At 40.2% G+C, this 72,089-nt stretch overlaps 3 protein-coding genes across 3 annotated transcripts; 2 read left to right on the top strand and 1 right to left on the bottom strand.

The window, feature by feature from the left end:
- The first annotated feature begins 13,177 nt into the window (after nt 1-13,177).
- On the top strand, nt 13,178-33,702 carry fermt1 (FERM domain containing kindlin 1). Its single transcript, XM_077219437.1, has 15 exons — nt 13,178-13,469; nt 20,762-20,911; nt 24,367-24,600; nt 25,354-25,488; nt 25,844-26,033; nt 26,979-27,081; nt 27,776-27,883; nt 29,122-29,253; nt 29,898-29,947; nt 30,313-30,437; nt 30,521-30,627; nt 31,672-31,896; nt 32,022-32,146; nt 33,140-33,281; nt 33,357-33,702. The coding sequence occupies exons 1-15, from the start codon at nt 13,358-13,360 to the stop codon at nt 33,528-33,530; spliced, it is 2,112 nt and encodes a 703-aa protein (XP_077075552.1). The 5' UTR covers nt 13,178-13,357; the 3' UTR covers nt 33,531-33,702.
- Nucleotides 33,703-38,636: 4,934 nt separating this feature from the next.
- Nucleotides 38,637-56,544, top strand: trmt6 (tRNA methyltransferase 6 non-catalytic subunit). The gene is made up of 11 exons (XM_077220997.1): nt 38,637-38,956; nt 40,237-40,367; nt 40,459-40,568; nt 49,628-49,719; nt 49,820-49,903; nt 52,294-52,418; nt 52,532-52,857; nt 53,750-53,835; nt 54,081-54,183; nt 54,597-54,683; nt 55,775-56,544. Exons 1-11 carry the CDS (start codon nt 38,847-38,849, stop codon nt 55,970-55,972), a joined length of 1,452 nt encoding a protein of 483 aa, XP_077077112.1. The 5' UTR covers nt 38,637-38,846; the 3' UTR covers nt 55,973-56,544.
- chgb (chromogranin B) lies at nt 56,272-61,238 on the bottom strand. Its single transcript, XM_077220996.1, has 5 exons — nt 61,075-61,238; nt 60,806-60,852; nt 60,623-60,716; nt 58,522-60,230; nt 56,272-56,823 (listed from the first exon to the last, which is right to left on the bottom strand). The coding sequence occupies exons 1-5, from the start codon at nt 61,118-61,120 to the stop codon at nt 56,767-56,769; spliced, it is 1,953 nt and encodes a 650-aa protein (XP_077077111.1). The 5' UTR covers nt 61,121-61,238; the 3' UTR covers nt 56,272-56,766.
- Nucleotides 61,239-72,089: the final 10,851 nt, after the last annotated feature.

Here is a 72,089-nt window from a genome sequence, read left to right as displayed (position 1 = left end):
ATGAACATTTTGCGTTCATGCACTTCTTTCGTCTGTGTATCGTAAAAAGGACAAGTTTTAAATAATATGCTGGTCACTTTTCCATGCAATTATAGTGAACTGGCATATTTGAAATTCAACTATCCAAAAGCACCATAGAAGAATTGTAAAAGTAATCCGTAATTGACGTGTGCGCTGTATTCCAAGTCTCCTGCAGCCATGTAATGCCTTTGGTGACGAACAGATCAAAATTAAGTCATTACTCACTCACAATGTCGCCTTCCATTAGGTCATTAATCACTGTGAACAGATTAAATCAGTGAGTTGAACTTGAGAACTGAATCCGTCTTGTTTGTGCTTTTTTGTGGATTATTCTTAGAGAAGATCTGAGTCAAATGAATGATTTATTAATGATTCAGATTTGATTCTCCACCTCACTGACTCAATTCAGTCACAATCCAGTGACTACATTTCGGACTTTAAAATAATACTAAATGTTGTTATTATAACTTTTTTCCTTCTTTTTTTAAGTGCATTGATGCTATCGCAAAATTGCATGTAAACAATCATGCCAAAAGTACTTCAAAATGTAAATAGATTTTAAAATATATATAACACAAAAGTCATAATGACCACTTTTATGGTGCATTTTTTCCATAATTTTTGCACGCTGGTCCTCATTCACTTCCAATGTATTGAAAAAAAGAGACAAGGATATCCTTCAAAAACTGATCTTTCGTATTCCACAGAAGAAAAAAGTCATACACGTTTGAAACAAATCCTGGCAGAATTTTCAGGCAACTATCTCTTTAAGCGGAAAGCATGATGTATTCCTAACATGCCTGTTTTGAAAAACCATAACAACTTGAGATGTTGCTTCGCCATCGTAATCCTCTTTATTTCCTTTCTTACGTGGCCAACTTTTCCCATTGTTGCCGGACTAATCTAGTGCTAATAGTCTAGTTAGTCTGTTTCACTTCCACATTTTTAATCCCAGAACGGCAAGTCTGCTTCCATTGTTAAAGGCAGCAGACATTGCATTGATCCTTTAACCCCACTAACCCTGCCGATGACCCCCGGAAGGGATAGCATGACTCTTAGGTGATGAGTGGAGCGGTAGGAAGAAAAGGACCCTTACAGTCATGGGGGAATCTCATCCCCGAGAGGTCAAAGTCATGAGGGACCACTATTATCCAGATGAACTCAGTTGTTTGTGACTTCAAAAGCATTTAAATACAACAGTAGACTCTCTCAGAGAACCTTTTGTGACCCGGGCCCTTTGTGCTGAGGTCTGGAGGGTGACTGGTTTCACTCAGAGCCGTGACAGGTCTGGTGCTCAGAGACGTTTAAGCGTCTAATGTTACCCGAGCAGCTCCGGTATTAGGGCCTGATGACGAGCGAGAAAAACAGCGAGGCCGCTTCATTTACCTCTAACAAAAACACAAATAAGAATGAGCGGAGGGACACAACTGTTAAACAGTCTTCAATCTGGACTCCTGTTATTGGAAAATAATAGCTTTGCGAAAAGGAAGTAATCTAGAGGGCCTTTAATCAATTTCTGCTAGATGAGCGATCGGGATGAAAGCTCTGGGATGGGGTCGCCAGCTCCAGATATTGTGGGCTGGTTGGTCTATAGGAAGGATGGGCTTTAATTTGTCTTTTTCAGGGTGTCCAGCCATCTTTAAAGGCTTAATTGTTACCATAGACAGCCTTGATGCCATGTGTTTGCGGAAATGGTTTCAAGGCCTGCTGTGGTAAAATCACTGACCACTGACTAAACGGTGAGCACTGTATAGGTTAAAAGCCCATTCCAGTGCCATTACGCAAATATTTCACCAGGTTCCGGTTTCTGTGTAACATTACCCATCCAGGCTGAATGTGGCAGAAGAAAAAAGCATCTGTGAAATTTTGGATCGATGTGTTTAATTGTTAACTTTACCTTTAAACTTTAACTATGCTGTGAAAAGGTTTGCCATTCATTTTGCTTTCTAAATTTGGTAATGCAGCAAAAAATGGCAGAACAAAAACGCATCTGAGTCCTTATACCCCGAGGATGATCATCTAATCCCTCAATCCTCTCTTGTTGCATCCACAACTAATGAAAGTCTAAGAAATCACTTTGTGCGCGATCCCGCAAGGTCCAGGGTCAGATAAACACGCATTGTCTCGCATTGTTTGGTGAGACATCATTTCTTTCTTGTGGTTATGATGTAAACTCCCATTGTGGGATTTGGACTGAGAGGGGAAACTCAGCCTGGGTTTTGTTCAGAAAAACAGAAGAGCGGTAATCCCTGCACCTGAGGCCATTTTCAGGGAGGTTCCTGTAAGGCGAGAGCGATCCCAGAACATCTCAGATGAGCTGCTACAATACAGGCCTGCCATCTTGAGATCCATTACCAGGGCCGGCTCTGACAGGAATGTCAAGAATTCCGATGCTCTTTCACTTGAAGAAAAAAGGAAAAGCTGATAAGTCCATTGTTGTCTAAGTTTTATTTGCAATTCCACTGGCAGGAACTGCATATGTCTGCAGGCGTTTCTGATGACCTCCATTAACTGACGTGATATTTCAGGTCAAAGCAATGCTTTGTAGTGAATATTTCCACACATTTCAAATAAAAAGCAAATAATTCTATTACAATTATTATATCCATGTGGCTGTTACTGAGATTATCTACAAATGTTTCTGAAAAACGTCATAATATTGTGCACATTTCAAGTAAAACCTGATAACTTATTTTACTCTCAGGACCTATAAACATCTACAGACATTTCTGACAAAAACTATGATGCAATGTAGTAAGTCACCATAATTGAGAAGCAATCATTAGCAAATGTCCACAATTTAAGTATAAAGCTAATAATTCTATTATAATGTACTTTGTCATAATCATTGCCAAAGAAATTAGGATTACTGAGATGCTTCTCAATAAGAATTTCAACATATATTTTAATGAAAAAGCTACTAATTCCTAATCTTTGCACTTCCAGTTGCGGAAACCTCAAATATCTGCAAACTTCATGCAACTTCATGTGATAATTCAGTGCAATTGAGAATAAATAATTACCAAATGATTTGTTGTGAGTATTTCAAGTACAAGCCTGATGATCTCTTTATTTCTTATGTTTTGTCTTTTTATTTCAATTGTCAGGAACTCCTAATGTGTGCAAATGGTAATGACGAAGACCATGATGCAACACAGTAAGTCACCATAACCGAGAAGTAATCATAAGCAAATGGTTTTACTTTGAATATATTTCAAGTAAAAAGGTAATAATTATATTATTATGCACGTTTTTATATTTCATTTGCAGTAAGTGCAGCTTTTAGGTTTCTGACAAAATGCATGTGTGAAAGCCATAACTTAGGGTTATTGAGAAACAATTGTGAGCAATTTGCTTTTCAATGAGTAATTCAACATATACAGTATATTTGAATGAAAAAGCTGATAATTCCTAATTTAAAAAAATCTGCAACTCCAAAATGCAACATAATAATTCAGTGTAATTGATAAGAAACCATTATTAAATGATTTGCAGTGATTATTTCAACATATTTGAAGTGAAAAGCTGATAAATCTTGCATGACTTACATTTGCGATTCCAGTGGCAGTAACTGCAAATGTCTGTAAACGTTTCTGACAAACTGCATTCAAACGTAATTGAGAAGTAATCATTAGCAAATGCTTTGTAGTGAATGTTTCAGCATATAAAGAATCGGGAAGATAAAATCATTTCCTCTCCGCCTGCCAAAGATATCATCACATCAACGGAATATACCGTATCCATATTTCTTCTTAAAACGACAGAATAAGGGTATATGTGAATAATAAAGTGAAATTGCGCCAAGAGGTGCTAAATCGTTTGTGAGAGGTTCAACTAGAGGACACCTGTGAGTTTTGTTCCTCGCGAGCGCACTTCAAAGTTCTCCAGGCGGGCTTTAGGCAGGCTATATGTGTCTACCTGATGGACGTGCATTCAAGGAACAGATGAAAACAGTAGCTTCTCTGTGTATTTGAGCAGCATGTCATGATGAATCCCTAATGCGACAGTAATTGCTCCTTGATGCCTGGCTTGCCAGCACAGAGCAGGACCTTTCTCCCATGAGTCAGAGAGAAAAGACTCCGAAATTGGAATGTCAACGGGATAATCCTCATGTTGTTGCTGATGGATCCTCTTGACCTTTGACTGCCAAATATAAGGTAGAGTGAATATTTTACAAACAGCTTATGTTAACGATGCTTGCCTTTAATGAGAAATGAAACCTTTTAACATGTTTCAGGCAGCACGTAAACACAAAGGAGGTGTTGCCAGAGGCGTTCAGCTCCTTTGAAGATGACCGTAGATGGGTTCAGCATGCCATCCAACAGAAAAATGTGGGGAGTCTTGCTATAGGGCAGCCTGAAGCATGTGGAGAACACTTGAATATATATATATCAGAGTATTTAATCAGAGTGTGGGACGTGGATCTTTCAATGGTCTGAATTCCTTCTCCATGTGTGAGAAATCTGTCCTCCGCAACCTGCAGTTAAGAACTCTCAACTGCAACAAATGTCTGTGGATTAGTAGGCTGTAACCATGGTTATAGGAACAGGAAGGAACTAACTCCAAAAGCACTAGAAACGTCTAAACTTACACGGGCATGGCGGACATTCAACTGACACTCGATAAAGTGTGCGAAACATTCAAATATTTACTTTAATTCCTAGCTCGGAAACAAATTTACCATAGAAGCGTAAATTGCAATCCATAAATCTTGTTTCCAGTCACTTCTTGCCTCAAGCATTGCATCTAACTTAAACAGTTTACTGTTGGTTTCTAAATGTCAAAACTCTAGCATCAAGAACAAATTAACAGTAAGCTATTCACCTTCCCAATTGAAACATATACCTCCAAATAAAACTGAATTAGTGGCATTTGCCAAGGCAAGCAAGTGACTACAGGTTTTGCATGTAAAAGCAATACAATTTTCAGTTACATTTTATTTCGATGGTCCACTTTAAACATTCTATAAGTAACTTTACAACTACATGTCAACTACAAGTCATTAAAATATTAGTAGACTGCTAAGGCCTGTTTACAGCAAGGATGCTAACTATAAAGATAATGATAAAGATATATTTCTCAATATTAATTAATAGATCCCACAGCTATAACGGCATAGAAATGATATCAAGCATTTAAAGCGGCAGACAAGCACACAATATAATCCACTGGTGTGAACGCTAATATTGTTATCTTTATAGTTATCGTTCTTGGTGTGAACGGGCCTTTAGGTTAGGGTTGGGATTAGTAGAATAAATTAACATGTAGTTGCAAAGTTACTTATAGTCAGTAGAATGTCTTTTGGGGAGCATCACAATAAAGTGATAGCAGATATTAAGCAGACAGTCTACTAGTACTCTAAGGAGACTTAGTTGACATGTAGTTACAGAGTATTTTATAGTTGAAAGAATGTCTAAAGTGGACCATCAAAATAAAGTGTAACCAAATTTAATTACTAAGCAATGTGAACAAAAATCATTTGGAGCAGGATATTAAGGTGGCATCTAATAGCTATTCTGGAAAAACTGTTTTTTTTTTTTAAATTAATCAGACAAAAAAATTATATTGTTTTTACAGCATTTATTAACCTTTGATAATGTTAGTTAATAATTAAATAATAAAATGTTCATGTTCATGTTAGTTCAAAGTTCATTAACTAATGTTAATAGATGAAACCTTATTGTAAAGTGTTACCAGTTTTTTTAAACAGTTGATGTTGCAGCCCTACAGGATATTCTACCAAAAAAACACCAAAACTATTTACCACATTTCTTGAGGATCTATCTCTGTGCTGAGAGGAGCCCTCCAACGTGATCTATATTTCAGCATGCATGGAGGGCACTGGAAAGCCATGCCAAAAAATGTCAGGAGCTTGTCAGCAATTCTTCTGATTTGTCATCAGCCTTATCAGATTTTGCAGTGCATCTCCTTCCTGAGTGTGAATGGAAAAATGGAATTCATTCATTCAACATTGGAAACTGTATGGCCTTTGCTTCTGTGTGTCTTTGACTCTGGATAAACAAAAATGGATTTTGAAAAATGCCAGATCTCTTCCAGATGGTTTCACACAACACCTCGCCTTGCCGTTTCAGCCCTGTGTCTAAGATCACGACTCAATGTGGCACTGTGTGCGTGGTGTCCCTTGAGACGTGTACAATAACAAATCATTTTTCACAATGATCTTTTGTTTACTTGCTACTGAGATATATGTGAAGTGAACTACAACAAACAATTACAAACCATCTGAACATTAACTAATTTGTCATGGTGTTTAAACAAATCTGTTGGCTTATTTACTGTCACTATGAGTAGTTAACCACAAAATTAGCATTATGTAATTTTTGGTTTGTTTGTTTGTTTGTCGTTCCAAATCCCTTCTTTCTTCCGTGGAATGTAACGTTTACTTTTTTTCTATGAAATTAGTTTGCAAACTTCTAAACAAATACAAAAACCCCATAAAATGATCCTGAAAGTAGTTTATATGACTTTGTGTTTTCAATAACAAATCCATTTTTTGAATCAGATCTTCAGTCAATCAGTTGATGATAGAATTATTCATTCACGAATGAACCTGGTTCTCTAGTTCAGTTCACTGATTTATTGATCCATTCACAATGTTTCTCAAGTTAACAAACCACTGGAGGGAAAGATTGTCAAATTCAGTCTGTTCCTCTTCCATATTACTTAAGAATATTTGCCAAATTTACATGTATGCATTTGGCAGATGTTTTTATCCAAATTTTATTAGTTCATGTATTCCTTGTGAATCAAACCCAATGTCCTTGGCATTGTTATCTCCATGCTCTATTTGAGCTGAAGGAATAGTTGTGTGCAAGTGGAATGGAAAGTCCTTAAACTTCAGTCCTCATTCATTGGGACAGTTTTGTAATTGCATGACCATTCTTCAAAAGATCTCCTTTTGTGTTCCACAGACTAACATCACACGGGTTCGGAACAACACAAGGGTGAGTAAATGATGACAGAATTTTCTTTAAATAAAACTTTTTGTGCCCAGAAAAGTTTGTGCCCAGATATAATCTTTGCAAGTGGCTCTTGCACGTTTTGTCTCCGTATAAAGTCTGAAACGTTTGCTGCAGTCACCACAGAGCTCTGCTAAAGCTGCGGTTTGAGCCAGACTGCTCTGGGACAGGAAATGTCTGAGCATCACTGGATGAGGGTTCGAACCTGCTGGGCTAGGCAGTCCAGAAGTATGTACTGTCTTCACTGCCTTTCCTCACTTTAGGAACAAGTTAAAAAGGCTCTGGATGAATGATTTAGCACCGTAAGAATGTGCACATGTGTAAAAACAAGAATATTTATGTTCGCGTAGAGCCGTGAAGTGATGTGTGACTGCTATATAAAGGCTTTTTTCGTTCACAACTGTAGCCATGTCAAGATAATATCACTAGTCTGGTCTTTTTTTTTTCAACACAGTTTCATTGCTGCACCAAGAGTTTGGTGTAAAACACGCAACTGGCGAAAGAAAAAAGCCACTTTACTGAAGATTTTAATTATGGGGAAGCAGCAGCACTTTTAAATCAATGGAAACAGTATTATTTGCAAGCGTTTAAAGGCAAGAATGTTTCTATCCGACATGCAGTGCAACATGGAATATGGGTGAACATGTGCCACTAGAGCTGCGCTCACGTGCACAGACAGCATTACACGAATTCCTTCCTAATTGTACATTTGACATCTTTTAAAGCCGAAGAAGTGGCAGTCCAGCAACAAGGAATCTGGGGATAAGGCGATATACGGACCACATCCGTCCCGCTTCTCCCGTGGGCTATTTAAAAGTACAGTAGGCTGTATTTTCCGCTGCAAAGCCAAGCACCCACCCTTCCGTCCTTGCACCATATTGGAAACAGATGCCGTTGGATGCAAGGCCCGGCTAATTTAAGTGGACAGGCCAGATGGAGGAGAATGATTGCACACTACCCCCTGTTGGCATTCATTTCATAAGGTTTCAGAAACATGGCAGAGGTCTGCAGAGAGGCAGTGAAGAATTGTTTTACTATTGAATGTTTTAGCCCCGTATAGCACTGGATCCAGTGTGGGTAGACCATTTCCTAAATTAGACTGTCACACGTACAGGCTTTCATTGCATTAAGCATTTAGAGACTAGCATGCAGATACAAAAAATCATTAGTAACTAAAACTTTTAACAACAATTAGAATGTGTAGAAAGTTGTGTACTTATGGCCCGGTTTCACAGACAGGGCTTAGATTAAGCCAGGATTAGTCCTTAGTTCAATTAAGACATTTAGGTAGCTTTTACAAACGTGCCTTAGAAAAAAACATCACTGATGTGCATCTTAAGAAAAAACAGTGGCACTAACAAGTTTTAAGATATGTTGGTGCAAGTTGCTTTCGGTCAAAACAGCTTAAACATGCTTTTTAGTCTGGGACTGGACTTAAGCCTCGTCTTGTTGGCGATTATTTCTTTTGTAAAGTTATGCAGTGTGAAACCCCCTGTGAACACACCAGCAACTGAATGTTACCCCAGATAGCCATGCATTGTGAAAAGAACAGTGACCCGACTACTTTGAAAATCATGCAGTGTGAACTCGGCATAAGAGATTGTCTTGAGACTTTAACTTTTTCCCCGCTATTGACAATAACTGTTCGTCACTGATGAGACAAGCTGCAGTGAAGGGAAAGGTTTATTAGTGAATAATAAGTTGTGTGTATATATATATATAATTATATATTATACTACCATTCAAAATTTTGGGATCAGTAATATTCTGTTAAAGAAAATGATAAAGAATTTTATTTAAATTGATAAAGAATTGGACTCAGCAAGGATGCATTAAATCGAACAAAAGTGTAAGCAAAGACATTTATAATGTTACAAAAGATTTCTGTTTTAAATACACACTGTATTTATGACTTTCTATTTATCAAAATGTTCCACATAAATATTAAGCAGCACAGCTGTTTTGATAATAATAAATGTTTCTTGAGCAGCAAAAAATCATATTAGAATGATTTCTGAAGGATCGTGTGACACTGAAGACTGGAGTAATGATGCTGAAAATTCAGCTTTGATCACAGGATTAAATTGCATTTTAAAATATATTAAAAATGAAAATAATATTTCACAATATTACAGAATTTTTTATCAAATAAATGTGGCCTTGGTGAGCAAAAGATCATTCTTAAAAAAAATTTAAATCTTACCGAACCCATTCTTAGACAGATATTCTAGACAGAATGTATTGAAATATAGTGACATTGTCTACTTTTATGGTGCTTTCCCCCTTTTTTTGAGCTTGCAGCTTGAATCCCCATTCTCTTTTGTGAAATAAAAAAGAACAACTGCAAAATATCTTTGTTTATATTCCACAGATGAAAGAAAGTTTTCCTTTTGCGTTGAACGATTGCTTTATGGGTTTTGTTATCTAAATATTAAACTCATCTAGCTGAAATTCAGTCTAGTGACCGAGCATGTATCATCATACGCGTGGTTGTACTATGTAATTTGTGTTTGTGTGTGCGAGATAGAGACAGTTAGCTCACTCGGTGAGGTCTGTGGAATAATTGTACGGTGTGAGCACATGCCAACGTCACTACAGCAAACATTTGCTCGCTTAATTCTATCGTAACCTGAGCCGGGCTTTATTTTCACTACAGGCCAGTGATATTTACTTAGCCAAGCCTGATCCGTGCACACAAGTGATCTCAACTGTTTCCTAAGCCATGTTGACATGTTTGACTTGAATAAAATCTGTGGCTGTAAATAAGAAATCTAGAGGGGTTCATTGCTAATCGAGAGCAGAGGCACATTGTGAAACTCAAGTGAGACACAAATAATGAGTGTGGGAACGTCAGGATGGCATAAATCAGTTTTAACTAGAAAGGACTGCATTGCTTAGAGTGTGTAACCCGTAATTCTCAACATCAGCCCTCTGTGCACTACATTTGCACAATACCTTCTTTACACAGTAAATGTGTTTCAGCTTAAAGTAATTAATAAGACTCATTTAAACTGGTCGCCATACGGCACTAAATGAGAATTCCTGAAACCAACAGGATCAGTAAACTTTTTGGCATGTCTATTTACCCCCGTCTGTCTCCTGTGACTCTGTGCTCACGAGGGTTATAACGTTATGACTATTTTTCAAATAAAAGATTTCCTAAATCGATGAACTTTAGCTTAAAAACAATGAAAAAGTCCCTAATTCCTCTAAGTTAAAAAAGTCACCCCAGATAAAAAATTGGAACAAGCATATAACAAACTTTACTGCTTATAAGTAAGTAGCACTTCCTAAAACACTTTAGAACTGTTTAGAACTTTCTGGAATTCTCTAGAACTGCTTTTCTAGAACAATCCAAATCTTGTTATACACATAGGAGAGAGGGGCAGAGAGGGAGCTTTATGAGCAAACAACTCAACTTGATACTTTTTAATATTTGTTTATACTAGAAGTGATACTAGAAGAACAAGGCTATCTGATCCAACAATCTAAGCAATCACATAGAAGAAGAGGAATTGTGCCTTTAGAAGAATCTTCACTTAAAGAAAAGTGCAGAATGCCACTCCAAGTGCAAATTAATGGACGTTACCAGTTTCCTGGTATTCAGAAATCAAATAAGAATGAAGCAAATAGTGAAAATACCAACACTGGAAAACAAAGTTTGCTGCCTTAAATATTTAAGTTCAATCAACTTGGATGTTTAAGTCATTTCAACTTAAATTACATTAAACTGACTTAAAAAAAAACGTATATGCATAATAAATATAAAGTTCCAAATGCCAAAAACTATTTTTGGATTTTGGGGTGACCTTTTTTAAAAAGATATTGAAATGAAAGTTGGGTAATAATTTATATAAGGTGACGTAGTTACATGTTACTACATACTTACTATAGTAATAACTGTAAATTATGCATAATTACAAATAACTAACCCTAAACCTAACCCTATAAATCTATAGTAAGTATGCGTTGATTAATATAACTCAGTACTTATTTGAGTAAGTACAATGTGACTATGTCAAATAAAGTGTAACCGAAAGTTAATTTCTTTGTTTTTAGGCAAAATTTCTTCGAGATGCCGAAGAAAGGAAAATGAAGTTGTTAAAAAGTTATAACCCCTGTGCTCATGCTTCATCCTGCTGTGGAAACTTACTTAGGCATCAAAACTCAAGTTCATATGGAATGACCTCGCTGAGAGGCCCTCCTGGCGTCCGTAATTATTAAAATAACATTTTCAAAGAATCATCTGCTGGGTTCGCAGGAAGAGCGTCTTTAAAGGCGAGAAGAGAAAATGAAAAGGCTGATGTGCAGATGGAGTGGCATCCATCACCCCTCTGAACTCTCAGGTTAAGAAGTTGTTTTGTTATCTCCCGCTCGCCCTTTGGGTGTGATTAAGCCTTGTTTTCCCTGTCCGCCTCGTGTACTTGCGCTTAAATGTCAAAACTATGGCAGGAATGCTGGAGCAGAGAGGTCAAATGAGGTCATATGGAGGATGTAAACAACAATGTTTTCTTTTCTTTTTTCTTAATGGACTGATCCACTTAGGGAAAGAGCGCACCGCGAGCGTAGCTTGATCCCACCGGCCTCCGTGTGTGGATTCCTAGCAGGGATTTAGGTTTTAGATCGCAATCGGACCCGACCTGAGTTTTAACACTGGCTAGGGAAGGATCTAATCATCTGCACAATAGATTCTCTATTTGACACGCTGATGCCGCTGAGTGCCTGATCAAACTATAATAAACTGAGTAATTGGTTGAGTTCAGAGAAAAGGTCGTCTGTTTGATATACTGCCCCCTTCTTTATGATGAAATATTCCTGCTGGTGTTCCTGTAGGAATTTGAACACAAGTGTAAACGTTGTGCTTTTCAACTAGAAAACAAAATATCATAAGCATTGGACATGGTTTGAATTAGCATAAATGTAAGAGGACACTTCTCCCATGGGAGTCTGCTTTAACAGCGCATATTTAGGGTCTTTAGGCTGAGCCTTGACATTTGATATTTTGGTCAAGTCCACATTCCCTGTAAGGTTTACCAAACCATAAAATAATGTCCATAGGGAGACAGAAACTATGTGAGTCTTTAGCCGAAATTGTGGCTAAACTCTGGCTGCACACCAGCTGTACAGCAACACCTGGTGTTGTCCTGGAGAAATGCAGTTAGGAAACATTTTAGGGCATTTCTGTATTGTTTAAAAAGTCACATGGTTAAGTTTGTTTGGGGGGGGGGGGGGGGCAAGGTTTTTGAATGTGAATCTTATGTGAAACAGTCTGTCTATTTCTCATAAATTAATAATCTTCTCTCACTTTATGACCACAATATGTGCCATGTTGTCTCTCTCTCTCTCATCCGTGTATGGTATTGCATGATTACCATATTCAAATACCATGGTATTTGCATGGGTCTCCAATGTACTTTAAAGAATACTATGGTGCATGACAAAGAAAAAATCAGGCCAATTCTATGATACTATATAGTATGCAAAGTGTGACCTCTGCTGGACAGATGAACTGAATGAAGACAGATTAACTTAAAACAAGAAAGCAAAGAAGAAAGATTAGGATATAAAAATCAATTTTTATGGTAAGATTTATATTTATTAGGCTATATAACATTTCCATATTGAAATTACAAATTATTCATTTAAATTCATTCATTGTTCTCATTTTCTTATACTTTATCAGCATTTTAAGCATCAGTTATATTTAGCCTACATTTAGCCTACTTTTGTGAAATAATTAATTAATATGGTCAAATACAACATTGGGACCAAATAACAAGGCTTGTGCTAAACGTAGTGTTTATTATGGCTATAGGCTATTTAACAACACTAACAAAAAGATGTATTGTAGTCAGCATTAAATAACAAAATATTAAAAGTGTAACCTATGTAAAATTTTCAATCAAACCATTTCACAAAAAAAGAGGATTGACAGCTTGTAAGTTATACAATATTCTGTTCAAAATTAAATGAAAAGGTGCGACTAACTAACCTTCTGGCTGTAAAATCCGGTTTAAATCTTTAATTTGTTGGCTGAAACTGGTATAAAAATCTCACAGACACAGCGCACAAGTTAGTCATTATGTGGTCATAGTTTGGGTAACAATTACAACCTAGTTAGTGTTCAGGTATTTGCGTTGTGGTTTGTTTAGTCACTTCCGTTACGGGCCCTTCCTGGACTTCTATTACTATGGTGAAGACTGTGTTCGTAATCTTTCTCCAGTGACTAACAATATTCATAAAACAAGCCTTGTCTGCTGAAATCGAAGACCGCAACGTCACCGACAAGCAATTAACGTACGCGAGTTTACCATTGGAGAGTTTGAGAGACGTGCGGCACGATTTAATTAATATTAATGAGCCGTCTTCGACGTGGTAGAATTCTGGGCGGGGTTTTCTCCAGCTTGCCCACCTGGACAGGAGATCTGTTTCACTTTCCAAACGGAAAATCCTCGGGAACGCATTCAGGTGAGTGAAAAAAATGATTTTTTTAGATTATTATATAGCCTAACTGTTTTCTATTTCGTTTACTCTGCGCTATTTTTATTGGAGAAATTGCTTAAAATTGCTTAAAATGAGTTTTAACGATGCTAAGAGTTTGATATAGGCTAAAAGTAGATATGAGACACGTATTTAAGAAATGTTTTATAACATGTTATTTGTGATAAACGTCGGATCGTATGCATTACAATACATTACTCATTCCTTTGGGAAAATTAAGACATTTTGGTCTGTTCTGAGGTAAATAGTCTACACATGCCTACATACTTTAATTTCTATCTATCACTGTATTTCGAGATATTGAACACAACTCATTTTTTTTTTTTTTTTTTTTTTTGCATGCTTGTATATTCTTACATAGCCTGTATGGTTTTAATTGACATTTGCAGCACCTTAGTTACAGCATATATTCTATGTATGGTTATTCAGTTACATATGATTCTTTGTAGATTAAAAAAGTTGTTGATGTCACAGTATGGATCCTTCAGATCAGCATATTGTAGCAGAGGAAAAGTGAATCCCTCTGAAGTGCATATCTGCTTTTATTTTCAGCCAAACATGAGCTGATGAATTTATCTTGTATAATGAATGTAATGTCCTACTTGTTTATATCTGAATTCAAGTATCTGTTACATTGGGAGGAGTTTTTTTTTTTTCTTCGCCTGCGGACATGTTAACCCGCTCGCTTACCAGGTTGGCCATGGGCTAGATAAATAGTTGTCTCAGAGAGTGTGTTTTATCTCTAATCTAGCCAAACATATCTCCCTCCCCCACCCTCCTTAGTGAACATGGACAGACCTGGTTTTAGCAATGTTGAGAACTCAAACGCAACTTGTAAAAACATTAATGCTTTCCCATCTTAAATCACACAAAAAGATCCTTAAAGTCTTGGATTGTGTAGTTTACACAGCATATCTTGACTCCGTGTTTCTGTGTGTAAGACCCGGGCTTTGTTGTGTATTGATGTACAACCCAACAAGACAGCAGGATGACGGCTCTGTGTGAGTCGTTCTGTTGTTACTGATCGTGGTCTTGTCTCAGCTTGTCAGGAATTGTAAGCTGAAGTCCCTCCACCCTAGTTCTCTGTCTGTCACTCCCTCTGAATTTGTGAAGCCTATGTAAACCTGTACTCACATCAAAAACAGAATGTTTACCCCTTGTTTTATTTATTCTTTATATCTGTAATGCTATATAAAACATTTTCCTGACAAATCAATAGTAAAAATAGTGGTAAAACTTTACAATAAGGTCTGATTTGTATTGAGTTGACACATTAGCAAACATTGAACTGCAATGCACGAGCAATATTTGTTTAAAGCATTTATTAATCTTTGTTAATGTTAGTTATGGTAACACTTTACAAAATGGTCCATTAGTTAGCGTTAGTTAATGCCATAATAACTAACAATAAGCAATACATTTGTTACAGTATTTATTAGTCTTTGTTAACAGTTGTTAATAAAAATACAACTATTCATTGTTTGTTCATGTTAGCTGCGCTTCATTAAATAATATTAACAGATTTCTTTTTATTTCTATAATGTGTTAGAAAATGTTGAAATTAACATGAACTAAGATTAATAAATGCTTTAGACGTATTTTTCATTGTTAGTTCATGTTAATTAATGTGGTTAACTAATGTTAAGAAATCAGACCTTATTGTAAAGTGTTACCCATATGATTGTTCATTGTTTGTTCATGTTAGTTCACAGTGATTTTAACTAATGTTAACAAATACAACTTTTGATTTGAATAATAAATAAGTAAATGTTGAAATTAACTAAGATTTTTAAATGCTTTAGAAATATTATTCATTGATAGTTCATGTTAACTAATGTAGTTCCCTTTCGAGAGGTCTCTCCTGTTGCGTAAGTAGCTTACGCTATGGGAAAACTCCTTTTCTCGAGAATATTGAAGTCTTTATGTAAAACGCATTGCAGCTGCACAGCAGACAGCAATGAGCGAAGGAGCTCGGTCATTGGCTGTGCTGCGGCAACTTGCTCGAACCAATGACGGGGCGACTCTGAATGCACGACCAATGAGCGCGCCTCGCGCCCGTGCGCGTCAGAGCCCGCCAAGATGGGCGTGGCCAAGAGCTATATATTGGGCGCCCCGTCATGAGAGTTCTTTAGATTCAATCTCCTTCAGCGAACACCTTCTTCGCTGGATCATCCAGATTATTGAAAGCCTTCGCCGCCGTGGAGAAGTATACCAGCGGGATTGCTACGAGGACGTCGGCATCTTCAGCCGCCTTCGAACGCCATCCTACTGAGCCATCCGGCACGCTACACGCAAGCATTTACATCTGTTCGCCCCACGACATTTGTAAAAGAGCAGTTTTCTGAGGCGTTGTTTCAAATGCCTTCCTGCGCGTCGTGCAGAGACCTTCTTCCAGACGGGGATCGTCACATCATCTGCGCTCGCTGCCTGGGCCGCGTGCTTCACCACCGCTCTTGTCTTCCCCACCGCCGGTTCAGTTCACTCAGCCGGACCCACACCCGTCTAGCAGAGCGGTGGGCCTTGTGACTTTTAGCCCGTCCGAGAGCGACGGGGTCCTCTGCCCAAGATTGTGCTGAACCCTGAGCCTCGAAACCCTTCCTAGCCACAGGAATGAGAAGAGAGAGTGCGTGTCTCGCAAAAGCCGGGCCTCTCTCTCTGCAAAATCTCAAACATTACCCAGTCCCTGTACAGGCGGCTGGAAATGTCTATACAGCAGTCAATGGGCCAGTCACAGAGCTCGCTCACCTGCAAACAAACGCCGTTTTTACGGCGACACACAGAAAACACAAAAAGAGTATTTTTCTGCCTGTGTCACTAAGGGTTCACATGTCCACAAAGTGTGCATTCCCAGATACTGTCAAAACAGTGCCAAATTCATTCCCAGCTCAGGCTGCACGCCCCATGAATGTAGATCACGTGCCTACGGTCATGTACGCACCACTACACACAAGCACTGTTCACACAGTTATGAATTCATCCCCAGTAAAAGCGGGAAACATTATAAAAGTGACGCGTGTGCCTACCACTGTCTATGCACCCCCACTTATAAACACTGTCCCTACAGTGTCAAACACAACCCCAGCTCAGGCTGCGAGTCTTACAGACATAGCGCGCGCTGTTGTAATCACACACGCGCCCATTCACTCAGCTGCTCAGCGCCACCCGCGCCTCTGAGAGCTACGAGCTCAGGCGATTCGCTGGCCGGGTCCCTACGTCACAGCGGCCCGCCCCTAGCCTGTATTCAGCCCAAATCTGTAGACGCAGCGGCATGGGAAAACATTCCAGATATGCCGAAATGGGTGTTGAATATAATAAAGCACGGATACTCGCTCCAGTTCGCTCGCAGACCACCACGTTTTACGACTGTGGTCGAGACGAAAGTGAGAAAGGAGTGTTCGCATGTTCTACGCACCGAGGTGCGCAAATTAATAGAAAAGGGCGCTGTGGAAACTGTTTCCCCCTCTATGAGCGGGGCAGGTTTTTACAGCCGCTATTTTCTCGTCCCGAAAAAGGATGGCGGTCTCCGCCCCATCCTAGATCTCAGACACCTGAACAAAGCACTAATGATTCGCTTGTTCAGAATGTTAACAACCAAACATATCCTAGCGCAAGTACGCCCAGGAGATTGCTTTCTCTCAGTGGATCTGAAATATGCTTACTTTCACATTCCAATAGCGCCTCATCACAGGCCTTTTCTGAGATTCTTACCAGTACACAGTACTTCCGTTCGGCCTGTCCCTGGCTCCCCGTACATTCACGAAATGTATGGATGCAGCACTTTCCCCCCTGAGACGAAGGGGAGTGCAAATACTGAATTATCTCGACGATTGGCTGGTCCTAGCACAATCAGAGAGTCAGTTAATAACACACAGATCTTGGATTATCAACCATCTAGAATGCCTGGGTCTAAGAATCAATTTTACAAAAAGTATACTTTCTCCCAGCCAGAAGATTTCTTTCCTGGGAATAGTTCTAGACTCGATGCAAATGACAGCTCGTCTCTCATCAGAGCGCCCCCGTCAAGCGGTTTCAGAGGATGCTGGGTCTCATGGCCTCAGCATCGGCCGTACTCCAGCTAGGATTGTTGCATATGCGTCCTCTCCAACGCTGGCTCAAGAGGCGCGCCCCTGCTCATGCGTGGCGTTCGGGCCACCTTTTAATCAGAGCGAACCACGGCTGTATAAAAGCCCTGACGCACTGGAAAGCCGCCGACTGGTACCAGTCAGGCGTGAGTCTGGGTGTGAACACAAGGAGAAAGATGATCACAACAGATGCCTCCAAAATAGGTTGGGGGGCCCTTTACGAGGGCAAGCCTGTCTCCGGCTTTTGGTCAAACCCGGAGAAGCGCCTACACATAAACTGTCTGGAGATGAAAGCGGTCGCTTTGGCTCTCAGAGCCCTGCTTCCACATCTAAAAAACGAACACGTCCTGGTCCGAACAGGAAAACATGACGGTAGTGTCGTACATAAATCGCCAGGGTGGACTCAGGTCGAGCTCCATGCATTCAATGGCCAGGAGACTCATCTTATGGTCCCAGCACAACTTGCACTCGCTGAGAGCAGCGCATGTGCCAGGCGCGCTGAACCAAGGGGCAGACATGCTATCCAGAGACAAGATTCTCCCAGGAGAATGGGCTCTCAACCCGCTGACGATTCAGTGGTTATGGAAAATCTTTGGCGAGGCGCGGTCGACCTCTTCGCCTCCAAGGAGAATGCACACTGCTCACTTTTCTTCACGAAAAGCACGGATGCGCTTGCCCAGAGCTGGCCGAGCCGCCCCTTATATGCTTTTCCCCCGATCGCGATGGTGCCACAGGTCATCAGTCTGGTCAGAGAGGAGAAAAACGCAGTGCTCCTGATAGCCCCACTCTGGAAGAACCAAACATGGTTTCCAGAATTGATGCAAATGCAATCTGCACCACGGCCGATTCCACTGAGGCCAGACCTCCTCAGTCAGGCCAGCGGGATGATATTTCATCCCCGCCCCGATCTGTGGGCCCTTCATGCATTGCCCCTCAATGGGTTCCCAGGAACCTCACGAGTGGAGCGCTAAAAACCATCGCTGAGGCGCGGGCGCCCTCCACGAGACGCTTATATGCCCAGAAATGGAAAGTGTTCAGTGACCGGTGTAACGCCGAGGGCCTGAACCCTGAAACATGCGAGATTACGAACGTACTCGCTTTTCTACAAGGGCTTCTGGAGGCGGGCCGCTCCCCCTCCACGCTCAAAGTATATGTGGCGGCCATCACAGCGTCACACGACCCTGTGATGGAACGTCCATTGGGAAGAAACGACCTAATTATTCGTTTCCTAAGGGGCGCTAGGAGGATGAACCCTTCACGCCCCCCCTCAGTGCCGATCTGGGACCTAGCTACTGTCCTAGACGCTCTTAAAGGGCCCCCGTTCGAACCACTCCGAACCGTGCACCTTAAGCAGCTCTCGCTCAAAACTGCGCTCTTGCTGGCACTCGCCTCGGTCAAGAGAGTGGGCGATCTGCACGCGCTTTCGGCAAGCGCTGCCTGCTTGGAATTCGGACCTAACGACTGCAGGGTCGTCCTTAGGCCAAAACATGGGTATATTCCTAAAGTGCTCACCACTCCCTTCAGAGCACAGGTTATCTCCCTAACTGCGCTATCGTCTCCAGCAGACGAACACGACGCTAACCTACTCTGCCCCGTTAGGGCTCTCAGAGTGTATTTGGAGCGTTCTGCCCTATTCAGACAGACAGAACAACTGTTTGTATGCTTTGGCGGCCGTACGAAGGGTTCCGCCGTTTCAAAGCAGAGAATCTCTCACTGGATAGTTGAGGCTATAGCTCTGACTTATGAAGCCAAGGGACTTCAATGCCCCTGGGGAGTCAAAGCACACTCCACCAGGAGTGTGGCTTCTTCCTGGGCGTGGTCGAGCGGGATACCGATCGAGGATATTTGTGCGGCGGCAGGCTGGGCCTCACCATCCACATTTATCAGGTTTTACAACCTACAGGTCCCGACATTGCACTCCAATGTACTATCAGCATGATGCTAGTAGAACTATGAGTTCGTATCTAGATTATTTATGTGCTTGTGTCACACTGAGCGCCTTCTAGCCGCTCTTTACTTTTTCCCCACATATAAAGCTCGCCTCTGCCGGCTAGTTGGATGATAACTTTGCTTTTTAGCTCAGGCACCTGCCTCTGGCTATCATAAGGCGAAGTTCAGCACGCACGGCGTTTTGCATGGTGTTCCCATAGCGTAAGCTACTTACGCAATAGGAGAGACCTCTCGAAAGGGAACGACTCGGTTACTAACGTAACCTCGGTTCCCTGAGAGGAGGGAACGAGTATTGCGTAAGCTGCCGTGCTTGTGCTTGGTTAGTTCGCTTCAGTCGTTTTAACCTAAAGAACTCTCATGACGGGGCGCCCAATATATAGCTCTTGGCCACGCCCATCTTGGCGGGCTCTGACGCGCACGGGCGCGAGGCGCGCTCATTGGTTGCGCATTCAGAGTCGCCCCGTCATTAGTTCGAGCAAGTTGCCGCAGCACAGCCAATGACCGAGCTCCTTCGCTCATTGCTGTCTGCTGTGCAGCTGCAATGCGTTTTACATAAAGACTTCAATAGCAATAGCAAAGACTTCAGTTTTCCCCAATAGCGTAAGCTACTTACGCAATACTCGTTCCCTCCTCTCAGCGAACCGAGGTTACGTTAGTAACCGAGTCGTTTCCTAATGTTAACAAATGAGACCTAATTGTAAAGTGGTCACCATGATTTTGCCAAGTAAGACATGTTCCTGGATCAACATATTTTGTTGATCCTGGAACAACATTCCTGTCCCAAAATTTGGTCCTAACCCTATCCCTACCCCTAAACCTAACGCTACCCAACCCATAGTTTATCCCTAAAATCAGAGGGATATGATAGGTGAATAACACTGACGTTGAAGCACCTTACCCTGGTTCTTAGCCTAAACTTGACATAAACTGTAAACTTGTCCCTCAAATCTGATTGGTTGATCTGAAAGTTGTTCCATGATCAACAAAGATGTTGATCCAGGAACATGTGGTACTTGGTGAAATCACATTCACCAAAGTGAAGTGTCACCAATATAAGATAACAAAACACACATTTCAAGCAAAACATAAAAAAAAGTTTGTTTTCAAATCATAAAATAATGATGAAGAACAATGAAGAAAAAAGTATTGTGACACTGAATCTGGATCAGACTATATCATGGGCCTATGGTGGTTTGTAACTGTGTTTGTCTGTGATTTTGATTGCAGGCAGAATCATGGCCACTCCCATAGCCAACTCCTGGGAGCTCACCATCCAGGTGGACCAGCGCGAGGGAGATGAGGGCATGAAGTTTAAATTGCGGGTCAAGGGGGATCTCCACGTCGGGGGTCTCATGCTCAAACTTGTAGAGAAAATCAGTGAGTAATTTACAGAGTTCTCTGTTGGAGAACCAGCACATGAGTATGAACACGAATTGGTGTAGCATTTCATTTCTTAAACAACCATGTAGGAAGACACATCATTGCCATATTCCATGATGACAATGTTAAGATTCATCAGGCTCAAATTGTGAAAGAATGGTTGGGAGGGAGCATGAAGAATCATTTTCACACCTTATATTAATTGAAAGTCTTTGGGATGTGCTGAAGGAGACTTTATAGGGTGCTTAACTCTTGCATTGTCAGTACAAGATCTTGACCAAAAATGTATGCACTTCTCGATTGAAATTACATCACAACATTTATTTCCATCAAGAGGTGCATCAATGAAAGATATTGTATTGACAATCCAAGAGTCCAGCACTCTGTAAAGTCTCCTCCAGCACATCCCTAAGACTCCAATGAGTTTAAGGTCTGGACTCAGAGGTGACAATTCATGTGTGAAAATGATTCTTCATGCTCCCTCCCAACCATTAGCACAGCTTTGTATGATGCGTTGACGTAATTTCCACTGAAACAGGAAGCTATGGCCCTGGATCATATTAAATGAACCCTCCCTCTTTTCAAATAGCCAATAGCTTTTAGTTTACCTTACAGACTTCAAGTCGTACTTGACAGCACCATGGAAGCGAATCCGAGCGCTGATGATATGTCAGATTCAATAGTTGAATAGTTCAATATTCAGAGTTGGGAATAAATTCTAGCCATTTCAATCTTAACCAACGTACATATATTAGAAAACAGAATAAAACTTGAGCGTTTGAGCAACCGAACACACAGCTCCAACCCATATTGCTCCGTGGCGCGTCAACGGTCTCTTTGGCCAGGTGGTATTTATAGCATGGGGGGCGAGGCGCTTTAGATTCGAGAGAGCATTAGATTGGACAGAAGATGTGATGAGAAGCTGATCAGCGGTGATGTCATAAAAATCTGTGATCCATTTTAGCGGAAGTGAGAGACTGTAAGTTTTGAATGCTTATCTCCTAAATGCGAATTTTTTCATTGGTTTGGAACGCACCAGCTTATTCATAACCTTAAGGCTAACATATTCATACTAAAATCTAAAAAAAAAAAATTTCAGGGGGCCTTTGAACATTTGCTTTTTTAAATCCAAACAGTAACTTTTTTTGGCCGGGAAGTAATGCTTCTGGAAATACTTCATATGTTGTGTGTATAATAACATATTTTATGTGTAATTCATACTAAAAAAATGTATGTATTAATAATACTGCACTTACCGCAGTAATGTCTTTAAATTTCATTCTATTTTAACTGCAGTTTTGTTTTAGCCTCTGTTTGCTACTTTAATGCAAATTCAAGATTTTCATTTGGATTTAAAAGAAGTTTTGAGTGCAATTCTGAAAAGCTTTTTAAGAATACGTCCAAATCGGTTCGAAGTAAGAATAGTTTTTTGTAAGGATGGGTTGAAAAAAGCAGTCAGAGTTTATGGGAAACCTCTGTTAAAAATGGAACGAAGAAACGAAAAATTAAGTATTCTGGATCCCGTTCAAGTGCAGTTCTAGAGTCCTAAACACTGGTTGAAATGCACAGGTACGCCCATGTTTGCCTTGCGTATCTTTGTATAGCCTCATGCTCAGAGCTATTGTTCTTGGACTCAGCTGTTGTTTGCCGACGCAGGGTCTAAAGTTCACTGTGTAACTGTGTTAGCCAGAGAGACGTTAGCAAAACATCCTGCTTTCCTCTACAGACTCATCAGACGACCCAGTTGCTATATTACTATGCGTTTGCCATGTAGCTCTTTAATTGTAAATGGTCATTCTTGAAGGCATTTGAACACAATCTGTTTATAGTCAACGTAATAGGTATATTACAGTACAGGCACCCCAGAATTTCTCTAGTAGGTAATTGGATGAGTCAGATGATAAGTGTGGAGGATGAAGGAAATGTGAGTAAAAGAAGAATTATCAAGGTTTAAATGAATTTGTCGTGTCATCAAACATTGCCTCATGTTTGTATTGCTCAGTGGCTTTCTTTAATAATAATGTCCTCAAAGTCTTATACTAACATGCGCAAAGTAAAATAAAAAATAGAAATGCAAATAACAGTATTATTTTAGTATTATTTATGTACCATTATTGTATGTCATAATATTTTGTAAATATCATTTTTTTCAATTTTAATTTTTTAATGTAAGTTTTAATAATTTTGTTGTGTACTGTTTTTTAAAATAAATTATGTATAGCTTTAATTTATTTTTCAACTTAATTACATTTTTTAAGGTAAAATTTTTCATCTTATATTTGTTTTTTGTTTTATTTCAACTTTGTCAATGATTTTTAATAGTTTTAGTTAGCAATACCATTACTCACAATTAAACTATTATATATACTAACATGTTTAAACTAAAAGTTCATTTGAAATTGGTGTTTTATGGTTTACATCAAATTTTCTGCATAAACCCACATAAAAAGTACTCAAAATAATCCAATGTTTTCCAGTCACACTTTTATTTGTTTACACTTTATTTTAAGGTGTCATTGTTACAGTGTAATTATACAATAATAATTAACTACATAATACTTACCATAGGATTAGGGTTTGGTTTAGGTTAGTTGCATGTAATTATGCATAATTTACAGTTATTACTATTGTTACTACATGTAACGTGTAACTTGTTACATGTTCTTACTGTAGTAATAACAGTTAAGATGTTTTGTATAGATGCTGTGATAAAGTAAAAAGATACAGTATGTTTTGCGACAGTGACTGTCTGGTCCGTCAAAGACTTTTGGTACACAAATATTACTGCACTCATATTACTATAGTTGTGTCCCAATTTAGAGGCTGTGGGCTTTGAAGGATGCAGCCTCTGAATTGGTACACAGCTTATGAATGGGAGAATGTGCAATGCACAATATGGCGAAATAAGTCACGCCTTCTAAATAAAAGTAATTGCGCCACTGCAGCTGTCGTTAGAAGCTCCGGACGCTATAGAAACAGTCATGAGTTCTGAGATTTTGGTGTAACATAAACAGATTATGACTGTACTTCTTATCACATGCACATTGGCTGGTCATGATTTGAGTGTTTAGAAAGAAAATTTATGAGACAGTTGTTGTCCGATTTAATTGGTGATTTCAAATATGAAATGTGATCATAAGCTTGGTAAGCTTTGGAGAATTTGATGTTTCCCCATTCAAAGAAATAGGAGCTGTACTTTCATGACTGAAATAGCTGCCAGAGAGGCGTTTCAAAAATGGCCGTTGAGTGAAATGACTTTAATGAGTTTGCCTCCGTGTACTAGGTCTTAAAAGGTTTATGTTATTACAAAAATCTGTTTCACTATGGAATTACTTGTGGGGGGGGTTTACTTTTGGAGCCCTACTGTTGTGCTCTGTATGTGTGTGGAGATAAATGCCATCAGAGCGTGGTCTAAGGTTCGTGTTCTCACAGTATGGCGTTCTCTGTGTCAGAGGCTCCTCAGGACTGGTCCGATCATGCCATCTGGTGGGAGCAGAAGAGCTGCTGGCTGCTGAAGACACACTGGACTCTGGATAAATATGGAGTCCAATCGGACGCTGACCTGCGATACACTCCACAGCACAAACCCCTGTGTATTCAGCTGCCCAACATGAAGACCATCAAGCTCCCGGTTACCTTCTCTGGTGTGGTCTTCAGAGCCGTGGCTGAGATCTGCAAAGCACTCAGTAAGAACAAGTGCAAAGGAAAATAATGTATTTGTTATATATTATAAAATATTATTAATATGATATTACATTGCAATTGCTTACAAATGCTTACATTAAAAAATAGGCTTCATTTGGGATAATTGGGATTTTATTTTACAGTCATTTCCATGGCAAAAGGGTCCAAATTTACCCTAATGCACCAATTTTTAATTATTGTGTAAAATGTATGAATATGCTGTAATACTAATACAGGTTTGTGTCATTTAGATACCACATTATATCATATGGGACAATCATTAATGATTAACACTTTTGATTGAACCTGATACTAGAACTGGAATTGCCAAATTTAACTGGAAATGCGGCATAGAAGAACTTCTGAAGTGGCAATTAGGTGTCTTTACGCAACTGTTTAATGATGCTCAGAGGTGGCATAAATGCATTTACACAACAATTGTAATTGCATATTGTTATACTTGGGGCTAAGGTGAGTCAGAGCAGCCATCTGACTTTAATGCAGCATTTCGTTTTTACACAGAAGTTTGAGAAACTCTGCTGAATGGAGATGCCTCTATACAACTAAATTGGAAACTTTTAAAAATAAACACTTAATACATTTAAAACTAAAAAAAATATGAATATTGTTTTAATTATTATAATTAATACATTTTACATGAAAAATATGCTGAGTAATTCAATTTGTCATTATTTCTCTCTCTACATTGGTTGATTCTGTACTAAACTGTGTATGTTTTCATTCTTTGTTCTCAGACATTAGAAGATCTGAAGAACTTTCTCTTCTGAAACCAATAGATGAACCAAAGAAGAAAAAGAAAAAAGACAAGAGTTCAGAATCAGCCATTGATGAGATATTAAACATGGACATCGCCAGCGGAATGGCAGGAGGTATGTATTTGCTGAACATGGCCATGAGAAACAACTTAATCATAATCAATAACATATAAATATACAAAACAATAAAATAAATAAATACCCAAAAAACAACAAAAAAATTATTTTAACTAAATGTACAGTGATTAAGTAAGCATTATGCATTTAGACTTACAGATAAAAATCTTATTATAAAATAAAAAATATTTTTATAAATGAATATTTCCTTTTGTACAAGTTTTAAACACTTTAATATGCATTTTTTCTTCTTCTAGAAAATACTGTAGATTGCTTCTGGATAGTTATCAACAGTTTGGATAAATATGTAAACAAATAATAATTTACAAGTTTACATTTATACTTTCTACAGGAGCACTTGGTCTGTACAGTAAAACGATGACTCCGACCTATGACCCTGAGAGCGGCTCTCCTGCATCTTCCACCAGTCTGTGGTTCGGAGAGAGTCCGCTGACGGCCAGCCAGCCCAACCTTCCACCGGAGGAACTGGCCAAACTCTACAAGCCTCTTACTGTGGATGATAAAGCAGCCATTAATGCTGGGTAAGAGAAAGACACAGACCATTACCATTCAAAAGAAGTCTCTCACATTCACAAAGGCTGCGTTTATTTGGTCAAAAATACAGTAAAACAGTAACATTGTGAAATCTTATTACAATTTAAAATGTATTCCTTAGATGCAAAACTGAATTTTCAGCATTATTACTCCATTATTTTCAATGTTTAAAACTTATGTGCTGCTTAATACTTTTGTCGAAACTGATACATACATTTTTTCAGAAATCTTTGATTAATAGAAGGTTCAAAAGAACAGTATTTACTTGACATAAAAATCTTTTTTAATATTTTAAATATCTTTACTGTCACTTTTAATTAAATTTAGCAAGGATGCATTAAATTACTGAATTAAATTTTTGAATGATTGTGTTTCACCCCTGACCCTATGTCTCAGAGAATTGAGATTCCTTTAATGGCTTTATTAATAAATCTTTATACTTCAGTTCATAACACAGGTAGTTTTGTTTCTAAAATCTTATTGGACATTCATTCAAAAGTGTTCAGCGCCATTACAATAGCCACACACCTGTGATTTAATTATTACAACTATATTACTCTATGTATACATTCTCTTCCCTCTTGTGACGTTTATCCAAGCAAAAATGTAGGATAGAGCTTGATTTTGTCTATTGAGAATTGATTGGATTGTTGTATGGTTGTGGTTTGCTATTGGTGGATCTCATGTGAGTGGCAGGTTGCCCCGCCCTCACGCCAGTAAACACATCATCAGAGAAGAGAAGAGATGTTGCTGCAAGAAGGATGGGAAGTTATTCTGTTTACAAGGCACATGCATTTAAAATAATATGCACTATTATTAAAACCCTTGGGCAACCTAAAAAAATAAGAATTATCATCTTGACTAATGTATTACTGTATTTATGGTTCAGTTTTTGTGAATTTGTGTATTCTAAATGAGACGTTGATCTGCAGGTGGCTGGATTCCTCTCGCTCGCTGATGGAACAGGGAATTCAGGAAAATGACAGACTCCTGCTGCGATTCAAGTACCACTGCTTCTTTGACCTCAACCCAAAGGTGAAAGACCATCTATTCCTTTAAATTATACCACATTATATTAAAGAGGACGTATTATGCTTTTTTACATGTTCAACTTTCTTTAGTGTGTAATGTTGCTGTTTGAGCATGAAAAAGTTCTGCAAAGTTACAAAACACAAAGTCACTCCAAAGGGAGTTATTCTCTAAATCAGTGAGCACTGTTTCTGAACTCCCTGAAATGCCTCCATTGTAGTCTTGAGTTTTCTTCCGGGAACAAACACATCACAATATTCCTCGTTTAAATAATAACCCGCCCAAAGCATGTGCAAAAAAGGGGGAGGCCTGGTTGACTTGAGTCAGTAGTGTGTTGAAACTCAAGGTTATGGTAAGGAGCTTTGCGATTGGTCAAGCACTCAAAGCGGTTGACCAATCACAACACACTGGTCCAGCAGCTGGTCAGAGCACATTGCACTTTTCAAAAGGAGGGGCTTCATATGGACTGGAACTAAAACAAAGCGTTACTGACAGACTGGGAAGAGAGGAGCTGCAACAATGTTAAATAGGTGAAAAATAATGATTTTGAAAATTCAAGCATAAAAACATATTCCAGTAGACTCCACAAACAAAATCAAGACTTTGTAAAAGGCATAATATGGCATCTTTAAGATGTGACTCAAATGTTTATGGATGACTTATATGACTGTATGTCTAAATGAGCTTTTTCTTCCCGTAGTATGATGCTGTGAGAATCACACAGTTGTATGAACAGGCCCGATGGGCGATACTGCTGGAAGAGATCGACTGCACTGAAGAAGAGATGTTCATGTTTGCATCCCTGCAGGTACAGGACGACTGTTCTCAATCTCAGAACATTCTGGCAAAGTTCTCTCAAAGTTATGAGCAAACTTTAATAGAGCATTCATTCAGAGTTATCTGGTCATTAAAAATGTTCTCAAAATCTTAGCACAAAAAGAGTATTATAGATCATTCATAGGACTTTTTTTTCTTAACCGTTTAATTGGATGTTCATCTTACAATTTTTAAAAGTTACTACTTTTAACATTTTTAGTTACTAATGTTTAACTACCGTTTTAGTTACTACTGAATGTTTAAGAGAACATTCAACAGTAACATTCACCTAATGTTTGCATAATAGGAATTCTGTTGTTTTTTGACATTTTTATATGAATGTCTCTGAAGTTTTTTTAAATTTGTATTATTATTATTTTGGTAAAAGTTAAGCTAAAGGAAAATGAGAAATGTTTTAAAAAATGAGGTTTGTTTTTTAAATTTTATTTTATTTCAAGGAAAGTTTAATTTATTTCCAGTAACAAAGTTTTTTATGGTTTTAGTTTTTGTTAACTATAATAAAACATCATCTGACAAGTATGCTCTAACATATAGCATTTAGTGTCATGACATATCTTAAATGGTTTTGAGTTACGGTGAATTCTTTAGTGTCGTCCTTTCTCGCCCGAAGCTATGAGATAACTTACGTTGAGGACAAAGGATGTGACATTCCACAACACAAAATAACATTCAGTTACGCAGTTTTGTGCTGGTAATCTATATCTATAATCAGTGTGACATGGGAAATCTGGCTAACTGTGCCACTGTGGGCTCAGGTCAGGTGGTAATTCGGGCGGGAAAATCTGTTTTGAATGCAGGATGATGGGATACATTCCCTGAGCAACAAAAAAAGGGAGAATATCAGATGACAGAATAATGCTTGCACAGACAAGATTCTCCCACCTTTTCCTCACTTTTTAGCACATTATTTGTTGCTAAAATTAATTCAAACTCCTGCCTCATATAGTGTTATGTGCATTGAAACTATGTGCATTGTAATGTTAGCATGTAGTAAAGTTTGTAATCTACTTCATTAGTTATTTACTGAGAACTCGCCATTAATACTCTATTTATATTCATCCATAGGTGAAATGTATAATTTTGTCAGTGTCTTTTAAATCTTGAACTCCTTTATTGACTGACCAAAATGAGTTTCGGGTGCTAGTTGTTGCAATGCATCTTAATTGGCGTTTCAAATGTAAAATACTTTTAATGTAAAATCTTTTCTAGTATCACATCTGTAAACTGACCTTGACAACGGAGCCACTGACTAACTCCAATGAACCAGAGATTGATGAAGTCGAGGCTGCGCTCTCAAACTTAGAATCTACCCTGGAAGGACGGAACGCTGATAAGATCCTGGTATTTGTGATTTTCATGACATTATGATTAGATTGTCTTCAAAAGGATGTTAGCTTTATGATTGATATTAGGCTCTCTTATCATATCTGGAATAAATCTGGCTGATATTTAAGGTAGTTTATATACATTACTGTTCATAATTTTGGGGTCAGTAAGATTTTTTTTAAAGAAATTAAAACTTTTATTCAGCAAGGATGCATTAAATTGATCAAAAGTGACAGTAAAACTATCGTCTGTACATTTTAAAAGTGTTTGATATCAAATAAGTGCTGGTTTTCTAAACTTTCTATTCATCAAAGAATCCTATAAAAAATGTATCACCTTCCAAAAAAATATTAGCATTGATAATAATAAGAAATGTTTAAAAAAAAGAGTAACAAATCAACATATTAGAATGATTTCTGAAGGATCATGTGACACTGAAGACTGGGGTACTGATGCTGAAAATTCAGCTTTGATCACAGGGATAAATTACATTTTAAAATATATTCAAATAGAAAATATTTTTTTAAAATTGCAATAATATTTTATAATATAACTGTTTTTGATCAAATAAATGCAGCCTTTTTTCAAGACTTCGTCCAAAAAAAAAACATTACAAGTCTTACTATCTTATGAATATTAACTTGTGCTTTTCTTTCCAGGAAGATATCACTGATATTCCAAAGCTGGAAGATGCACTTAAACTGTTTAGGTGAGTTTAAGGTTATCAAAATTGTTAGAGAAAAATAAATGAACTTACTATTTCAGTATAAAAGTCTAGGTTGTTACAGATTTCTCTTTGAAAGCCGAGCAAATTATTAACAAATAATCTTTTGAAAAATAGTTTATTTGAGGAGTAAAAAGGCAATCTTAGGACTATGATATAGACGATAAAACTATGTTAATTAGATGCATATCATGGTACTGAATGATATTCATATACTATTCATATACCATGGTTCCATGTAAAAAACAGTACTTTTGTCAGTAAAACATTTTTTTGTGTCTAAAACTGCAATAATCTGCAATAACTATCCAGTGTATATTTACTTACCTGTTCATTTGTTTGCTCTACAGGCCCAAACGATTGACGTTAAAGCCGTATAAGGAGTACTGGTTTGTTTTTAAGGACACCACCATTTCTTATTACAAAAACAAAGAGTCTGCCAATAAGGAGCCCATTGAGCAACTCCATCTACGAGGTGAGCGGCCAATCAGAGAGAAGATCATTCATTTTAATATAGCCAATGCATCAGCGGGATAATGCATATCATTAATCACACAGGATGTGAGGTCATTCCTGATGTCAACGTCACCGAGAGGAAGTTTGGCCTTAAGCTGTTACTGCCAGCAGCTGACGGAATGAACGAGGTTTATATTCGCTGTGACAATGTGAGTTTTTTTATAAAGTGAACATAAGAAACGTATTGTTATTAATATTTCACTGAACTGAAGAAACGTAGGCCTATGTTACTTGATTATAATTTTTTGAAAAATCATGTTAAATCGTCAAATATAACACATTAGACTTTCGAGGAACGTTTATTGGTTAATTTCTCAATCATCATTGTAATTCATTACATTATTATGTTTTGCTCCCTACGATTAAAACTAAAGAACTTTTATCATAAAACGAAGCTTCCTATTATTAAGACGTATTATGGGGGGAAATAGAGTGACAACTGAATTTTAAATGCATTTTTTGTAAGTAGTCTGTTATACTGATGTTAAAAATCTGAATTTCATCGTACTTTTTGGCCATATAAATAACAAGAACACCAAATTGCATATTTCTGTTCTGTTTGGGCCTCTGGGGGGGGGGGGGGGAATTCCTCCTCAAATGTGAGATATACATATTCTCACTATAAAAGTATCAGATATGATACAAAACATAAAACATGCAAACGTTTTATTTTATTTTAATTTTTTAATAAATATAATGCATTAAATTGTTCAAAGTGAAACTGTAAAGACATTTAAGGTACAACAGGTTTTGATATCAAATAAATGCTGTTTTTTAAAACTTTCTATTCATCAAAGAATCCTGGGGAAAAAATCACACCTTCCACAGAAATATTAGCATTGATAATAATAATACATGTTTCTGAACAGCAAATCAATATATTAGAATGATTTCTGAAGGATCATCATGTGACACTGAAGACTGGAGTAATGATGCTGAGAATTCAGCTTTGCATCACAGGAATAAATTACATTTCCAAAAATATATTCAAATAGAAAACATTGTACATTGTACTTTTACATTGTAATAATATTTCATAATATATATGCATAAAAGGGTTCAATAAACTACTTAAAAATAGATTTTTCTGACTATTATGTCATATGTCAGGCTTTACAGGGTTAAATTACAATCAGAAGCTTTATGATCGTTTGCATTTATTCGTTTTTTCTGCTAAAACTAAATGAAAACAGGAAACGCAGTACGCCAAGTGGAAAGCTGCCTGTATTTTGGCCTCTAAAGGAAAGACGATGGCTTACAGCTCGTACCGCACCGAGGTGAAGAACATCCAGTCGTTCCTGCAGATGAAGAGTCTAGCGCCCCCTCCTGGACAGACAGCGCCTGACGTAGGGTCCATGGAGATGAATGCAGAGTGCTTTGTTTCTCCCCGATATGCAAAGAAGTACAAGACCAAACAGGTGAAATTACATCTCGACACACAGAATGGCAGGATATGGCTCATTTTCACTATGACATTACATCATTGGCTATCTGAGATCTGTTACAATAATACCAACATTTATATTTCTTCTTCTTATTTTAGCTGACCACACGAATCTTGGAGGCCCATCACAATATTTCCCAGCTTTCCCTCATGGAGGCTAAAATGCGTTTTATCCAAGCTTGGCAGTCCCTTCCCGAATTTGGCATCAAGTACTATATCGTCAGGTAATTTTGCTGAACGACAGATTGATTTGTGCAATGCATTTTTAGGGACATACTAAGGCTGAGTATGGTTTTGAACCCCTTAACCATGAATTAAGATTGTAGTTGTCTTTGAAGTTTGAAGTGCTTTTTAGAGTTCAGTTTTTTGAAAGTTAAATGAGTTTACATTGAAATGTCTAGTCTGGTTTTCTGAAAAATGAAAATGGTCATTCAATGGGATGAAGTTGTCTTCCCATTTAAAGGTTAAATATTTTAAAATGTATTTTTTTTTTCATTTAGTATTTCAATAATACTAAATGCATAGGATTATTCAATTATTCATTTAGTATAGTCCAATCTTGACTTTCTGTTAATTTCATTATTCAAATATACAGATACTTCACAGTGGTTTTTACGAACTATATAGTCACTGAATCATTCAAACACATGCTGAATATGATTTTTTTTTTTACCAACAAAAATTAGACATAAAATTTCCAGTGCCATATTTGTCAAGTACTTTTGTTGAACAACTGGTTGATTTGTGACTGTTATTTCTCAGGGACATTTCTAGGGCCTTTAAACAATGAAATATGATTCATATTTTAGGTTTCTTTGAAGTTATGTAATCCTAACTAAGTGCTTTTGTACAAGTGCGTTTATTTTTCTAACAAAAACAAATATAGTGTTGTCGCTCCATTTAAAGGTTCGATTACAATTCAAAATTGATTTCATAATCAATCACTGATCATTTTTGGTGCTTGAAATGGAATATACAGATACTTCACATGCAGCTGTGAAAGACTGTTTGAACAAACTATAGTCATTGAATCATTCAAACGCATGCTGAATATTATTATTTTTTTCATAAATTAGACATAATAGTATCTTCAGGTAATTTTGCGTGACTACAGATTGATTTGTGCCTGGCATTACTCAAGTCTGAATATGGTTTTTGAGCCCTTCAACCATGAAATAAGATCAAAATCATTTCATTTTGTCTTTTGTGTGCCACAGATTCAGAGGGTGCAAGAAAGATGAGCTCCTGGGAATTTCCTACAACAGGCTGATCCGCATCGACATGTCAACCGGTTTGCCTGTGACCACCTGGAGGTTCTCCAACATGAAACAATGGAACGTCAACTGGGAGATTAAACAGGTGAATAAAATAACCTTTGTAACCCGTGTGGCTGGTGCAAAGATGACTTTTTAAGTGTGTTTATTTGTGTTACAGGTGGCCATTGAGTTTGACCAGAGCGTGTCCATTGCGTTCTCCTGCCAGAGCTGCGACTGCAAAGTGGTTCACGAGTATATCGGAGGATACATTTTCCTTTCAACGCGCTCAAAAGACCAGAATGAAACATTAGATGAAGAACTCTTCCACAAACTCACGGGAGGACAAGACTGAACTCACATCAACACGTCAGGGCTCTGACATGGCCCCTTAGTGTTTCAGGAAAGCAATTTGTATAGTGTTTTTTTTTTTTTACATTTTATATTTGTATTAAGGCACACAAGCCTTGTGCTCAAAAGAGAAAATAAATCGGATTATTCAATCCATATTTTGATCTGAAACAATACATTTGCTGACTCTTGACATCTTTATTTGTGTTGTTTTTGCATCTGAACAATATACATAATTTGCTGTGCACATTTCCATACATGAATTTGTGTTATAGATATGTGATACAGTATGGTTACGGTGGGGTTTGGATTTACCGTAAATGAGTTGCTAGTTTACCATTGTAGGTTTCTTTGAAGTTGTGTACTAATAAAGAGCTTTTTACAGTTCAGTTTTTGAATGTTAAATGAGTTTACATTAAACGCATGTTGGGGAAAGTTGCTTTTAAAAGTAATGCATTACAATATTGCGTTACTCCCCCAAAAAGTAACTAATTGCATTACTTAGTTTCTTTTCATGAAAAGTAATGCGTTACATTACTTTTGCTTGACTTTTTCTCACCTGGGCTGGGCATGCTTTTTTTTTTTTTTTTTAATAACAACAAAAAAAAGTTATATTTTTGGCAAATTTCAAGGCCCTTTCACACCAAGAGTGAAATGAATAAGCTTCAGGCTGAAGGAAATGCATATTTACAGAGCGCCGTTCAAACTAACCTGCAGCTGCTCCCATTCTGGATTAAAGAACAATAGGACATAGGAGAAGGAAGTTCAACACTCTTATTTCTAAATCTAATCTAAAGTAATTTTTGCTCATTAGTATGGTAGAATTAGATAATTGAAGGTCAGAAGCGAAGACATTGGTTAAAAAAGTTAGATTAAATAAATAAAGTATATTTGTGTAATATAGTTAATTATAAAAGTTTTGCGTAAAATTCTGAGATTGCATTTTACTGTTTTTATTCATTTTGAGAAATACTGAATGTCTTCATTGCAAGTGAGATGAGCATTTTCACATTTAGTCTAGAACTACGATAACCATCATGTTTACACATTTCACATCATGTAACACCTCCTCACTTTATTTCTCTCAACACAGGAACAGGAGAGCTCAGTCAATAAATGTGAAAAGTAACTAGTGTTACTTATTTGAAAAAGTAACTTAGACATTTTGTTGTAAATTGAAAAAGTAATGAGTTACTTTACTAGTTACATGATAAAGTAATCTGAGTGTGTAACTCAAGTTCCCTTTCGAACGGTCACTTCGTATTGCGTAGCTATACACAGTGGGGAAACTCCTTTTCCTCGATTTACTAAAGACTATATGTAAAACGAATTTGCAGCTGCACAGCTAGCACACTGAGCGTCTGGCACGCTCATAGGCTGTGCTGCAGCAACTGCACATCCAATGGCACGGCAACTCTGACGTGCGACCAATGAGCTAGCCCAACGTCAGAGCCCACCGAGGGGACGTGGCCTAGCCTATATAGACCCCCGAATTAGCCATTATAGCAGATTTTTACTCCTTCAGCGACAGTACACATGTCCCTGAGCTTTCTACTGTTATTCGCCGTCGAACAAGCCATTTCAGCCTGAGCGAGCTTCTCTTCAGCAGACTTCACCTGCACGCCGTTGTCTTCTGACGCCGTCTCACCTGTGGCTATCCGGCGACAGCCTATATCCTTTGTTCGAAAGCTTTGTGTTTTATTTCAGATGCCTCGTTCAGCCTGCGCCATGTGCGGAGGCCGTCTGCGAGGCAGACCAACACTCGAGCTGCATTTCCTGCCTGGGGATAGACCACGTGGAGAATGCACTCTCTGCCGGCGGATGTGCGGCCTGCGAAAGCATGCCTAGCTCCGTGCTGCGCAATCGGCTAGCTCTCTCTCGAGACGGCGATGCCGCTTCAGCCACGCTGTCTATTCCAAGGGAGAAGAAGCGTCGCAGCCAACCGCAACCGGAGGGTATGGAAGTTGGTGAACGCACGCCGGCCGCGTCCCCGCGTGCTTCACTTTCTCCTACTCGGACGACATCACCGGTCCTGTTTGTAGGAGACCAGCGCCCGTCCCCCCCATGTGGAGGGCCTCGTCGCCTTCGGCGGATCTCTCGAGCGCGACGACAGCCTGTCCATCGCCGCTTCGGAGGATGAGTGGCCGGGCTCTCTCGACCCTGTCACCGCTTCTCAGTCTGTGGCTAGTGGTTCAGCGACCAGGCCAAACTCCGACGGCGAAATGCTTCGGATCCTGACGAAGGCAATCGCGGACCTCGAGCTAGAGTGGACCACGCCCGAGGAGCCTCCGCGTAGTCGGCTGGATGGATGGTTCCTGTCGGGGCGCCAGCAGGCCCCTCGTCACAAACCAGCGCCATTTTTCCCCGAGGTCCACGAGGAGCTCACCAAGTCCTGGCGCGCTCCGTACTCAGCACGTGTGGGATCTGCAGTTTCCACGACGCTCTACTCTGTGGATGGCGCAGCGGAAAAGGGTTATGAGTCTTTGCCGCCCCTCGAAGAGGCCGTGGCTGCTCATCTTTGCCCGAGCACTGCAGCTAGCTGGTGAGCTAGAGCCTCTCATCCCAACAAACCCTGCCGAAACACCTCAGCCCTCGCTGTACGCGCGTATTCCGCCTCCGGTCAGGCTGCATCGGCCCTGCACACGATGGCCGTATTGCAGGTCTACCAGGCCAAACTCCTCCAGTCTATGGACGAGGCTGGGCCGGACCCGGAGGCCTTTCGAGACCTGAGAAGTGCTACAGACCTAGCGCTGCGTGCTACTAAGGCTGGTGCTGGTGCAGTCGAGAGACGATAGTTCACAGGGATTTGATTCTCAGCCATCTAAAATACCTGGGGCTCACAATCAATGTGACCAAGAGCAAACTGACCCCCAGCCAGACTGTTGCCAGACTGTTGTCTTTCTGGCCACGGTTTTAGACTCGGTGACAATGAAAGCGCGGCTCACTCAAGAGTGCGCGCTCTCTATACAGACACTGGCGGCTGCATTCAGGGCGCGCGAGTGCGCGCCTCTGAAGAAATTTCAGAAACTGCTTGGTCTAATGGCAGCTGCATCGTCAGTACTCCACTTGGGATTACTGCGCATGCGCCCGCTGCAGCACTGGCTGAAACGCCGTGTGCCAACCCATGCATGGCAGTCAAACAGCCTGCGCATTATGGTGAATCACGGGTGTTTAAGAACACTGATTCCCTGGCAGGCTCAGGACTGGTACCACATGGGGGTGACCATGGGGGTAGTTTCCAGGAGGAAGGTGTTTTTTACAGACGCGTCCAACCTAGGTTGGGGAGCACTGCACGAGGGCAAGCCTGCCTCCGGCCTCTGGTCGAGCACGGAGCAGAGCTTACAGATCAATTGTCTGGAAATTAAAGCAGTTGGTTTGGCCCTGAAAGCTTTTCTGTCAAACCTCCGGGGTCACCACGTCCTAGTCCGTACGGACAACATGTCAGTGGTGGCCTACATAAATCGCCAGGGTGGCATCAGGTCAGGCAACCTGCATGCTATGGCGAGGGAACTCCTCCTGTGGGCACAATCCAGTCTGAGCTCTCTGAGAGCAGCGCACATCCCGGGCGTCCAAAATCTGGGCGTGGATATGCTCTCACGGGGCAACGCTCCCCTAAGTTAGTGGTCCCTGAACCCTCAGACGGTCAGTCTAATATGAGAGATGTTTGGCGAGGCCGAAGTCGACCTTTTCGCCTCGAGAGCAAACACCCACTGCAGGGTGTTCTTCTCGAAGAACAGGGACGCGCTGGCTCATCCCTGGCCCAGCCGCCCCCTTTATGCTTTTCCCCCCGTTTCGATGATCCCACAGGTCATCGAACGGGTCAGGGAGAGCGGATGCCCAGTCCTTCTGGTGGCTCCTCTCTGGAAATACAGACCTTGGTTTCCGGAGCTGGTTCAGTTGTCAGACACGATCCCCTGCCCTGTTCCAATGAGGAAGGATCTCCTCACACAGGCCAACGGAACGATATGGCATCCCCGACCCGATTTATGGGCCCTCCATGTTTGGCCCCTAAACGGGTACCCGGGGACCTTCCTGACAGAATCTTGAGCACTATCACTGAAGCAAGGGCCCCGTCTACTCGGCGCCTGTATGCTTTGAAGTGGTCGGGTTTTTCCAGCTGGTGCTCGAAAAATCAAGTTGACCCAGAGTCATGTGAGGTATCTGTGGTACTCTCCTTTCTGCAGGAGCTACTGGACGCGGGCCGCACCCCGTCCACGCTCAAAGTTTATGTGGCAGCCATCGCAGCGCATCATGCTTTGGTGGCTGGCCACTCACTGGGAAGAAATGACCTGGTGGTAAGGTTTCTGAAAGGCGCTAGGAGGATTAACCCCTCCAGGCCCCCTTCGGTGCCGCCTTGGGACCTCTCCACGGTCCTTATAGGCCCTGAAGGGACCGCCTTTCGAGCCACTCCAGTTGGTTGATCTAAAACCACTCTCGCTAAAGACTGCTCTCCTGTTGAAATTGGCATCTATCAAGCGAGTGGGAGATCTGCAGGCTCTCTCTGTGAGTCCTGCATGTTTGGAGTTTGGGAAGGAAGACTCCAGAGTCATTCTCAAACCTAGGCATGGGTACGTACCCAAGGTGCTCTCAACGCCGTTTAGAGCACAAGTTATTACGCTATCAGCCCTTCCCCCTTCGGCTGAGGATGGGGAGGTTAATTTTCTCTGCCCTGTCAGGGCGCTGAGAATCTATCTGGAGCGTTCTGCGTCTTTTAGACAGTCAGAACACCTGTTTGTCTGCTTTGGTGGCCGATCTAAGGGTGATCCAGTCACGAAGCAAAGACTGTCTAGATGGATAGTGGATGCCATTTCTATGGCCTATACATCAGTGGGTCAGGTTTGCCCTATAGGTGTCAAGGCCCACTCGACTAGAGGCATGGGTTATAAACAAGTCACAAGTCACAAGTCAGACCATAGTGCTGTAGCCTACAAAACATCTAAATACATATATCCTAATACACACAATTATAATTTTTGATATAGGTTTTATTACTATAAACCTAATGTGAGGTTTATTCACTTAAAAATGAGGATATATATTAAATGTACACGTTTATTTTTAGGTGACTAAAATCGTTTTGATCTGTGACTTAGTAGTCTTCCGGACAGACTGTGGCTCTCGAAATCAGCACTCGATTAACTGGCCTTTCAGAACAGGAAGTGAAGGAACACAACACACGTGGGATAACTAAGGAGCATATTTTGTTGTGTAATTACTGTTGTTGGCAGACAGAAACTGCCACTTTTGCTTCGGGTTTGTTGAAGTGTAAACTTGTTTTTAAACATTTCCGGGCGATCTTTATCCACGCTGATCACAGTAAATGGCGGAGTGTGTAAATGACAGTGATGCTGAGAGCACTATAAAGTACGGAGATTATGTAGTGCTGAAAAGAGGAGATGTCTTCAAATCAGTGCAGGTCGAAAATAAAAAGTGAGTTTAACAATATTTTATTAAATGTGATATTTCTTATAAGTTATAAGTCTTGCAGGTTCAATGGCTTGAGGTTTTGTATACACCACCTTGAAATCACATTGAAAATCAATGGGATTACAAAACGAATTAAACCTGCACATAAAAGAAAAGTTACAATATTAAAATGATCAGACATGTATTGCTTTCTGCGCTATTTCGGTGTAATAATCTGCAAAAGGTAAACATGACATAAACTTAGACTTCATGTCAGTTTTTAAATTCATCTTTGTACTTAAATTATTCTAAAATATATATAGTCGTTTTTTTGCGATTTCATGTGAAGACCACTGCTTTTGTAAAGCCATGTAAAAAATGAGCAGCTGATAATTTTAGCTGTTGTAAATCTGACAATTGATAGTATAAAGTATAATATGCAAATTCCACTCCAGTTAAACTTTTACTTTTTTTTAATGGAATATTATGGCAACCTGTCACTCACATGAGATCCATGAATAGCAAACCACAATCATCCAATCAAGTCCCGCCCAACATTTTTTCTTGTCTGGGAAAGCTTTCATTCGTCATAATAAGGAAGAAAATTCTATCGCAACTTCTGTCTCATGTCGACTTTAAAGTTAGGATAGCAATAGCATGCTAGCTATGAAACCATGAGATCCCACACTCTCCAAAGCTGCCACTCCTTCAAAACACATGAACGCGCACAACAGGGAGCAAACAAAACTACCTCATGTTTCAAAGCACATTACAGTAAAGAGCTCTGACCTGTGTCACCTGACTGCTGCAGATTCATTTCAGCACTGATAGTGTTGCCATTAAAACGCTTAATTATAGTCACAAAGCACTCAGCGTTTAACTTCACGGGTTTCCATATCTTCCAAATTACAGTAGTTATGGCGTGAACAGCATAAGCTGGTTGTTTTGCTTCATGAGGAACTGTAAAAGGCAGATGCTGTTTGTTTATGTGCTCGGTGACTGACATCTGTCTAACTCTCTGCATAGCATGAAGCGCACTGATGACAAGCGATGTCTGCACAAACAGTTGTGTGGAGGTTTTAAAAAACATACGTTGACAGGCAGGTTGTATTTTATGGTTCTACCCTTCCACAGACTATATATATTTAGACCACTTAACTTAGTTAATATTGCTATCAGGATGTGAAGGGACTTTCAACCAGCATAACAAAAATGTTTCTGGAACAAATCGCCTACCCTGCTTTTAAGTGCTTGTGCTTGCCTCACTTGCTTTGATTTGACATTCTGTGTATTGTGTGTTTTAGGAAAGTGATCTTTGAGAAGCAGTGGTTCTTCTTGGACAATGTGGTTGGGCAGCTGTACAGGACCATGTTTGAAATCGAAGCCGGCGGTTCACTCAAACCCAAGGCAGTAAAACGTGCAGGAGACTCTTTAGGTAATGATATTACAGATTTGTGTTGTTATCTGTGTATTCATTTATTTTCTCTCGTTCGAGATGAATTTGTTTCTCTTTTCCACTGTCGTAGATTCTAAGGAAGCAGGCCAGGATAACAGACATATAGTGGATGATGGCAGATCTCAAAAACTGACCAGAGATGATATTGAAACGCTGAAAGAGCAAGGGTTAAAGGGGCAGGTATGTACCCGAGTAAAGGCTACGTTTGCAACCGCATTTATTTAGGTGTGAGTCTCGTTCCATTCAAACAGCAACTTATTGTAAAGTCTTGAATACTGTCTGTATGGGGAGTCAAACCTGTATCCTCTTACCAGTAATCATAGCGACAATGACCGATATAATATCGAAGATGGCAACGTCGATAAAACTGAAAAGTCTTATCACTTATCCGATTATTATTTGATTATTATATAATTATTATTTGTATTATTAGGTACTGTATATTACGCTGCTTTCACTTAAATACATATATTTCACAGATCTACACATAGAAAACCATATATCAGAAATGTATACTGATATGGCTTTAAAACGCATGCAGATATATAACAAACTTTCATGATGATGAATTAAATGTCACGTAAGGGTAACGGCGATAGAGATCAGAAAGATCATCTATCCTTGTTCTCGAAAATAAGCATTTAGAACATTATATGATAAATGATCTATGGGGTATTTTGAGCTGAAACTTCACAGACACATTCTGGGTAGGGGTGGGAATTGGCAAAAATGTGACGATTCGATAGTATTGCGATATTTGGGCCACGATTCAATATTATTGCGATTCTCAATATATTGCGATACAGCAAGTATTGCGATTCGATTCTGCGATATTGTGATTCACGTCCCCCATATTATTCAAAGGCATTACAAAAAATTAGGAAAATAAGACCGCTCACCTCACTTTAAATGTCACATTTAATTCTGTAAACATTATCTTCTACACATTAACTGAAGTGCAAAAACTGAAAAACTTGTTCTTGAACTTTCGGGACACATTGCAACACTGGTTTCATCACTTGCCCACCGCGGCACCGCAAAAAAAAAAAAAAAAGTTTAAAGCGTTAAAAATGTTTAACGCAATTACGCAGTATCCGTTAAATCCTGCCTGTATTACTCACACACACAAACACACGACCCACAGAAAAGACGCGCATCACTATCAAGTTCTCTTTCGGGCTTGAACAAACCATAACACACACAAATTATGCCAAAATGTCAGTTTTGTCGAGTGTTCTCATAAGGGCAATCTTGAATTATTTAAATAAACGTAGAGATTTGTGAGAAAATGGGACGTGTGTCAGATCGCGTCTCTGTCCCACATTGCACTGCATTAACGAATGTACAGCTTATGTACGCTCAACGCCTGTCGCTCACTCGTTTTCATTCACTCCTTCAAGTGAACAGTATTACATTTACATTTTATTTTACATTTATTCATTTAGCTGACGCTTTTATCCAAAGCGACTTACAATTGCTGTATTTCAGAGGTCACACGCCTCTGGAGCAACTAGGGGTTAAGTGTCTTGCTCAGGGACACATTGGTGTCTCACAGTGGATTCAAACCCGGGTCTCTCACATCAAAAGGCATGTGTCTAATCCACTGCGCCATCACCACCCTTTAGTGGACTAACGTTAATTTAGGGAATAGACCTAACTTAGTGAATGAGGGTTTAGAGGGCGATTTCAACCCATGTTCTCAAGCAGTGAAAAATAGAGGACAATGACAACGCGCTGACAGACAAGAACGAGCAGGTAATATTTAATATGAAACAAACAAAACTCACTGAGCTCCCAGCACATAACTTAAAATTATTTAAATACAATAGAGTAACATAAAGCAGACATAATAGAGTAACATAAACCTGAGAATAATCATAAAACCGAAATTTACCCACACTTTCGATTTGAAAGATGCGGAGCGTCGTGTACAACCGTAATACTGAAGCCATTTTCATTTGAATTTGCTGTCGAATGTACGACAACAAAGCACCGCAACAAGCGCCACCTTGTGGATGTTATACGCAAATGTAAATGATCAGAGTAAACTCTGAGAAAACGTACTCGGTTACTAACGTAACCTCGGTTCTCTCTAGAGAGGGAACGAGTACTGCGTAATATCTTACGCTATGGGGAAAACCTCTTTTCCACGAGATATTGAAGCCAAAAATTATCCTTTAATTTTGATTAATGTAAAACGCTGTGCGGCAGCGTGCAGACATAGGCAAGACGGCTCGCGCGCCTATTGGCTGCCCTGCGGCAACAGCAGCAAGCCTATCGAGAGAGGCCCTGCGTGACGTGACATCCAATGGGGGTGCTTCGCGCCCATTTCGTCGCGTCCCGCCAGAATAGGCGTGGCCTTGGCTTATAAATACGCTCGACAGGCTGATACAAACTGGTTTTCAACGCTGAAGCGAACCAGCGCTGTTGTATGCACGGCAAGATACGCAGTACTCGTTCCCTCTCTAGAGAGAACCGAGGTTACGTTAGTAACCGAGTACGTTCTCTTACGAGAGTATCTCTTGTACTGCGTAATATCTTACGCTATGGGGAACACAATGTAAGACGCCGTGCGTACTGGGATCCGACATCAAAGTCCCAAGGGCAGTAGCCCGGGGCTCATATAGTGCATAATCACCGTAGACTCACAGAGAGTCGGAGAAGAGAGGCTACCACTATCATTCCCCACGAAATAGCATCCCATAGGAGCTAGTTATGTCAACAGTATATCCCGCAGACAGGGTGAACGCGTTCAGCCTGAACTGGGCAAAAATACGGGCTATTCAACACCCATGGAGCTGTTCCATCGATCAGCGAGCGATACTCAATCAAAACTCAGCATTCTGCGCCGGCGCAGCGGGACAGATAGTACTGAATTCTAGACCGACAGCAGCTTGGCCTGTAAGGCGGGAACTTCTAGGTTATAGAACCTTATAAATGTAGACGGCGAGGCCCAGCCCGCCGCCATACAGATATCATGCAAGGAAATCCCACTAGACCACGCCCACGAAGAGGCCACGCCTCTCGTGGAGTGCGCTCTGACACCCAAAGGACACTGCAGGCCCTTAGAAGTGTAAGCCAGCGCTATGGCATCGACTATCCATCTGGATAGGCTCTGTTTTGATGCGGCCAGTCCCTTGTAGCGTCCGCCAAACAAAACAAAGAGCTGCTCGGTCTGCCTGAAGACAGACGAGCGGGACACATAAGCTCTCAGCGCCCTGACGGGGCAAAGGAGATTAGCATCCGCTTGCTCATTGTTCACCGGGAGGGCGCACAGGGAAATAACCTGGTCCCTGAACGGTGTGTTGAGGGATTTTGGCACGTACCCGTGCCTTGGTTTGAGTATGACTTTTGAGTCATTAAGCCCAAACTCAATACAGGACGCGCTTACTGAAAGCGCTTGTAAGTCCCCCACGCGCTTCATTGAAGCAAGAGCCACAAGAAATACCGTTTTGAAAGACAGGTGCTTCATGTCTGACAAATGGATTGGCTCGAATGGGGCACCTTTCAGGGCTTCCAGAACCGTAGAAAGGTCCCACATAGGGACTGAGGGAGGTCTGGAAGGATTCAGCCTCCAAGCTCCCCTGAAGAATCGCACGACGAGGTCGTTCTTCCCCAGTGACTGGCCAGACGTCGGTTTTGCAAACGCCGTTATGGCCGCCAGGTATACTTTGAGCGTGGACGGGGTTCTACCCTTATCCAGCAGCTCCTGAAGGAAGGAGAGCACTTCCGTAACCCCGCAGTCTACGGGTGAAAAGCCCTGAGCTTGACACCAGGTAGAGAACACTGACCATTTCGAGGAGTAGAGCCGTCTAGTAGACGGGGCCCTAGCCTGCGTGATCGTGTTTAACACTCCCTCCGGGAGGTTAGTGGGTACCCGTTGATGGCCCACACATGTAGGGACCATAACTCCGGGCGAGGATGCCAAATCGAGCCCTTTGCCTGAGAGAGGAGGTGCTGGTCAGCTGCATCAGGACTGGGAACCAGGTTTGGTTCGTCCATAGCGGAGCCACGAGCAGCACTGGGCATCCATTTTCCCTGATTCGTTCCAGCACTTGAGGCAGGAGCGAGACGTGGGGAAAAGCATAGAGGGGGCGTCGGGGCCATACGTGGGCCAGCGTGTCCCTGCTCTTGGAGAAAAAGTTCGGACAGTGAGCGTTTTCCTGGGACGCGAACAGGTCCACCTGCGCTCTGCCGAATATCTCCCACAGCAGTTGGATCATCTGCGGGTGCAGCGACCATTCCCCTGCTGGGACATTGTTTCTGGACAGTCTGTCTGGTCCCAGATTCAGGTGACCAGGCACATGCGCTGCTTTCAGTGAAAGCAGGTTGTGCTGAGCCCAGTCCAGGAGGCGTTTCGTCAGCCTGTAAAGGCTTCGGGACCTGACGCCGCCCTGGTGATTTATGTACGCCACCACTGACATGTTGTCCGACCGGACTAAGACGTGGCGGCCTTTTATCTGGGGACAAAAGCGCCTTAGCGCGTTGTCTACTGCCAGCATTTCTAGACAGTTTATGTGTAGGAGCTTCTCCCGTTCTGACCACTGGCCAAAGAACGGTCTGCCCTCGAGCAGCGCTCCCCATCCCGAGGTGGAGGCGTCCGTGGACACCACCATCACACTCGAGGGAGTCCCCAGACTCACGCCTGACTGGTACCAGTCGGCTTTTTTCCAAGGTTTCAGAGCCGAGACGCATTTCCTGTCGACCCTGAGGCGAAACAGACCAGCGGCCCAAGCCCCGGGCGGAACTTGTGCTTTCAGCCATAACTGCAGTGGGCGCATGCGAAGCAGGCCCAGCTGAAGTACTGAAGATGCTGAGGCCATGAGGCCCAGCATTTTCTGAAACCGTTTGAGCGGGACTATGGAGCCGTGGCGGAAGGATTTCACGGCGCGCTGAATGTTCAGTCCTCGCTCCGGCGACAGACGTGCTGTCATAGACAGCGAGTCCATCACTGTTCCCAGAAAGGAGATTTTCTGGCTGGGAGACAGCGAACTCTTCGCCCAATTGACTGCGAGACCCAAATTCTCGAGATGCTCGAGTAATGCGTTCTTGTGTTCTATGAGCTCTGATCGTGATCGAGCTAGAATCAACCAGTCGTCCAAGTAGTTCAAAATTCGCATGCCCTGAAGTCTCAGGGGTGCGAGAGCCGCGTCCATGCACTTCGTGAATATACGGGGTGCTGGAGACAGGCCGAACGGTAGGACTGTGTATTGATATGCCTGGCCCTCGAAGGCGAATCTCAAGAATCGCCTGTGACGTGACGCAATCTGTATTTGGAAATAGGCGTCTTTCTATTGACATCTATTGACATGAACCAGTCTCCCTGGCGCCAGTGCGCGAGGATTTTGCTGGTTGTCAGCATTTTGAACTTGCGTTTCAGAAGCGCTTTGTTCAATTGTCGCAGATCTAGAATGGGTCTGAGACCCCCGTCTTTTTTCGGTACCAGAAAATATCTGCTGTATACACCCCCTTCGCTCTGAGCCTGAGATAAAGGTTCTATGGCCCCTTTGCTCAGTAGTTTAGCTATTTCGGTTAGAAGTAGATGAGATACTTCGTTGTCCACCGTGGTTTCGACACGCGCCGTGCAACGGCGGGGACGTCGAGCGAACTGTAGCGAATAGCCTCTCTTTATAGTGTTCAACACCCATTCTGATACCCCGGGAAGCATTGCCCATGCATTCGCGTGGATAGCTAGAGGCAGAATGATATCCGGGCTCTGGCCGCGGCACAGCGGCGGCTGCAGAGCTTCGGTTTGCTGAGACATGAACACTGTGTTTAAAGTGTGCGAGGCGGGGAGCGCGTCGATCACGGCGGGCAGCCTGTTCGCACTCGCTTTCTCTATGACAAATTGTGGAGAGAGAACGAGCGGGACAAACCCCGTAGGGTTCAGCGTGTCTGTGAGTGAATGTGGGCGCGGAACAGCGGGCACATTTACTGCACTGAAAACACCATCGGCTTGCGCTGACTGAATATGTGTTGGTTTCGTTTTTACAGAAACCGTGGGACACGCACTGTGTAGTGTTTGTGGGCACTGTGTCGTGGGCACATTCACTAAATTTGCACAATCGACATGAGTCGATTTTATTTGTGCTAGCCCTGAACTGTGGCGGGCTGTGTCTGTGTGTGGGAATGGGCACTGTGACGTGGGCATTCTTACAACACTCATAACACCATCGGCTATGGCCGGGACACCAGAAAATACACTCTTTATTGGATTTATCTGGGTAGCCGTAAAAACGGCTGTTGTGTGCAGGCAAGCGGGCAAATGAACCGAATTGTTGACTGCTAAATACACTGGAAAAGACACATCGCATGGAACTGGACGAGCGAAATGTTTCGGTGAAAATCCGGCCGCAGCGAGATTTGAACACCGTCGCTTTCCTAGGATGGCTAGGAAGGCTTTGAGACCTCGGGCTTGATCTCAATCCTCGGCCGGGGCCCGCGCTGAGGGGGGCGGCGTCCAGCAGAGCGAGAGCGCGGTCTCTGTTCTCGGGCCTGGCGGCGCTGAGAAGCGGCGGCGGGTGGTGCAGGCTGTGGCTGTGAGCTACGGGCAGACGGCTGTTTCGAGCGACCTGCTGCGGAGCTAGAGCGCTTCGGGAGGAAGTGCTTCATAGCCTGCGATGTCTTCTGAACCTCCTGGAATCTGTCCGCGAAATCTTTGACGGCAGATCCGAAGAGGCCCACTGGCGAAATGGGCGCGTCGAGAAACACAGAGCGCTCCGAATCCGTCATTTCAGACAGCGTTAGCCATAGGTGTCTCTCAGCCACGGTGAGAGAGGCCATGTTCCACCCAACGGCCTGTGCAGCAGATTTAGCGGCGCGAAGAGCCAGGTCTGTAGCGCTCCTTAAATCCGCAACGCTGATCGATCCCACGCCTTCCTCGTCCATTTTTCGGAGAAGGTCGGCCTGGAAGATCTGCAGGATGGCCATTGTGTGTAGCGCCGACACAGCTTGCCCGGCGGCGGTGTAAGCGCGACTGTGCATGGCTGACGTCACTGGGCAGGCTTTAGATGGCAACACCGTCTGTGCTCGCCGTCCAGCAGAGGGCGGGCAGAGATGTGATGCTACCGCTGCTTCCACAGGAGGAAGAGAAAGGTACCCTCTGTCTTTCGCACCGTCCACAGTGGAGAATGCAGCAGAGACAGATGTACGCATTCTGGCCGAGAAGGGGGCGTTCCAAGACGTCGCGACTTCTTCGTGAAGCTCAGGAAGAAAAGGCGCGGGTCTGGACTGTGATGGGGCGTGGTCCTTCTTGAGGAAACATCCATCCAGTCGGTTGCGCGGGGGTTGCGCGGGCGCCTCCCAGTCGAGGCCGAGGTTGTCGACGGCTTGAGAGAGCAGACGCATCAACTCAGACTCAATGCCCGCTCTTTTCCCGGAAGGCTCGCGAACAGCGGAGGGGAGGTCCACAGAGCTCGCCCAATCTTCGCTGTCCGACGCCAGGATAGAACAAGCCTCGGCTGTTTCGTCGATCTCAATGGCGGAAGCGGTGGCAGACGGCGGCCGCTGTCCATCGGTGAGTAACTCGAGCGATGCCGGCGAAGCTAGCAGGCGAACCGGCGAGCTTAGGCGGGCAGGAGAGGGCTCGGGAACATGCTGAGCGCGGCGCTTTTTACTGCGCCGCGTCGCAGCGGGTTGAAGTGCAGGCTCTGAGAAGGATGCCAGGCGAGTCCTCAGAGTCACCATAGGCATTAGCTCGCAAGGAGGGCATCCGCCCTCGACGAGAGCGAGAGCTGCATGATCCTCACCCAGGCAGGAAACGCAGATGACATGACGGTCCCCGTTGCTGAGTGTGGCTCGGCACGAGCCGCAGGATCTTTGCATCTTTAAAAAGACGCTTGCTCTTTTAGAACAGATAGAAACAGAGATATAGTGTGAGTCGCAGCGGCGAACACACACTCAGCAGTGAAAAGGATATGAACGCCGGAAAGCGTAGCAGGTACGGCGGCTGAAGGCGGCGAGGTGCAGGCCAGTGACTTCAGGCTCGAAGGCTCGTCCCGCAGAAGGCTTACAATCAGACGGTGCGGCTTCTCACTCCGGATCCAGCGATGCAGTAGTGCTTCGCTGAAGAGTTGAAAATCAGTGTGTATCAGCCTGTCGCCAAGGCCACGCCTATTCTGACGGGACGCGACGAAATGGGCACGAAGCACCCCCATTGGATGTCACGTCACGCAGGGCCTCTCTCGATAGGCTTGCTGCTGTTGCCGCAGGGCAGCCAATAGGCGCGCGAGCCGTCTTGCCTATGTCTGCACGCTGCCGCACAGCTTTTTACATTCATCAAAATTAAAGGATAATTTTTGGCTTCAATATCTCGTGGAAAAGAGGTTTTCCCCATAGCGTAAGATATTACGCAGTACGAGAGATACTCTCGTAAGAGAACCGGAAAGTAAAACAGATAATTTTATAATTAAATATCGCAATACTTTGCGCTACTGTATCGATATAATTGCGTGCGCAAAATATCGCGATACTGAACAGAATCGATTTTTTCCCCCACCACTAATTCTGGGGACACCTGAGAGTTATATTACGTCCTGAAAAAAGGGCATAAGTTCCCTTTAACTATAAAGTTTCCACCTCAGTAAATAAGCTGTGAGTTTTAGTACCAGCGCATACTGGCACATCTGCTTCATAATATGACATTAAAAAGCTATCTTTGTGGGTAAACGTGTCGCCCTCGCCTTGTGGTGGCTTGGAATTCAAAGGGGAATCGGATATACGTGTTTAGATTTAGGTCAGATGTCCAGTTGTCGGAAATGTATCTGATTTAAAACCACGTTTGGAAGTGTTTTACAAAGAATGCGGAAAAATAGTATCTCATGCGGATTTTTGTGTTTACACGTGTGCAAAAAATTCTGATCTGTCAGATGTGCGTGAAAAATCCGATTTCTTTGTTTGTTTTTTTGGGGGGTGCCAGTGTAAATGTAGGCTAAAATCTTCGAGCCTGTTGTGGCTATAGAAAGTGGTTGTCACTCCCGTAAATAACTGAACTGTATGTGAGCGTGACTGTGTATATAGGGCTTAAATAGAGGACTGAATCCAAATATGACTGGTCCCTCCTTCAGTGTAAGCCTGTGAGATTATTTTTGCTGTTTAATCACTCACTGGTGAAAATGTGTTAGGCCAGTTGCTTAGAAAAGTAGCACACTTCTTGACAGCAAGGCATTTTGTGGTGTTATCCATACCCGTATACAAGGTATTAAGGTTTTCATATGTCCTTTCTTTCATGTGCATTTAAGGAGATTGTTCAGCAGCTCATAGACAACAGTACAACATTCAAGGACAAAACTGAATTTGCTCAAGCGAAATATATCAAGAAGAAAAAGAAAAAGTGAGTTCAAACAGTTGATAAACATTTTTAATTCATATTGTATCAATCACTCGAAAAATATAACTATTAACATGTACTTTGCCTTGCCTTATGAACACAGGTACGAGAGTGACATAACAGTCCTGAAACCCTCCGCTCGACTCCTTGCCATGATGTACCACGGCAGAGAACCAGGAAAAATATGGTATGGGATCTAGGAAGACTAGTTCACTCAAAAATAAAAAGTCATCATTGTGTGGGGTAGGGATGGGCATGATTAATCGACGATCGATTATTGATCATTAAGAATTTCGTCGATCACGTTAATTTGTTATCGATTATCATTAAACTTATGCTGCTGCGTTGCGTAGTGTGAGTGGAAAGTGAACGTGTTCCCCGGGCTGGTTGGTCAAGTTAGCGCGGAGGTACCTGTGCATCCCGGCAACGTCAGTCCCCTCAAAGCGGGTGTTTTCAGCGGCTGGACTGAAGCCTTGTTATCAATCGACGCGTCCGCTCGAGCGCGAAGGTGAGCGCGGCAAAAATGACGTCATTGCGGTATTCGGTGTTTCACAGGCGAGCGCGTCGAGTATAAACGCCTCGTCTGTTTGGAGAGGTGCGCGCGCAGTCTGTGGAGACTCGCGCTACAGAGCCAGGCGAAAGTGTAAACGAGGCTTGACGGTCAGGTTGCGGTCGCGTCTGACCTCAGATCATGTCATCAACATGCTTATCTTTCTCAACAAAAATCAGTAGACTGGTGTAGAAGTTGTATGTGAGTTACTAGTTATTTTTTATGAGGCTTTGTTAAGTAGCCTAGCCGAATTGATTGTTACAGTAGGTAGGCTAATCTCTCTCACCCTCTTTCTCGACTCCGTTCTTGGATAGTTTTGAGTTACATTTTGACAAAACCTGTCAGATCTAAGTGTTATTATGTTTTTGGTTAAGTTATTGTTTAACATGATTTTTTTATTATTTATTATGTTGGAACAAACGAAGGTCTCTGTTTAAGAACGCCAACTCGCAGCTGCAGGTTCCGTTGCTTTAGAGCACCGCAGCGCATATATCTTCAAGTTTAGCCTAACCGAACGTCCAGTTTTACTGCCACAAGTTGATCATCTTGTAATAAAGATCCAATCGAGGAAAAACGCGCTGTATTTTTGTATTTTCATTGCATTTTTAATTTATAAAAAGTATATCATATAAAAATAAATAATGAATTTGAATATAAAAATATTAATGATTAATCGATAGTCGATCGTTAATTCTCCCGACGATCGACTAAGAAAATTTAATCGAATGCCCATCCCTAGTGTGGGGTGTGGGGGTGGGATCACATAATGGGGGGAAAATCCCATATCCTGCATTTACATACATTTAGGGACTATGATGATACAAAATAATTAAAGTTGATTATAAAGTTGATTATAATGATAAATTCTGACTAAAAGAATAATAGGCTACTAAACTATGTATATGAAAAATATGTCTTACTTTCTTTGTTTAATAAGGGCCGATCGCCATTTAAATAATGAGACTCAATTTCCACTCTTAAATAAACTTTAATTCGAACTAACCGCTGTACCTGAAAATGTAAAATAATTCAATTGTTGCACAGGATGTTTGTCAGAGACACATCCACCAAACCCCAGGTGTTTAGAATAGAACTTTGTGTGTTGAATCACTATTTTGTAATATCAATTGCAGATAGACAGCAGCAAAATGAATATGACAATGTTGATCATTACTTTAATTATTGTCTTTCATGCATAAACAACCACCCTTAGTTAATGAACAAATTAAAATATTTACCTGGTGCTAATTTTCTGTACAGCACAAATAGGCCTACCTATAAAGTAGATAATTTCCAGCACTGTATTATACCAGCGATCTGTAATCTGTTTCTGGTGTTTCATCGCTGACTGTGACATGAGATCTTTCAGTGAGCTATTGTGTGTGCACATGATGTTCCTGGACGGCTCTCTGTGTCCTGCTCGGCCCTGCTCCTCTTGCAGTTAAAAAAATAATAACAAACAAACGAATTTGAAAGTGGGGGGGACACAAAGGGGATTTTGAAAAGTGGGTGGGGGGACATGTCCAGTTTATTATTTTAAGTTTTCCTTCAGGTATACTGATATGTATACTAGAGTACGTTTTATCCAAGCCTAAAAACATTTACTTGAAAAATTATAGCTTAATGTTTTACTTCTTTAATAACATATCCACATGGTCACAGTTCTCAGTGTCATTTTATTATTATTTATACTATTATGTATTAATATTTTGAATTGGCTTTTATTCTTTATTTTCAGATTTTTGTTTTAATTTTATTATGTGCTTTTTTCATTTTAATTCGTTTTTTTAGTGCTGTCAAATTGATTAATTGCATCTAACATAAAAGTTTATATGTATATAAATTCCTCATTTCAAGTAAAAGGGTAAAACATGTCATTTTTTACTGAGTGTTTTATTTTGATTGCTTATTTTACATTTTTATGATTTAATTCATAGCTTGAACCCCAGTTTGAGAAACCCTGTACTAGTACATATCAGGATTTGAATGTTTCATAAGCATTTCTAGTATTTTCCCCACTCTTTTAGTCACCTGCGGTACGACACATTGGCTCAGATATTGACTCTGGGTAACATCCACGCTGGCAGTAAAATCATTGTGTTTGAGACCTGTGCTGGTCTTGTGTTGGGCTCAGTGATGGAGAGAATGGGAGGTAATCACACTTTACTTTTCACTGTTTTATCTTCATACAATAGATCTATTGAGAAGCCTATATCAGCTGACCACTGTTCATTATGCTGATGATCTGAATGTTTTCTTCCTCAGGTTTTGGCTCAGTGATTCAGATGTATCCCGGTGGAGGGCCAGCGAGAGCCGGCATGGAGAGCTTCGGCTTCCCGTCACACTTCCACGAGACGCTGCATGACTTCCCTTTATGCAAAGTTAACGCTCTGCTGGCGGGAACCCTGGATTTGACGGAGAAGGACGCAGATTCCCAGGCCAACAGCAGCAGGATTGGTGGATCTGACTCTGCTCAGGAAAACTCAGGTGTGTCTGAGGAGAAGAAATCAGAACCTGAGAGTATGGAGGTCAGTGTCGACCCGCAAGAAGAAATGAAGAGAGCGGAGAGAGAAAGACTGCGAGAACAGAGGGTAAGAGACTTTAACATTCACATATCACTTCATTTTTGGGTGTTTCTGCAACTACTATGTCCAAGGGGTTGATTTATAAAAACATGTAATGTTAACATGAATTGGATTGGAAACATTTCCATGCCTTCATTTATTTTTTGTTGCTTTTGCTTTTTTGTATAGATTTTATTGTTTCTAAATTTGAAAACATGAATATAAATCTTTCCATTTTAAATTGTGGATATTATTTATATTATTATACATATTAATTATTACCTGGAGAGCATTTAAACAAAAACTCCAAGACCAAACCTTTCCATTTTTAAAAATTGTATAGAATAATCAATTATTATTTTGTTCAAAAAGTAATTTAAACAAAAGTATCCATAAACACAAATTATTAAACTATCTATATTTTGTCCACAACCAAACTTTTCCATTTTAAAATATGAATATAATTTATATAATTATAAATATTAATGAATACCTTTAAAACTCTCTCTATCTATCTATATACTTTATATATCTGATAATTTAAAGAAAAAGCTAAATATCCACAAATCATTTAAAAATGTGCTGTATTTAGTCCATTTTTAAAATATGAATAAAATGTAAATAATTATAAAAATTAAACAACAGCTAATCAAACTGTTTAAAAATGTATTGTTTTGCCTTCAGTAAAGTGTTTTCAAAAGTCTACTTGGTTACCAAGGAGACAAAAGTTTAAATGAGAGCAGCTTGAGGTGAAATGTGTGAAATGATATGTGTGAAGACAACAGACAAAAAAAAACGTTTAAACAATGTACGTGGGCAATTTTAACTAGTCAGGCTGGTAGAAGTGTCTTTTAAGAGTTTTCCTAAAATTTCAGTATAAGTCAAATACTTAATTTAATCCACCGTTCTAACCTCACAGGCTCAAGAGAAAAAGGTGAAGATGGAGGAGAAGAGGAAGAAGTTGGCCTCTGCTGCTGCTCTGTTAGAGGGGAGAAATGCAGATGGGTATGTTTTTGTGTAGTTAAAGGCTTGTTATATAGCTAAAATGTTAGTTTTAACTTTTTTTGTCCAGCCCTAAATGCATTTAAAACCAACCAACATTTTATATATCCTGGTAGTTGATTGTGTAATATAAATGATTTATTGTAATATTGACGAGTCTTGTCATGTCATATTTTGTACTGATCTGCAGTCTTCTAGTGATTCGCCTACTTGATACTGGGTGAAGCTGATTCGAATGTTTGTTTCAGGTTGGTGATTGCTTGTCGGTTCCACCCCTGTCCCGTGTTAATGGGTCTGCTGAAGTTCCTAGCACCATCACGGCCGTTCGTAGTGTACTGCCAGTACAGAGAGGTAAAGCGATTGATTTGACAAGAGTTTTAAAGAGGCAGTTCACCCGAAAATGAACTACTAATCGTCATGGTGTTGAACACAAACGTGGAAGTGGTTATTTAGCTAAATGTCGACTTTTATTTCCGATTATTGCCAGGCTCTCCAAAGGCCTAAAAAATACCATATAATCAAGTCAAGTCACCTTTTTTATATAGTGCTTTATATAATACAGATTGTTTCAAAGCAGCTTTACAGTGATAACAGGAAAATGATGCATTTCGGCTGTTGTTCTGTTGAAGTCAGTTCAGTGTTGATTCAGTTCCGTTGTAAATCAGGGTATACCATTGCTTTAAAAAGATTTGCATATTCAATTTGAGTGGAGTGTTTTGATAATTGCTTCTGGTAATATTTACTCTTTAATCTCTTCTGGACAGCCGCTGATTGAGTGCTACACAAAGCTCAGGGAACAAGGAGGAGCAATCAGTCTCAGATTAACAGATTCCTGGCTCAGGCATTACCAGGTAATTCTTCATCTCAATAAAGAATATTCATTTTACACAGTTGACTTTGCTCTAATGCCAGGCTTTGATTTATACTTTTTTTTTTACAATACTGTTCAAAAGTTTGGGGTCAGTATGATTTTTTGGTAACACTTTACAATAAGGTTACATTAGTTAACATGAATTAAAAATTAACAATACTTTTACAGCATTTATTAATCTTAGTTCATGTTAATTTCAACATTTAATAATACATTATTAAAACCGAATGTTGTATTTGTTAACATTAGTTAATGCACTGTGAACTAACATGAACAAACAATGAACAGCTGGATTTTTATTAACTAAAATTAACAAAGGTTAATAAATACTGTTGCTCATTGTTAGTTAATGTTAGTTAATACATTAACTAATGTTAACAAATGGGACAGAGACCAAGTGTTACCGATTTTGTTCTTAAAAAAAGAAAAGAAATGAATACTTTTATTCATCAAGGATGCATTTAAATTGATCAAAAGTGACATTAAAGACAGTTACACTGTTTTTATTTCAAATAAATATTTGAACTTAATCCTGAATGCAATGCATTACAGTTCCCGCAAAAAAAAAAATCAAACAGCTTATTGTTTTCAACATTGATAATAATCAGAAATGTTTCTTGAGCATCAAATCATCATATCAGAATAATTTCTGAAGAATCATGTGACACTGAAGACTGGAGTAATGATGCTGAAAATTCAGCTTTGATCAGAGGAATAAATCACATCTTAAAATATATTCAAATAGAAAACTTACTTGTAACAATATTTCACAATATTACTGTATTTTTGACAAAAACAAGTCTTGTTTTTTTAGAATTGTAGTGTACATCTATCAAATTCCATATATTAAAAAAAATCAACATTTGTGGTGCATTAAAATCTCTGGATTTTCCAAAAAATTGTCATTACCATGGTTTATGCAAAAACATTTTTTGTTGCATTTCCAGCAAAAACAGCTACATTGTTATACAATTACTATTATATAAGACGACTGTGAAATAAGATTTTGGTCATACTGCCCACCCCTAGAAAGACTTTGATGACTTCTTCATTTCTGTATCATTATTCCAGGTGTTGCCCAATCGGACTCATCCAGTGCTGCTCATGAGTGGAGGTGGAGGGTATCTGCTGTCTGGAACCACGGTCGCTACAGACGCTGCCAAAGCTAGGAATCAGCACAAATCAGAGGAGCCTGCCGCCAAGAGGCTGAAACTGGATGAGATTAGTTCATCTTGTGACGGCTCTGCCAAGGCAATTAGCTTAGTTTAACTTGCTTAAGTGAGAAGAAACCAAATAAGTGTTGACTCACACATTCAGGCAGTGCTTTATTCTCTGTATGGTTGTATGACTTTATTATTCAAAGTCTACTTTTTTTTAAAAGTTTTTGCCAAGATTTGCATTTAAGAGCTACAGAATGTTCCTCTTGTCCTTATTTATTTATTTTTTAGCAAGATGTGGGGGATGTAAAACATGCATTTACTTTTGTAAAAGATACCATCCTCTGTACTTGGCGAAAAACCAAGTTTTGCTGACAATAAAGCTTAGTCAATCATTCATCGCTAAGGGAAACTGTATATTTATCCGTTTTTAATAATGTTCAAAAGGCTTCCAGCATCAAAACACAAATGATAACTGCATCCGTCAGCTTTGGTCCCATAATTACACATTTTATTAAATGCAAACAATGCAGGGGTTCTATTGAAGGCCATAAAGAACAACAGTCATTTTTAAACACGTACAGCATCTTTCACGAAGCATGCTCTTAAATGCAGTCAATAGTACATGGGCATTTGTCTTTGTTATTTTAGATTATGTAATAAAGAGAAAAATAATTCACATGACATTATCGAGCTAGTTTTGCTTTTTATAGACTAGACTTGTTTCTCAGACTATCACATTAAATATACACGACTTACATCAATAACAAAAGTCTTATGCAGTTGTAAATGGGTACAACATATGATGCATTCATATAAAGCAGCCCAAGTGAGCACGCATAAAGCTGATGGAAAGTTAAATCAGGCAGCAGAGGAAGATGATGTTTCAGCTGGTTCTTGGAATGGTTAAGTTGTCTCTTTCATCTTATGATCCACAGAGGCCAGTTTCTCAAGTTCGGTTAACTGATGAAAGAAAGAGCAGCAATTAAATGTAATACTTCTAACTCTTAAGTGATGCTTAAAAACCATTGCCTTAATCAGTCCCCATTTGCAATCTGTTTACAATCGTTTTGTGTTTGCAAAGGTTGTTTTTGTGAATGAAAGACAATTCGTTGCAATTACAACACACCTGCCTGGAAGTTTCTAGTATGCCAAGTAAGACCTTGATTAACTGGTTCAGGTGTGTTTAAAGGGGGTTGTAGCTAAACTCTGCAGGACATTGGCCCTCCAGACACCACTGCTCTAGTCAATCCTATTTCCACAGTCTCAGTAGAAAAGTTAAAAGGAAGTACCTTTAGTTATACAATATCCCTGTCATGAGGAATGATGCTCTTTAGCAGGCTCTCTCTGAGCATACAGTGTCTAGCTATCCCTCAACACCCTCAACTAAAAGTAATGTTACTGCATAGCTTGCAGGGATATTAGAAAACTCAAATGTCCTTGTAATAGGAGTACATTTGACACAAGTAGTCACCAGAGATACATTTTTGCTGAGAGGTAATTACCACTTTTTGGTGCAGTTGGAGTTGCATGTAATAAAAACTGAGAAAAGGGTTACTGTCTACCCACGTCCTCTCTTAGTAACTCCACTTGCCCAAGTTCAGCAAGCAGAGATACAGATAAGCTACTTCAAGCAGAAAAACTGGCCTTGTTTTTCCAAGAGCTCCATTTGCAACGTTTGATTGCATTAATGTCATTTTTTGCTTGCAATGCATCCCTGTCTATTCATAAACATCTCAGGTCAGTCCATGGTTTCTATACCCGTTTGTACTAGGAATGTAGGCTTTAGGGCTCAGTGGGGCCATTTGTTAAACTTCCCAAACCAATTCCCAAAGGTTCCCCAGCAGAAACATTTTGGATATCTTTCTTATCTTGCACACCAATTCCAGGACTTGGTGTCTCTACAAACAGGTTGAATCAAAGTTGGAAGACACCCAAAATGTTTTCATTGTCAGAAGAAAAACAAAATGTCCAAAAATGTATCTTTAGGGGTAGAACAGCTTGTCACTGGGGCATTAACCATAAAGGGACAACTTTTTATTTTTATCAACTCCTAAAAGGTGTATATTAGAGTTGTAATACAGTATGAATCCTTAAGGTACTACACTCTTAAGAGAAGTTATATGGTTTTCTATATAGAACCCTAGGGTTCTTGACACAGTTTTAAAGAACCCTTTATGTCAAAAAGTATCTATAGCAGGAGAAATGTTTGTTGCATTATACTTTAATATTTAATGGGTTATTTAAAATTCTATAGTGATAAAGTATGTTTACCAGCTGTTTAATCCATAACATTTAATCAATCTAAAAAATGAATTAAAACTAAATTCATAAAATTATCCCATGATAGGAACCCCTAAAAGTTATACATATGAAGCACTACACAATCCTTTAAGGTTCCATATAAAAACCCTTATTCTCCTTTTAGTGTACTTTGAACCTTTCCTGGGGTAAATAAGGTACGAATATGTCCCTTTGACGGTACTGCCGTTGCAACATGCTGTTGTACCCCTAAAGGTAAAATGTATGCACTTTTTTTCTAAGAGCATACTGTTAAGGGTAAACAATCAACCTTGGCAAGACAAGGAACCTTTGGTAACTCTCAGTGGGCAATCCTGGTAATAAATGCACTGTCTGTTGGATGAAACTACCATACTATACCTCCTTTGGTGTGAAAAGCTTCTGTTGGGAGACATCCTTTTCCTCCCCAGGTGACGACTCCTGAGAAGGCAGGCCCCTTTTGTACCGGAGGGTCTCTGCAACCTCTTCTAGTTTGAGGTTGGGGTGTTCAGTGCTTTCACCCACCTTGTGGCTTCTTTTATACCAGGCTGGATGGTAGTATCCTCTGTAAATCCAAGGGGAGCGTTTCTCATAGACAGCACCTTTGTTAAGTAGACGTTCCTCTAACTCATTCTTTTTCTTTGTTAGGTACCTCAGCGCAGCCTCCCTGTCCTGCTTCTCCTCTGCCGGACTCTTGTGTCCTTTCTTCAGCTCATTTTCATTAAGCTCATGAACAATTTCCTTTTCCTCTTCTTCAGGTGAACGTAGCTTGAAGGCCTTGTCTATTGACTCATGGAGACTGTGAGTCTTCTCTGAGATGGGTTCATCTTCATTCTCAAGCTCTATGGAGTCACCACGCTTGTGGTGGTATCTATGAGAGGGTTTCCAGTATCGTTTTGCAATATCCTCGTCTACCTCTAGGGATTCCTCAGACCTCTTTTCCTGAGAGTTCATGTCCTCAGATTGCTCATTCAGCAAATCCTCGATTTGTTTTTGGTGCCTGCCATTTCCATAGCTCCTTTTGTGGGTGTAGCTTGGGAATTCTTCTTGACTTCTGTCATAGTCTGGTTCTTCAAAAGCCTCATTCTCACTGCGTTTGTGGTGCTTTTTCTTGTGAAGGTATCTATGTGATGGCTTCCAGATCCGCTTTTCTCTCTCCTCACTCTCCTTGTCCTCTTCTTCTCCATCCCCGTAGTTCCTTTTGTGGGTGTAACTTGGAAAGTCTTCTTGGCTTCTTTCATAGTCTGGTTCTTCAAAAGCCTCATTCTCACTGCGTTTTTGGTGCTTTTTCTTGTGGTGGTATCTATGTGATGGCTTCCAGATCCGCTTTTCTCTCTCCTCACTCTCCTCGTCCTCTTCTTCTCCATCCCCGTAGTTCCTTTTGTGGGTGTAACTTGGAAAGTCTTCTTGGCTTCTATCATAGTCTGGTTCTTCACGTTTTTCTCTGCTGGCCAGAAGATGACTCCTTTTATACTCGTATGGAGGGAATTCCTCCTGGCTGCGCTCCTCATCGGGGTTAACACGCTTGTAAAGGATGGAAAAATGTCTTTTCTGAGGAAATTCCTCTTGGCTTCTCTCGTCATCGTAATCTTCTCTTTTATGCTTGTAGCTTCTTTTATAGAAACTTGGGAAATCTTCCTGGCTCCGTTCATAATCCTGTTCCTCACGTTTTACTTTGATTCTTCTCTTCATAAAACTAGGAAACTCTTCCTGGCTCCGTTCATCATCCAGTTCCTCACGTTTTTCTTTGATTCTTCTCTTCATAAAACTAGGAAACTCTCCCTGGCTCCGCTCCCCATCTAGTTCCTCGCGTTTTTCTTTGATTTTTCTTTTGATAAAACTTGGGAAAACTTCCTGACTCCGTTCATCATCCATTTCCTCATGCCTGTCTTTTATTCTTCTTTTCATAAAATTTGGAAACTCTTCCTGGCTCCGTTCGTCATCCAGCTCTTCGCGTTTGTCAGCTTTGAGAAGATCCTTAATTAGTTCATCCTCCTTGACTTTAGACTCTCCTCTTGGTTTTTTCAGCTCTTCTTGAGCCAGTTGTAAAACATCTTCCTGATTTTTCACAACTGTGGAATGACCTGATCCTGAATTCAGTGAGACATAAAAATGGGCACAAAACACACATGCAAATGACTTGTAACTCATTTCCACTCCACTGCTTTATGCATTGCATGAATACATCCAATTATTATTCCACAGTCTTAGAATGAAACCACTGACCCATAGCTGTCTCCTCCACCAAACACAATGTACTAAGATTAGAATTTATGACGATAGTGTAGTCTGTTTTCATGTTATATGTCCAAATGATATTTTTAATGAATGTATATGTAAGTTCATTCTGCAAACAGTGCCATGCTAGAATAACATTTCATAAAAAGTCACCTTTGAGTTAATCCAATAATAAATCAATGTTCTTTTTCCTCCAAAACACATAGAAGCAACACAAAACGAACAGTGCAAAGAAACAACATACCTGGTGTAAGGATGTTTTTGCATTCTGGATGCACTGGATTATCATCAGTCTTGTAGAGCACCTTTGAGAGGATCTGAACTAAACACTGGGTAAGCTGAAATGAAAGTGTGTACATAAATAAAACGAATAGAGAAATAAATGCATTAGGGTTTTTTTTCCTCATAAACGGAAGCTACAGCATACCAGATCCTCTCTTCGGCTGTCCTGCTCAACTGGTATGGAATCTCCATCTGGGATAGTAAAAGCCTCGCATCATATTCGTGCAAATCGTAATGCAAAATGTTTTTAAGCTTATTCATCTCGATGTCACGAATTAACCATACGTTTTACTTGTGCAAAAAACGAAAATTCCCACTGTGATGTACTATTTGTTTCTGCAGCATAACTGTCGTGTCGCTGACCATGGTGCTGAAATGATTTATGCAATGATTCTTTATGAAAATTTCACTTACCCGCAGCGAGGAAAACAACCAAACAGACCAAAGCCGCAAACTTCATGATACACTCAGATGTTGTCTGCTGTTAATCTTCTCCGGAAAGGTCTTTGTCTTGTCTCCAGACTCAAGAGGCAGAGACTCCGTTCCGCGTGTTGCAGCTCGGAGTGCGCGCTGCGTCTGTTTTGAGCGCGCGGGACACAGGGTCTGAGCTCGTGAGTTCGTGGTTGCTTACGTCACGCCTAATGTGAAACCATAATGAGACCCCCACTTAAATTAAATTATCTAATCTTCAACTCCAGCCTGTGTATATCGGTGCATATATATATATATATATATATATATATGTTTTTTTTTTTTTCTGTGCCATTTTTCAATCCAGGAGTTTTATATGTTGCGTTACATTTAGAAGGATATCGAGGCAAGTTGTAACATGGGCTTTGCCTTTCAAGTTTTGAGTCAAAAGTCCAACTTCAAATCCTTGTAGAAAAATGTTTTGGTCCCCATGAGGAAAACACCTTGTAAATAAGACTAAGTTATGTTTTTTAAAAATGTAAAACTGCAGAATGTTTTCTGTGATGGGTAGGGTTAGTCGGGGATACAATATTTGTACAATATAAAAATCATTGTGTCTTTGGAAAGTCACCAGAAAACATGAAAACACAATGTGTGTGCGTGTGTTGCCTTCCAGTCATGTGAAATCTGTCAGTCCAATATAGCAACAAGAAACGGTATAATGCCAAATCTAGTTAAATCCCTGCAATATCTTGCAATATTATTAATGTATTTTTAATTATATCTGAATAATGCCTATTGCCATATAGTTTGAATAAAAGTCTCCTTTCACTTGAAATCAGACAGAATGTTGTGCAACTCTCAGAGACCCTTCATTCATGGATCATATGTGTCATGAGGGAATTGTGAAACTGTAAACTAGTGTTTGGTACAGGTGCTCTGAGTTTCAGAAGGATTGCACCTGGGATGTGGTAACGGGACCATCATGGGGCGGTTGGAGTTTTTTCATAGCTGCAGAATGTTAAAAAAGGCTTTGATTTATCATCCACTCAAGCAGAACAAGGAATGGGCCACATTTTAGCCTGTCAAAACCAGGCAGAGGAAGCAGTGGCTTGAGAAGGATCAGTAATGTGGCTTTAAATTTTCATTTGAGACGGAGTGTACAGGTAGAAGTATAACTCTCAAAAATGCACATTTCTGTCCTCTATATCTGCCAAAATAATAGAGTTTCTGTAATGATTGACATTGGTTTAAAAAAAATCAAAACCGTTTTTTATACCTATAATACCTTAAATCATAATTGGTTTAGGCATTTATCTGTACTTCAAAAGTTGCATTGTTGTTTTGGGCTTGATTTAGTAGTAACAAAACATCTGCTTTATTATCATTGTAACTATCTTTTTGTGTTCACATATGCATGCATCACTATTACAGTCTGTCTTTCATTTTCTCACATTTCTAGCGTTTAAGATGATTTGTATTGAATCAAATTAGTTTGTTGCGTTTATCACATACAGTAGCCTACCCGTGGTGTGGGTGAATGTAACATGGCCTTTGTGAATGTCTGGTTGAATTGTAATTGAATTCAGTTTACCCCTTGTAACTTCCTGTTTGGCAGTTGGACTTGACATATTATGAGATATCTGACTGAGCTATATGATACTGTCAGACAAGCTCTGAAAAGCATTGATAGATGTCTTTTAATTAAATATAGCATGATGAGTCTCATGAATAAATAAGTGATAATTGCGTAGCCCTGTCTGAATATTTGTCACCATATACTACCAACATACACTGTTGTTTAATGTTCCAAACTGCAACACGAACCAAGTATTAATTGATCATATCATCTCTCCCTCTCCCCTGGGAAATCCAGACCTTTGGCACGCTTAGAAAAAAATCCACATCCCTATCTATCATGCTTGTAGCTATTCTGTGAAGCTCGAATGCAGTAAATTATAGAGACGTCTTGTCTCTAAAGCCAAAACCCCTGTTCATAATTTATTCAGTCAAAAGTGAAGATTTTCGAGTCATAGCTGCGCATAGACGAGATAAACAGGGAGAATTAGATGCAGGGTGCAAAGTACCTTGTATATTAGCTGATGTAATTGAGTAGAGCTCGCATGGGTTATGGCTTTAATCAAAGGCATTTGCATACAGAAACAAAAGACGGAGGCCAGCAACGGCACACGCGAAGACTCTGAGGGTTAGTTTCTTTGATCTTCTTTTTTGAATCCACGGCATCATAAAATGAGATATATTTCTGAATTTGTATCCAATATTGCCGGTGTTCCGATGGTGGGAGGTTGTATTGTAAATATATCGCGTGACATCTTCCCCGAAGCGCTTGTCAGCATACACACAGCACAGCAGATATGTCACAGTCAATGAAACAATATAATACTCCTGTAAAGAAATTACGAGTTAAATGATTGTGGAATACAAAATTGCACACCTACTCACATGTTAAAAAAAACATTAAATGGAAGATAATTTCTGTAAAGTTTTAATGAAATAGATAGCCTATTAAGAACAAACTGCCTTAAAGGTGAAATGTTGTAAATGCAATGCGGAGATTGCATTTTCATTATTCAACAGGTGAGTATTTTACTTTATTGGACAGATAAACTGCCATATGTAGCTCTCTAACAGTTGTGAGGGGTAATATATTCCATACTGTCACACAGAGCCAAACCAAAAACAATAATCTTTTTTCTAGCCGCTATAGGGTCAAAAGTTACATAGTGTACCTTTAAAAATCAAAAACACCTCAGGACAGTTGCCATAACAGCCCTGAACATATGCAAAATAATATTATTTATTTATTCGCGATATCAAACACAGTATTTCATATGTAAGTATGGCACAACACAGGAAAATGCACCTTCAGGCTTTGTATAAAAGGCCTATTAGACACATAGCTAGATCATATTCTTGTTGTGAGCATTCAATCTACATCGAAGTATCTTATAAATGAAAAAATAGGTAGATACTGGCTAACGGAAACAGTGTCCGCACAGTTTGGGGGAGTTTAGGTCTTTTGAAAGGGTGTAAATTAAAAAACATAAAATAAACGGGCAGTCTATTATAGTCGAAGCACTCCTGCAGGTGTGCAGTGAAAGCGCGCTGCTCTTTTATGTATTCACTGCTACCGAACCTGTGTTGACCTGGTACTGCATCTCTCTTGTCCATAAAATACAAATACAGCATCCCATTTAGCATAAATCAGGACCTCGTCATAAGTATCCCCAGCCAGATCCATAATTTAAATTAAACCCTAATATATTTTGTTCAGTGCATCTATGCAAACAGCAATCAATCACTACACTAATACTTATGTTGATATTTCTGTTGGAAAGATTTTAATGTTTTCGTCTAAAGCCTCTAATGCTCACACAGAATGCATTTATTTGATATAGCCTACTGTAAAAACAGTAATATTGTGAAATATCATTACAATTTAAAATTTTAAATAGTTTTCTATTTAAATATATTTTAAAATGTAATTTATTCCTGTGACGCAAAGCTGAATTTTCATCATCATTTATGTTTTGATATTACATTGCTCAAGAAACATTTCTAAATACTATCAAAGTTGAAAACAGTTAAGTAAACAGCTGCTTAATATTTTTCCTGGAAATTGTGATACATTTATTCTTTGATGAATAGAAAGTTCAAAAGAACAGCGTTTATTTGAAATGGAAGTCTTTAATGTCATTTTTGATCAATTTAATGCGTTCTTGCTGAATAATAGCATTAATTTAAAATAAAAGGTTCTGAAATCTGAGGTTAGAAAGTGATCAGACACACGACATCTGCTGAGAAAGAGTGCGAACATGCGCTTTTCCAGCTTTGAGACTTGTTCTCATTATGAAATCCTCTGAGAGGAATATGTGTGAGACCTGAAGCATTCAGACAGTCTAGATAATGTTGACTGCAGTAGAGAAACTAAAGGAGACAGCAGAAGTGCTCAGTAGAGGAGTTATTCTCCGTTTACCACTGAAATCGCTTTATAATTCATCCAAGACACAAGCAGAAGTTCAGTTTCAGGACAACACAGCAAACATATTTTAGTGCAGCATCCAGAGAGAAACACTCAAGCCGACTGTAATGGGCATGGAGGGTTTATTGAATAGAAAGTTTGACACTTGGGAACAAACAGGTCCATACTGGGAACATCACGATATGGACAGTTTTTTCATTCACGCAAAAAACTAGTTCTCTCTCTATACACATGATGCAGTTATGGAGTTATCTAAAACATTATAAATGCATTTTTATTTTCAAAATTAATTAATTAATTAATTTCATATGGGTTTTTTCTGTTCACCAAGATCTATAAACATCTCATATTGGCTTGATTATATTGTAATAATATCCAGAAATCTTGATATCTCAATATCTTGTAGTTTTCAGTATATGACATACTTTTTTATATACAGCAATAATGACTAAGTGACAATCCATCATTAAAAATTGAATCCATGACAATTTCATTCAGGTATCATTATGCAGAGTAGATTATCACCATAAAAAGTACAATAAACTACTTTAATAAATAAAATACTTTCAGTTGTTGTTCTCGGGGTGTTCACTTGGCAGTTTGTTTATTTTGCATTCAAGGAAAATTAATAATAATAATAATAATAACATTATCCTTTCAGTCAAAAAAGTCAATGCTAATGTGTAAAACAAACACATAAATATGAATATAAAATATTTTCACTGGGAAGTTAAAAAAATGAAAGGGAAAAGTTTTTTTTTAAATTAACAAGGAAAATGTGTTTAATTTCCATATTTTGTGCATGTGAACTGATAAACGGCCGCTGGCTCAATCACCTGCGCTTTGCCGATGACATCGTGCTAATAGGCTGTTCGGCAGTCGATGTACAGCAGCGGCTCGACCAGCTCAACCAGGCTGGCGCTCGGATCGGCCTCAAAATCAATCTGGCCAAAACCAAGTGGATGCGCAACGACCAGCTGGCAGACCCCACCCTTCACGTCGGCCAGCACCAGCTCCAGCAAGTCGATAGCTATATCTACTTGGGCCAGGAGCTAACCACCGACCACAGGATTGGTCGAGAACTGGCACGACGACGCCGAGCCGCCTGGGTCAGCTTTGGCTCAATTGCCGAGACGGCCACCAACAGAGCCATTGACCCGGACATCAGGGCCGCCCTATTCAACAGTACCATCCTGCCGGCCATGCTTTACGGGTCTGAGACCTGGACAACGACGGCGGCCGACCGGCAAAAGCTGGCCGCGACTGAACGCGCAATCGAGCGCCGCATGATCGGGGTTAAACAGATCGACCACGTCCGCAACGAGCAGCTGCGGGCCATGACCAGGGTGGCCGACGCGGTGGACTTGGCCAACAAGGCCAAAAAGCGCTGGGCCGGGCACCTGATGCGGCGGACGGACGAAAGATGGACGCGCGAAGTCACATCGGGACACAAGATCTGGGACACAATTGGATGGGGCTCGCCCAGGACCGACAGACCTGGGCAGATCGTTGTGGTCTGCGCTGACCATCTTTGGCTGGCGAAGACAGACCGATTCTGGATTCTGGATTCTGGAACTGATAAAAATGATTCTGTGGTGAAGTAAATTCTAAATAAAAAAACGAATGTAATTTCTACATGAACCTACCTACATTCTACCTGAAAATTTTGTTCAGGCAAGATTTCAAAAAACAATTCTATATTAGTGATCAATTCAAGCTTGTAGAAATTAAAGCATAAATATCAACGTTTTAAAATTAAGTAAAACTACTCAACTTTTCTGATACTGTTCCCATCATGCACTGGGGTAATGATAATGAATAATTAATAAGGATGATTATTCATGATCATTGCCTCAGTGCATGATCATGAATACTTAATAAGGTTGATTTTTTTCGCAGTTTTCCAGATGTGTTTACACTGTTTTATCATTGCTTTTGTTGTTAGGTTTAGTAACTTGCCATTTTGTGACATTTGAAGTTCATTTTCTTCTCAAAATGACACATTCATATACTCAAAACCGATCCATCGAATGTAACTGTCATTGTGTACTGTACCAAGTATTAATGTGTTCAAGTGCAGCTGTAATGATGTACAGTATTTTTAATTTAGATTGTTCTAAATAAAGCATGAACTCTAAAAGTATGGTTTAATTTGGTCTTATATTGTTTGAGTAAAAAGAGTATTTCTAGTATTTCTATACAAAGAGTATTTGAGTATTTCTATGGAAACTTCAATAATATAGTAGAAGTTACTCAACAACCTTTAGTGGCAGTGACTTATTACTACCTAAGTAAGTAGAGTTTACGTATGTGAAATTGACTTTAAAAACCTTTGTGCAAAAACTTGCAAAAGAAAAATTAAGTCAATTTTATTTCTTGTTTTTTTCAGTGACCCATTTGGTCTCACTGTATATATCTACTCAACATTCAGAAATAGATACAGTTGCAAAAATAAATGGTTCTATATAGAATCTTAAAGGGTTCTGACATGGGTTTTAGGATTTAGTTCAAATGATAGTTTAAATGTTTTTATTATATACATATATTTAATTTTATGAATTAAACAGATCGTAAACATACTTTATCCCTAGAATTTTTTTTAAATAACCTGTTAAACATGAAAGTATTATGCAATCATCATTTAAGATATTTCTCCTTATACACTCTTAAAAATGAAGGTTCCAAAACATGTGATGCCATGCAGAACCATTTTGGCTCCTTTCAGTGAACATTTTTGAAAGAACCATTTTTTTTCTTAGTGTGCAGAAACAGTTTTAACATCTAAAGAATCTTTTTACACTATAAATAACCTTTTGTGAAATGGAAAGGTTGCATGGATGTTAAAGGTCCTTCATGGAGCCATATATGCCAATAAATAACCTTTATTTTAATTTTTCGCATAAATGTTTCTTTAATAAAAGTTAAGAAGAGTGATATTCTGCAGAACCATGTGAGAATGAATAACTAAGCTGCCTCTGTATTTCACAGACAGACAGATCATCAGTTGTGATGATCTCAGCCTCCAGTCTTTGAGATAATCAAATGAGTGATGAAATGAGAGATGCTGATAAGCGCAGACTGCCTTAAAAGACAATACCAGGCAATTTAGTGACTTAATCCAATCCTTCCAAAAGTTTCCACATCAAAGATGACCTGCTGATTAACTTTAATTCCTCAATTACCCTGCGAGGTCACACTTGTCAGCTGATCGCACCCCGGTGCCCTATCTGAAATCGATCAGACGTCACATGGTGATCCAGATGAGAACTCGCAGTGGCAGAGCTGTTTAACTGAGATCTGACATTTGAACACTTTGCACCAGACTGATCCCGGATGCCCCGGGGCTGACGTGATCTTTCATTTGGATAATATGGTCTGAGGAGATATAAACATCAACCTGGTGTTCCAGCATGACCGGCGGCATTCATTGCGTTGTGAAACTAAACCAAGAGAGAGGTAAATGTTAGACTGCACCGCTCAGTTCTGGGCAAAGATCTTTCAAAGATAAATGTCAATGAGGTTGACCAAATGCTGCCCTGTGGCTCTTTTCATAACAACTCTGAAAAAAAGAGACAAGGACAAGAATTCAGATTGACAAACGCAATGTGGACTGTTTTCATCAGGCGAGCATCATAACTTTGCAAGTTTACAAAAAGTCAGATTGTTTCAAAGCATCTTACACAGCATCAATGATGAAGACAGAATTCAATTCTGTAGCAAAGCAACTCTAAAAAAGACAATAATGTCATTATTCAGCTGAAAAAGAACAACTGTTTATGTGACAGTAAAGACATTTAATTATGTTGTATGTTACAAATGTATGTCTTTTGTATGTTACAAAAGATTTCCATTTCAAAAAATGCTGCTCTGTTGAGGCAACACAATATGAGGCAGCATAATATAAGACATCACAATGGTTTCAACATGGATTATAATCAGAAATGTGTTTTTTTTAGCAGCAAATCAACATATTAGAATGTGTAACGCAGTTCAGATGTTATGGGAAGAAGGAGGCGGGAACCCGCGAACATTTAAAGAATTAATTAACAAAACAAAACAAAAGTAAAAGACAGCAGCCCCTCACGGACGACTGCTGTCACATAATAAAACATAAACAACACAACATAAGTCCAGGCCTGGTCCTCTCTCGTCCTTCACTGTAGTCGCTCCTCCTTTTATGCTTCCGCTCCTCCGTGAGAGATACGAGACCGGTGCGTCGCGCAGGTGTCGCTCATTATCAATCACGCCACCAGCCTCGCGCCGCTCTCTCACGGCCCTCGGCCTCATCCTGCTCGCCAAAGAGTGATTTCTGAAGGATTATTTTGAGACTGAAGACTGGAGTAATGATGCTGAAAATTCAGCTTTGACTCACAGGAATAAAATAAAGTCCCCATGAAATCAAAATTGAAGTTTTTTGGCTTTTAGTATGAATATGTTAGCTTTAAGGTTATCTATAAGCTGTGCTCTAAAACAATGACACAATTCATATTTAGAAGATAAGCATTCAAAACTTACCCCTTATTTACACTGCACACGCGTCTGCGGCTCATTACAGCTCCGACAAGGTTTTATTCCGTCCTTCACGCGGTGCCAACTCACACCAGGAGCATTTCAGAAGCGGAGCGACCGGATGCGCGAGACCACGTTATTTGCCTGTCCGACGTGGTTTTTCTTGATTTTTTGGGTTTCTACCTTATAGTCTATGTTTTTTTTTACTTTTTTAACTTTTATTTTTGTATTTTACTTGGCTTGGACGCGGCATCCGTCAAAAATAGACTAGGCGACTATCTTTAGCGAAGTGGCGCGGAGAGCCGCTTCTGAAAAGCATTGACTAGAGTGGTCACGATCAGTTCCGGTATAGCCATGACGCAGCCGTAATGCACCGCAGACATGGGTAGTGTAAATAAGGGGTTACAGTCTCTCACTTCCGCCAATATGAATCAAAGGTATTGATGACATCCCTCTGCACTTCAGCTCCTCATCATACTTTCTGTCCAATCAAATGCTCTCTAGAATCTGAAGCTCCGTCCCTACACTATAAATAGACGCTGAAGCTGCGGCTGAAATCAGTTACTTGTTCACACATTTACAGTTTTTTATGTGGTGAGTGGGGGTCGAGGGTGACCGGGGGTCTCGAGCCCCTGCCCCTTTAATAGCTTATAGTAAAGTGCCCTTTCGATCGTTTTGAGATTTGCCCCCCCACCCACCGGAACGCAATTTCAACCGAGGGGGTTGAAATACAACAACAATATTTGCTGTGATACAAGGGGCACAAGGTAAAATCTTACCTATAGGGCAGCAAACTGGTCAAGGCTGGCCCTGCTAATGTAGAATAAAACTTAAGCTAGTCCCACTAAAATACATTAGCATCATCAAACAGTTTGAGCTATTTTAACTGAAAGCAACTTGTTTTGTCTCAAGACGCACACCAGTAAAAAGGCACGTTTATAAAAGACACTTAAATGTCCTATTTGAAATAAGGACTAATCCTGGCCTGTTTTTGAAACAAAAAGTGCTTTATAACAGAAGAAACTTAAGAAAAATAAATTGGCCATCCCATTTTTCCTTCGAAACAAAATTAAGATTGAAAGGAGCCCTCTAGCTTGTCCTTTTTATTCAATTACATAAATACCAGTCTAATTCTAATTCAGTGAACAATCTACATCAGTTAGTCTTAAATATACAAATGGCAGCATTAGAGTTAATCACACCACTCGTTCATGTAAATCAATGTGAATTAATAATATCTCTCATTTTCTGATATCAGGCCTTTTTTGCATATCATTATTTTCACTAATGACAAAAAGTGCATGGGCAGACATGCTTTTGTCGTGTTTGACCTGCAGTCGTGTTTGTTTGAAGCCTCTTCTCTTTGCACCACTCAAAATAATTGAAATGTGAAGAACATATATAAAGGCTTGTCATCAATGTCTAGCGTGTGATTTGCAAATGAAGCAACCCGCGTGTGGCCCTGAAGTGCAAATGGCCTCTGAATGATGTCAGATCCATTATAATGGCATCTGATCTACATTAAAGCCCTTATGCTGTTGTTCACACTGGCAGCGCCTCTGTCTTTGATTGACGATGACATTATTCGTGGCCGCCCATCTGCTGGATCTATACAAATTAAGAGTTTGATTAAGAATTCTAAAACACAGAGAGAAACAGAGAAACACAGTCAAACTCTTCGACCCATTGGGTTTTGAATTTGAGTTCTTTGGAGAGTAGTGCACTTAGAGAAGTGCTTCAATAGACCTTAGACAGGGTAGCGCCATATTTAATTTTTAACAGGAATGAAAATGAAATTGCGATGGATAAAAGTACAGTGCGCTGAATGGATTATACTGTTGTTTAACAATGTACAGATTGTTCAGCTGACGTCTTGAAGGAAAAAACAACTTTCAGTAGACAAAAACTCCATAAAACAGTTTTGAAAGTTGTGAGTTGTGACGTGACCTTTACAGTTTGTGCCATTGTTAAGACTGCATTCCCATCCCTCACAGCCTCAGACTGCAACCAAAATCGCATACTCTGTATTGAGTAGGTAATTATTTTGGATAAGTAATTACTCCACAAACGCTAAAAAGTATGCTCTAAACGATATGAGTGTGTGTAGTAAGAATGTAATTTGGACGTATACATTCGCCATGTTGTCAATATCATGTGACCTACCAGCTTCAGTTGCGTCGCTTCACTGCCATTCACAAATCCTTTCCCGTGGCCTCATGGGAGAGTAAAGTGTCCATCGTATCCACACTTCAGAATCTCGGGTCATCTGGTACTGTTTGCCTACTTTTTTGTGAGTACTGTGAATTCAGACATAATTCTTCTGTCACATACTGCTTTTTTGCCTTGTGTATAGAAGGGAAGTATGTGATTTTTGGATGCAGTCTCGGTTTCATCTACGTTAAATTTGATATGGCATCTAACCTGACCTGAGGTCCATAGCAAGATCCTTTATTGGTTCATCTAAGTAGAGATGGACTACATCATATATAACATGTCACAACATCCA

The sequence above is a fragment of the Siphateles boraxobius genome, unplaced genomic scaffold (genome assembly GCF_051911475.1).
Source record: "Siphateles boraxobius isolate OS27281-9 unplaced genomic scaffold, OSU_SipBor_1 8, whole genome shotgun sequence".
NCBI lineage: Eukaryota > Metazoa > Chordata > Actinopteri > Cypriniformes > Leuciscidae > Siphateles > Siphateles boraxobius.
This window is presented reverse-complemented; position numbering and strand designations above follow the sequence as displayed.

Bases quoted from the DNA above. Each gene is read 5' to 3' on its own strand.
- trmt6 (XM_077220997.1), top strand. From the start codon at position 38,847: ATGGCGGAGTGTGTAAATGACAGTGATGCTGAGAGCACTATAAAGTAC. The intron at 49,904-52,293 runs GTATGGGATCTA...CCACTCTTTTAG, and splicing joins AGAGAACCAGGAAAAATATG to TCACCTGCGGTACGACACAT. The intron at 52,858-53,749 runs GTAAGAGACTTT...CTAACCTCACAG, and splicing joins AAAGACTGCGAGAACAGAGG to GCTCAAGAGAAAAAGGTGAA.
- fermt1 (XM_077219437.1), top strand. From the start codon at position 13,358: ATGAGCCGTCTTCGACGTGGTAGAATTCTGGGCGGGGTTTTCTCCAGC. The intron at 31,897-32,021 runs GTGAAATTACAT...TTCTTATTTTAG, and splicing joins AGAAGTACAAGACCAAACAG to CTGACCACACGAATCTTGGA. The intron at 32,147-33,139 runs GTAATTTTGCTG...TGTGTGCCACAG, and splicing joins ATCAAGTACTATATCGTCAG to ATTCAGAGGGTGCAAGAAAG.
- chgb (XM_077220996.1), bottom strand. From the start codon at position 61,120: ATGAAGTTTGCGGCTTTGGTCTGTTTGGTTGTTTTCCTCGCTGCGG. The intron at 60,853-61,074 runs GTAAGTGAAATT...TTACTATCCCAG, and splicing joins GGTTGTTTTCCTCGCTGCGG to ATGGAGATTCCATACCAGTT. The intron at 60,231-60,622 runs GTATGTTGTTTC...CACTGAATTCAG, and splicing joins CAAAAACATCCTTACACCAG to GATCAGGTCATTCCACAGTT.